Consider the following 72,089-nt stretch of genomic DNA (forward strand, 5'->3'; position numbering starts at 1 on the left):
ATTAAACCCAACAATCAATCACACTTGAACCTTCCGAAAAAAGGTTTTGCATGATAGCCGGCTTATGCCGAAATAAATTCGTACAAACATATATCGTTTCCTATGCCACTGGGTTTATTTTGAGCGGGCTTCCTCTTTGTTCATTCGTTTTGTTTTGTTATTGTTGGTTTTGTTCTTTAAGGCAAAAATTGGCCCACATCGGTCCATAATTGTAGATATGTTAGCCCCCATATAAAAGTGGCAGCCCGATTAAGATTCAGGCTCACTTAGACTATTCAGCCCATTGTGATATAAACCGATCCCCAGATTTGGCTTGCGGAGACTCAAAGAGAAGCAAATTTCATCAGATCCGGCTGAAATTTGGTACATGGTGTTGGTATATGGTCTCTAAAAACCATGCAAAATTGGTCCACATCAGTCCATAATTATAGATATGTTAGCCCCCATATAAACCGATCCCGAGATTTGGCTTGCTGAGCCTCAAAGAGAAGCAAATTTCATCCGATCCGGCTGAAATTTGGAACATGGGGTAGGTATATGGTCTCTAAAATCCGATCCGGTTCAAATTTGGAACGTGGTGTTAGTATATGGCCGCTAACAACCATACCAAAATTGGTCCATATCGGTCTATAGTTATATATAGCCGATCACCAATCACACAAAAATTGGTCCATATCGGTTCATGGTTGCCACTCGAGGCAAACATAATCTACCAAAATTTTGTTTCTATAGAAAATTTTTTCAAAATTTTATTTCTATAGAAAATTTTGTCAAACTGAATTATATACATATTTAATCGGTCTTTTTTAATTTAATATATAACTCGTATGGACTTACTTACAATTTAGAAGACGGTGTTAGGAGATTTTAAAATACCTTGCCATGGGCAAGCGTTACCGCAACCCAAGTAATTGGATTGTGGATGGCAGTGTTTAGAAGAAGTTTCCATGCAATCCATAGTGGAGGGTACATAAGCTTCGACCTGGCCGAACTTACGGCCGTATATACTTGTTAGTATTATATAGGCGTTGATTCAAGATTTCCAAGTATTCGATTTGTGCCGATATGTGAATTTCCTTATATATTTTCTTATGTCGAATGTATTCTATTTTATGATATTCATTCTGACCTTTTCTGAATTTGTTGAGGTGCTTAAATATCTTTTTCCTAGCCCAGAAACACTTTATATTGAACCATTTATTCTGAGGATTGAACTGTGGTGTGTATGCAAGTTTTACTGGCGATTTAATTATATCTGTTAGTTCTTGTATTGGAGAGTAATTGCTTTGTTTAGCCAAATTTGTATTCAAATCTGCCTGGTATACGTTTTTATTGTTGTCTTTCCATGGAATTTTCGGCAATAATACGGGTATATTATTGTGACATTCAAACCCAGTACTCTCCAAACTTAGTTCCAAAATTATAGGTAAGTGATCGTACCAAATCTGCTGATCTACACGAAAAGTTTTTACTAGATCCAGTATATCTTGTGAAATTGCGCAAATGTCATTTACCGATGAGCCAATTCTACTTATATAAGTGAAATTCCCTTCCGTATCACCTTTTGTCTGTCCGTTTAGAATTGTAAAATTTAACTCATTACAGAATTCTAAATATTTCTTCCCCCGTACGTTGGCTTCCTTATCCAATGATTTGCGCATCTCATTACCAGCAGTAAAGGCTTCCTCACTTATTGGCGAAATAGTCTGTTGTTGCTCCCTAGTATGACATTCACGATTTAGTATAAATTGATATAAAATCAATAGATTTGTGATCGTGATCAGCTCAGGACTTCTTGATATAGAACATGAGTTCCTCAAAGAGTGGAAGCTGCAATAAATACTTGAACAAAAGCAACGATATTGGCGAATACCGATTTTCGTGGTTAGCACAATATATCGACGACCGGAATACCAATTAATGGCGACAGACAAAAAGCGACGGCGAGGGCGACTTCAGGAATAAGGGTGAATATATCGCTTTATGGAAAACGTAGAGCTTGTAAGGAGACTTTTTTGATTCAGTGTATGTCACAGGTTGCGAAGGATAAATTCTGAAATATGTCGACTGTTTCTTTTAGGAACCGTAACACAAAGTGTACCCTTTTGTACTACAACGTACAATTTCAGATTAGATTGGATTAGATTAACTTTGAATTAAAAATTTCTTAAATTATTTTTGTCATTAAATAGTTAACATGTTTTCTTTCTGTTTTCTAGGTATTGTTCCGATTAACAGTCGTGGAGAAAAACAACGAATGCATTTACGTGATGGATTTTTAGCAGATCAGTTGGATCCAATATACGTCGCTTACAATATGTAAATATTACTTCAACATGTGCTCGATTTCTTCAACTGACAAATTACATTCATAATATATACATATTAAACTTTTACCATTTAACGTAATAACCATGTATACATCTTTTTAAGAATGCAATAAACATATAATATTCAGCAGTGTAGTTGCAAAATCCAGTGCATTTTCATTTACAATTAGTTTGAAATTCAGTAAGTTTCTATAGAAAATTTATATATACAGTGAACTCGCGGTAATATGAACTAATTAAAATTAAAAGAGTTCACGCTAGCGAAAATGTTCACGTAGCGAACTTCAGCGAATTGCAAAACAAAACATTGCCAAATTCGGCAGTTTTACACGTTCTAGCGTGAGAGTCTTTTATTTTTGTTATTAGTAATATTGAAAACATAATTTAATTTCATGAAAAAATAAAAAAAGAGATCGGTCAAATATTAGTGGGAATGGAATTTCAAAGCAATTTAATTAATAATTAAAATTCACAAAAAATGCCAAACTAGACCGCAAAAAAATTACGTTGGAGTATTTTGACAAAATTTTCTAGAGAAATAAAATTTTGTTGTTGTTTTTTATTTCAGCTTAAAACCATACATTGACTAAACTACAAGAGTAGCTTAACCAACAGAGGAAAAGAATGTTTGTCAAATTTATTTGGGCAAAGCCCTATAGACTGCAAGATGGTTGGATGGACGCACGTTTCGGAATTACCACATTCCTCATCAGCATCCTCTACTTGCAGCAAAACTATCAACCAATTATCAGAATAAATTCAGGCAGTTTATTAAACCCAACAAAAACCACACTTGAACCCTCCGAAAAAAGGTTTTACATTGATAGCCGGCTTATGCCGAAATAAATTCGAAACAAACATATCTCTTTTCCTATGCCACTGTCAAATCATCGATTTGAGTTCACATGGCTGGAAATAAAATTTTGACAAAATTTTCTATAGAAATAAAATTTCACAAAATTTTCTATAGAAATAAAATTTTGACAAAATTTTCTAGAGAAATAAAATTTTGACAAAATAAAAATAGAAACTATTTTTTTTTGTTTTTCGCTCCTTCTCATGAAAATGAATACTGGAAATGTGATTTTTTTGTTATACAATAACTAAAAGTTTATCCAAAACGTGTTTAAAAGAAAAGGATTTGTATAAAGAATCTGCGTAAGTACAAAAGTTAAAAAAAAATCACAAATTTTGTCCACATTATGATGAACTATGATATGTCCCACAGACGCATGTTGATCTTATCCATAACTTTCGTAGGTTAAGCTTTCTAGAGTTAAAAACGTCATAATTTGGGGCAAATAAAGTATTTATATAAAACTTTACATAAGTGTTAAGAAAGTTGTACTTATTTACGTTTTTAAATACCTAAAATTTTTTGTTGTTGTCAGAAGTGTAATGGACGGCTTTACAAGTCTTTCTTTATTGTTTGAATTTTACAGAGTTTTCATTTTATTATGTGAAACCATTTGATAACTCCTATGTTCCCCAGTCCGAGCAACAATTTTTTTTTTGACAGGTGAACTTTTGGACGAATTTGACTTTTTTCTTTTTTCATATTAAGTGTTTTCTTCAAGACTCGATTTTTGTGTTCTATTTTTTTTTTTTTTTGCGTAAAGTCTCTCTCGAAGACATAGGCATTACAACACAATAGCTTTCATATCTACTCAGTTTTTATCATGCACTCATCCCCCTTTCATGAAAACCAAGAGTAATTGCACAGAGAGTACTGTATCAACCACATTTTTCAGGTGATGACTAAAGCGGTTAAGTCGATTCATTTTGTTAGTTAGGAGATATGGGAATCTTAGGAACATGGAATTAATATATATTGTGCCCATTGGAAAACATTCGTGAGTGTTAACTGGTGTGTTAAGGGGCGAACAAAGTAGATAATCGGAGAATTAATGACCTGTTTTTTCTAGACTGCTGGTAGAGATGATAGTAATCTTCATCCTGTTTAGGGTACAAATGATCATAGCGAAATGATCAAAAGCTTTTAGTATTGCAGTTTTGACATTCTCCTTTATGATGAATTTTGCGTTTATGAGTCTAGACATTCTAATGACGGGCTACTAACACACTTCCTTCTATAAGTGAATTTTGAGACAACAAGTTGAAATATTTTCTTAGAAATAAATCTTCGGAAATATAATCCATCTTGGCCTAGAATTTTCTAGAAATCTACGCGTGAGAAGTTTACTTTATTTTTTGCTTGGGACACTCGGAATTTTTTTCCAAAAATATAATATCTGTTTCTAAAATAATGTGGAAAAAACCCTTGGCAATTTAAAAGTGTCACGAAACTAGTATATTTCTGGTTAGTTCCATCTAACCTCATGTGATATATCGCCGTGAAGAAGGATTTGCTTTATTGGAAATCCTACTTTAAAGTTCGAACAGGTAAACACCTTGTGGCTGGATTTTTAAGTTATGATTTAAAAACATATTTATTCTTAGGGATTTCATGTTTTTCTATAATTCGATAGATCCAGCTTTTATAACGGCAGAGGAATAACACAGACTTCCCAATTTTACCCACCTTGTATTGAAGATAACCCGCTGACGACAATTTTGTACAAGTATCCTGGAAGTTTACTTCGGACCAGGATCATAACACCACGGCTGTACATAGATCACCCAAGACCTTATTTGACATCGAACTGCCTCCAGAAATCCTTGTTTTGGAAAGTGGTACCAACCACTTGGAGTTTGAAGTAGTCCATATCAACAGTGAGGGTGATCAAATTTTGCCGGTCATCGACATTACTTGAACCAGAACAATCGGACATTTGTGAATCTGGGAAGGAGATAGTTACCCTCTCCACATAAGTGTGCTTCGGCGCAAACAACCAATATAACCATAGATTGTGCTTTAAATGAACCATAAAAAAAAAAAAAACAAGTAAGTAAAGTAGAAAGTCGGACGGGGCCGACTATATCATACCCTAAACCACCATTACAGAATTAGTAATCATAAGCGTTTGTGGGGTAACATATATGTCTGGGAGATAAACTGAATTTGCATATTTAAGAAAATTAAGGGGTACATGTCTATGGGTGCTTTGTGTCAATCTGACTATAGCTCATAATCAATGTTGCCACGGAAAATGTTCGGTTTACCCTACAAGGACAAAAAAAGTTCCCTACTTTCCCATACATTCTTAAACAATTTTCCCTACTATATTTTTCGTTAAATTTAAAAAATTTTACAAAACAAAAATGGTTCTAAGTACTTTATTATCTTAAAACATGAATATGCAACGTATATAACTTAGAATATAAATTTGTATTACCACCACGGTTGCCACAGTTGGTAGAATTCTACCCAAATTAGTAATCTTTTTTGTTAAATCTCTATAAAAATAAAATTTTGGAAAAAGTTTCTATAAACAAATTTTTGTGAGAAATTTTTCTATAAAAATAAAATTTTGACAATAAATTCTATAGAAATATAATTTTGAGAAAAAATTCCACAGAAATAAAATTTTGAGAAAAAAATCCACAGAAATAAAATTTTGAGAAAAATTTCTATAGAAGTACAATTTTGACAAAATGTTCTATAGAAATAAAATGTTGACAAAATTCTCTACAGGAATAAAGTTTACCACACATTATTAAAGATCAAGCCTTGCCGGCTTCTAATTTCTTCCTCTAGAGCCACCAAAATGTAAAAATTATTACAAATTGTGTTGAGTGAAAATGTCCTACATTGTGGCCCTACGTCCCTACAAGACGCTAAATATTAGAAAAACCCTACATATAGGGAATTTCCCCTACTTCTAGCAACACTGGCTGTGTTGATATTGCACCTACGGAGTTAGTATGCCACTAATATTGAGCCCATTATTAAAAAAGAGAAAATCGTTAAATTAGTGTGGGTAATAAATACAAATTTGTAAAAATCGAGCAATATTCCTATGTAAGAGCTACAAGTACGTATAAGTACGATAGGCTAGTACATCAAAATTTGAAATTTTAGTAACATTGGTTAATAAATAAGAGTACTATGGCCAAGTTTGGGAAAATCGAGCTATGCATATATATGGAAGCTATATCTAAATCTGAACCAATTTGCATAATATTTTGCGGGTTTGATTAATACCACAAAAGGTTACCTTGTGCAAGATTTGAGTAAGATCAGTTAAGAAATAAGTCCTGTATGGTCAAACATAAGGTTATTAGGGCGAATTTTTCAAAATCGGGTGATACATATATGGGAGCTATATCTACATCTGAACCGATTTCGATGAAATTTTGCACATATAGTTAGTACTATAGAGGACTGGATCTAGCCAACTTTTAGTAAGATCGGTTAATAAATAAGGGTTCTATGGCCAAATTTGGGAAAATCGGGCTATACATATATATGGGAGCTATATCTAAATCTGAACCGATTTCGATGATTTTTTGCACATATAGTTAGTGCTATATAAAGCTACATTTCGCCAAATTTGGGTAAGATCGGTTGATAAATAAGGGTTTTATGGCCAAATTTAGAAAAATCGGGCGATACATATATATGAGAGCTATATCTAAATCTGAACCGATTTGGATGAAATTTTGCAGACTTGAAGGGCGATGGAAAAGATTACCTTTTGCCAAATTTGGTGACGATCCGTTGGAAAAAAACGCGCAATGTGACCCCATTTATCGAAATCGGGCGATACATATATATGGGAGCTATATCTAAATTTGATCCGATTTCTTCCAAATTCAATAGCGTTCGTCCTTGTGCCCAAAAAACTCCCTGCACCAAATTTCATCAAAATCGGTTAATAATTGCGACCGGAATCCTGTGAACAACAAATACATGGACAGACGGACGGACGGACGGACGGACGGACACGAAGCGCTAGATCGACTCAGGAGGTGATTCTGAGTCGATCGGTATATATTTTATGGGGTCTAAAATCAATATTTCTGGTAGGCACATTTTTTGGCCGATCAAACTTATTATACCCTGACCACTATGTGGTTTAGGGTATAAAAACGAATTCAAACTTCCCCGGAATTTAAAAGTTATACTTGAATAACTCCCGAAACTTACGGGGTACATGGCTATGACATACAGTATCCAATACACATCTATAATTTTTTTATTTGTAAATTTTTGTGCCAAAGTGGTAAAAGTTTTTATAACAACAGCAGTTTGTTGAATTTGAAATTAATTTTAATATATTTTTCTAATAAGAACCCACGGACTTATTAAAGAAAAAAGAAACAAAAAAAAATCCGAATATAGAATAATCTTTGCAAGAAATCTAATACAATTTTGCATATAGCAGTAACAACAACAACATCACAAAGTTTATGCAGAAGGCCTTCACCATAAACCCCGTATGTTGGTAAGTTTTTACATTGTCATTATCTTTCATTCTAATTAACTTCTTGCAATGATTTACTATTTACCTTTCTTAAAAAGTGTGTTGAGAGTGAGAATATGCTATCCATAATTTCAGTTTAAATAGTGATTATTATATTCTTATTGTTGTGGTGTTTACACTTTTACACCCAGAAAAAAGTGCCTTCGAAACTAAAGGAAAAAATTTTCATCAATATAGTTTATAGAGGTGTGCGCGTGACACGAAATTTTCGTGACACGCGTGATTCACGCGTGAGTCACGTGATTCGTGAATGAAATTTTGACCAAATCACGTGAATGTGCGTGAATGGGACTGAACAAAAATGTGTCGTGCGTGATCGTGCGTGAACATCAAATTCTGTTCGTGAATGTGCGTGAGTAAATTTTTTTCAAAATCACGCTCACGACAAAATTCACGTTCACGAAAAAATTCACATTCACGAAAAATTCACGCTCACGACAAAATTCACGCTCACGAAGAAATTCACGTTCACGAAGAAATTCACATTCACGAAAACTTCACACTCACGATGACATTCACGTTCACGAAAAAATTCACGTTCACGAAAAATTCACGCTCACGAGAAAATTCACGCTCACGAAGAAACTCACATTCACGAAAAATTCACGCTCACGATGAAATTCACGTTCACGAAAAAATTCACCCTCACGAGAAATGACACGTTCACGAGCCTATTTACGCTCACGACAAATATTATATTTACAAAAACGTCTTGCTCACGATAAAAATTATGTATGAACAAGTAAGTAAAGTCTAAAGTCGGGCGGAGCCGACTACTATATTATACCCTTCACCACTATGTAGACTCTCAACCACTTCAAATTTGCTGGGAGCTATATAAAGGTTTGCATTTCCAGATACAAATACTTTTAATGGAGATAATTTTTTGTACTTTTACAAAAACTCTAGAATTACAATTTAAATCGGCTAACGCCCTGGGATGAAACACAATGTTAACATAGTAAAAAAATACGAGAAATATGAAGCGAGAGAAATTTTAATGCAATTATACAAACGAGCATTTATGATTGATCAGGTGATACATATGTATTCGAGATATAGGGCAATTTTAGTAATATTTACAATTTTTGATACTTAGCAGTGGCGACTTTACAGGGATATTGGTTAGATCCCGCCAAGATATATAGTCAAGTATGGGTTATTATATATTATTTGGTCAAGTCGGGCGACTTGGAGCCTTATTTAAAACTCAACCGTTCTGTGGAAATTCTGGCATTACAGTGTTTAGGATATGACTAAGATATGGGGAAATCATCACAGAATTTTGTGTCAAGTGTGGGAATTTTTGCCATATTTGTATAAACCGGAAAAACGAATATGTGGAGGCTTTATCTAAATCTGAACCAAATTAGATCAAACTTGACACACTTAAATATCATATTAAATATATTCTCTGAGGAAACTATCCAGTCAATTAGAGGAAAATCTCATTGAAAATAGGTCTAAAATATGAAACAGTCTATCATATTTCCCCAACTCTGGTGTACATATAATGGGAGCTATATATAATCTGAACCGATTTCGACTAAATTTGACATGCATAGTTAGAATAATAATTCTTTTATCTCTGCAAAATTTCACGTAAATGGGTGTTTAACTTTGGCCCCCGTAGTCATTTGAGTATAAATCGGGCGAAAGATATATATGGGAGCTATATCTAAATTTGAACCGATTTCAACCAAATTTGGTACACTTTTCGATACTATTAAACGTACTCCCTGTGCAAAATTTGAACTAAATCACGGCAAAACTCTGGCTTTTGAGGGCATATAAGTGCAAATCAGATGAAAGATATATATGGGAGCTATATCAAAATCTGAACCGATTTCAATCAAATTTACCAAGCATTGGTAGAATGTCAATTCTACTCTTTATGCAAAATTTCACGAAAATCGGTAGTAACCTTTGGCCTCTTTGCTCATATGAGTCTAAATCGGACGAAAGATATATATGGGAGCTATATCTAAATCTGAACCGATTTAGCTGATATTTTGCAAGTTTTTCGAGACTCATAAAATATTCGGATGTACTGAATTTGAAGAACATCGGTTGATAAATACGCCAATTATGACCAGATCGGGGATAAATATATATGGCAGCTATATCTAAATCTGAACCAATTTTTTCCAAAATCAATAGCGATTGTCTTTGTCCCAAAAAACGACCCTATGCCAAATTTGAGGACGATCGGACTTAAACTGCGACCTGTACTTTGCGCACAAAAATACATGAACAGACAGACAGACGGACAGACAGACAGACGGACAGACAGACAGACAGACAGACAGACAGACAGACAGCCAGACAGACAGACAGACGGACATCGCTAAATCGACTCAGAATTTAATTCTAAGACGATCGGTATACTAAACGATGGGTCTCAGACTTTTCCTTCTTGGCGTTACATACAAATGCACAAACTTATTATACCCTGTACCACAGTAGTGGTGAAGGGTATAATAATGATTGAACATTTTTACATTTTTAAATTGAAAACATACTTCCAAATAAAAAATTAATAATTTTCGGAAATAATTGGTTTGATTGGTTCATTAAATTGTGGCTTAGATTTAAAAAAATAATTCTATATAGTATAATTATAATATATGTAATTATAATATAATAAAAAATAAAATAAGTAAACAATAACACTATAAATCATTGATTGCCTCAATTAAAAATTAATTAAGTTTTTCGGCCAAAATCAATCCAAATTTTAATTGAATTTATATTTTGATTTGATTAAAATGTTAATTGTATCTGTTAATTTTTTAATTGAGTACGTTTTCAACTTCAGATTTTTAATTAGAAATATTTTGGCGAATTTGTTTGGGTAGCTCATTTGTATCACGAGCGAGAGTGAGTAAGTTTTTAAGTTCGCACTCATTCGTGAATTACATTTTTTCGTTTGTTTTGTAAGTATAATAGTCGTGAACCTTCGTGAGTTGCATTTTACATCGTGAGCGTGCGTGAATAGTTTTTTTATGAATCGTGAGTGTGTGGATGTACGTTTCATTGTTCGTGAACGTGCGTGAGTAGTTTTTTTTTCGAATCGTGAGTGTGCGTGAATAAGTTTGTTGTTCGTGAACGTGCGTGAGTTGATATATCCCGTCGTGAGCGTGCGGTAGTCACTATTCTGCAATCGTGAGTGTTTACCTTTGCAGGATTTTGGTTCGTGAGCGTGAGTGAGCGTGAATCGTGAGCGTGCGTGAGTGTGAGCAACCCAAAAACGGGCGTGCGTGATCGTGCGTGAATGTTACGAATTCATTCGTGAGCGTTCGTGAGTGTGAGCAATTCAAAAACGGGCGTGCGTGATCGTGCGTGAATGTTACGAATTCATTCGTGAGCGTGCGTGAGTGTGAGCAATTCAAAAACGGGCGTGCGTGATCGTGCGTGAATGTTACGAATTCATTCGTGAGCGTGCGTGAGTGTGAGCAATTCTAAAACAGGCGTGCGTGATCGTGCGTGAATGACATTTTGAATTTGTGAGCGTGCGTGAGTGTGCGTGAAAAATCCCTCACGCGCACACCTCTAATAGTTTATCCATTTTATTTCCATTAAGGTAAATTTTTGTGAAAAATAATAAAATTTACTCGTTTCAGTAAAAAAATCCTAAACTGTAAGCAGTTAGGAATAGTTCATTAACTATAATAAGGCATGGAATTTTACTCATACTATTTTCTTCGCTGGGTATAAGAATTTACTACTGAAAAAGAAAATTTTATTCACCGATAACAAAGCATTCGTAAAAATAAACAAAAACCGAACTAAAACCAAGTTTCCTCAAAATTAGTAAAATTTCTTATAAAATGATAATTGCGACTTCCTTTATAATAGAAAGTTTTTCATACATACGAACAACACTTGGCATAGAAAAATATTTTAGTTCATTCGTACTAAGAAGTATGCAATCCTTTCAAAACTTAAGGAAACACACTTGTTAGAATATAGGAAATTTTCCTAAATTTCTATTGTCTACCTGTAATCGATACCTGTCATCGTAATCGATGTGTTTGCGCGTGGGTGTAATCGATATATTTGCGCGTCGGTTGTTTTTTAAGTTGGAATCGCGTTGTTTTGGTATACGGAGAGATTGTTAAAAAATAATATGGTAAAATAATATAATAAATAACAAATAAAATATATAAAATATTTGTTATTTTAAATTAGTGAGAAAAATTTTCGTTTTTTTTAAATAAATCTATCAATGTTCGTGATAGTGTATAAAGAAAGAAAACACCAGCAGAATAACAACCCTTTCATTTGTCTTCATTTTGGAATCTTCAATTATCAGGTAATATTCAGTGACGCTAACCTTTTGCAACAAAAATGTTTTATGATTTTTTATATTTGTAGGTATTGAAATTGTAAAAGGAGGACAAAATCGTTAGGCAGCAACTTATTAAAAGTGAAAAGTACGAGAAGAAAAAGTGCCTTTTTTAGTTGATAATATCACACGGAAATTGGAAATAGTGGAATAATAAACTAATATTTCAAAGAGATTCGATGCTGTTGATTCTTAATAAATATATTCAATATATTAATAAAACATGTCTTTTATTGAAGATAAAATTGCTTATAGAAATAAATAAAATTGTATTTAAAAACGAAGGTAAGCAGTTCTAATTATGAAGTAAAAGTTTTACCACAAATGTGTAAGATTTGTCGAAATGAATGAAAAAATGTCAATAAAATCATTCCATATATGAATTCAAATTAGTTAAATTTTTTCATTCTGTAGTATAGTGGTATATAAATATAGGAAAATGTTAACTAATATATGGAATGCATTATTCCTAATTTCTACGAAAATTACATCGTTCAAACAAATAAAAATGTCTTTGGCGCTATACGAAGTTCAACTTTCTTCACAATAAGTTCATTTTAACTTAAAGAAGGGGTCACTTTTTTCTGGGTGTATCGAGACATTCGAAATACAGAAATGAGTCATACTATCACTCTCAATCTCTCTTGTAATCTATAATGATCATAACATAAACTTAAACAACATAATTATTATTCATAAACGACAAAATTATCAATCAATTATTTTTATAAAGGGTGATTTGTTAAGAGCTTGATAACTTTTTTTAAAAAAAAAAACGCATAAAATTTGCAAAATCTCATCGGTTCTTTATTTGAAACGTTAGATTGGTCCATGACATTTACTTTTTGAAGATAATTTCATTTAAATGTTGACCGCGGCTGCGTCTTAGGTGGTCCATTCGGAAAGTCCAATTTTGGGCAACTTTTTCGAGCATTTCGGCCGGAATAGCCCGAATTTCTTCGGAAATGTTGTCTTCCAAAGCTGGAATAGTTGCTGGCTTATTTCTGTAGACTTTAGACTTGACGTAGCCCCACAAAAAATAGTCTAAAGGCGTCAAATCGCATGATCTTGGTGGCCAACTTACCGGTCCATTTCTTGAGATGAATTGTTCTCCGAAGTTTTCCCTCAAAATGGCCATAGAATCGCGAGCTGTGTGGCATGTAGCGCCATCTTGTTGAAACCACATGTCAACCAAGTTCAGTTCTTCCATTTTTGGCAACAAAAAGTTTGTTAGCATCGAACGATAGCGATCGCCATTCACCGTAACGTTGCGTCCAACAGCATCTTTGAAAAAATACGGTCCAATGATTCCACCAGCGTACAAACCACACCAAACAGTGCATTTTTCGGGATGCATGGGCAGTTCTTGAACGGCTTCTGGTTGCTCTTCACTCCAAATGCGGCAATTTTGCTTATTTACGTAGCCATTCAACCAGAAATGAGCCTCATCGCTGAACAAAATTTGTCGATAAAAAAGCGGATTTTCTGCCAACTTTTCTAGGGCCCATTCACTGAAAATTCGACGTTGTGGCAGATCGTAAGTCTATTCATGATGAAATGTCAAAGCATACTGAGCATCTTTCTCTTTGACACCATGTCTGAAATCCCACGTGATCTGTCAAATACTAATGCATGAAAATCCTAACCTCAAAAGAATCACCCTTTATGTGGGAGCAATTTAGAGTTTACTCTACAAATCTTTCTGCGTTCCTTCAAACCTGAATTTTATTTTGAAACAAAATAACCCTTTAAGAAGCGGTTAAATATTTTGTATATTATTTGAACTGTTAATATTTAAAATTTAGCGAGAGTTTCGAAATGTATACTATTGATGCAGTTATATAAGACATTAAAGAAAATTTATACATATATAATGCTTATTGTTTTGAATAAAGATTTGTGAATTTGAAATTGAATAATCATGAATCTATAAGTCTTTAATTTCGGACGTTTCTCTAGGAATGGCGTGAGACATAAGATGTGAGGTACGTATTGTAGGGGTCCAACATGATATTTAGCGACCAGTTTGACATAGGTTGGTGAGGGTAGTGAGGTCATATCTCTCAAGGACACCGGAGAGAAATATCTTTTTAAACCTTTCGTCTAATGCCTGTAAATTTCATTGTCAAATTTTGGCTTTCGTCTAGTGGGGAATTCAGATATATCTTTTTTTCTTTTTTTTAATTCCATTTCTTTCTTTCACTTATTCCATTTATTTACTTTACATTTTAATATCTCCTAATGCGAACATGAATTGGCAAAAGTAGGGCAAGAATCCCCCCGACCGACTGTGGCTAGATTTCAAAGGCTCCCGTAGTCCTTTCTTAACCCAAGTGCAGGATGACTCAGTACACAGAAAAAAAGTGTCTCGTAAATTTAAGAAGATTTTTACTTATTCCATTTATTTACTTTACATGATTTTAGGGAGTCTATAATAATATCTCGTAATGCGAACATGAATTGGCAAAAGTAGGACAAGAATCCCCCCGACCGACTGTGGCTAGATTTCAAAGGCTCCCGTAGTCCTTTCTTAACCCAAGTGCAGGATGACTCAGTACACAGAAAAAAAGTGTCTCGTAAATTTAAGAAGATTTTTACAATAATTTATTACAAGAATTTTCCGGAATTTTAGTTCATTTTTCGTATTATCAACGAAAATTAACTACTCGAAAGGAAATTTTACAAATTCTAAGTAGTTCTTAGTTCATGGCCTACAAAATAAGATGGACATTTCCTTAAAAAATTTCTTAACTGGTAGTTAAAAATTCGTTTGTCATGTTATAAAACTTCTTGTGAAATGTAAAGTATTTTCTAAATAATAAGTGCAATTTACTATAAGATTTTTTTGTATGCGAAAATATTTTTTTACGAAAAATGAACTTGAAAGTGGATAGCAATTTCTTACTCACAATTCCTATAGTTAATAATTGTTGGTAAAAAATTACCCAATGAAATATTTTTAGTTCACATGTAATTAAATTTATAGACATTTTCGTCAAAAATGGTAGATAACATTTCATGAAAATTTTGCAAGTTTTAAGTTAAACGTTTCATCGTTCATAAACTGGTGTGACTTTACGAATATTATTCTTAGAGTAAATTGTCAGCAGATGCGATGAACTAATGCATAGTACAGAGATCTTTATCGGCATAGTGGAATGTGATTAATGTAAAGATTGTTACTTGAGTTTTGTTGTGTATACATGAGCGTGGGGTTGTTTTTATTTTTGTTCATTTAGTGGTTTGTGTGTGTGTGTTTTTTATTCGCGGATGGTTTATTTGGCTGGATGAGGTGTTGTTTTCAATAAAGGCACATGTGCTTTTGTTGTTGTAGGAATGTTTTGGCTTTGCTTGGTTTTGTTTGGCATGCTTCAGTTGTGTAGTTGGCGTTGGCGTGGATTGTTGCATCTTTTAAGCAGGTATGCAACAAGGGAATATAAAGGCATGGAATATTTTGGATTTTTGAGACATATATTGGTGTTTGTTTATTAAACCTTTTAAATGAAAGTTATTAATATTTTATTGGTAGTTTAGAAAAAAGTTATTAAGAATATTTTGGAAAATATGTATGTTGAAATTAAAAGTGTATTGAAATTTTTATTATTCAATATAAAAAATTAATATTCAATTCCAGATGAATTTGGAAAACGTTTGTTATATCTCAGCGTATAGTTTAGTCATAAATTGGTAAGTATATATTTTTTTAAATGGCTTTCTTTTAAAAAGAATATTTTTTATGTATATTATTATTTGTTAATTATTTTTTTGGAAACCAGTTTAATGTTTTTCTTTCACGAAAATTTTGCAAATTTTAAAAACAACATTTAATTTCAGAGCAACTCCAGATGGATTCGAACAAATTTAAAAAATAGAGAATTGGTAAGTTTTCTTTTAGAAATTGGCTTTATTTCATCTAGAATATTTACGTTTTTGTGACCTTTTTATCATCAAAATTACAGGTTTTTAATTGCTTATTTTAGTATTTCTTCAATCAAATTTTTTGGAAACCAATATAATATTTTTAATGTAAAAACAAATATATAATTTCAGAATAACCCCTTAAAAATTTGGACAAATTTTTAGTACTCCTTTGCCTGTAATTTAATAGTGAATTGGTAAGGATTCCTTAACTTTCTTTCAACCTGGACAGTCATACATATTTTTTGTACATTAACTTCATCCTTCGTCATTTTGACTACGGCTGATTTCAAGACGCTATAATTTTCATCGTGAGCGAAAAAGTGAACCAAACTTGAATTTTTTTCTTATTCAATTTGGTTTTACGTAGTATAAAACAAAAATTCATAAAACGGTCGAATTAGTATAACTTAAATTTACCATTTCCCAATAGACTAAAATGCATTTTAAATCGAAAATTAAATTACGTGTCGTCATTTTGACGAATGATGACTGTCTAGGGCTATCAAGAATATTTGGTTTTTTATGCATATTATTATTTTTTCATTAGATTTTTTGAAAACCTATTTAATAATTTTATTTAATGTAAAAAATAAATATTTAATTTCAGAGTAACCCAAATAAATTTGGACAACTTATTATATTTCCCCTCAGCGTACAATTTAATAGAGAATTGGTAAGTTTTATATTAAAACTTTGGATTTCTTTCAACTACAATATTTATTTTATTATATCCTTCACAACGATAACAACACAGTTTTATGAGTTTATTTAGAATACTTCATTATTTCTCTAATTGTTTCAGGTACAAATTTTATGAGATACGTTTTCCAAAGGAAAGTTGAATTCCTTACACCATTTGATAAAATGCCCCCAAATATGGTAAGTTGCAAGCTAAAATGAAGAATTAAAAATTATATTTCATAACATGGTGTTAATTTTTAACAATTTTCATTATTGTTTCCATTTTTTCCAGCAAGATATGTGAAATAATTACCTACGATGAATAAAAAAGGGATACGTCAAAATGTCCAAACAGCGGGTTCAAATGAACTACTCTCTGTTCCACGTGGTCATAATTTTTATTCACAAAAAACATTTATTCACAAAAAACATTAAGAACTTTCATCATAAGTTTTTATAATAAAGTACTTTTGCTTAAAGAAAGTTTAATTTTAATGTATGAAAATTTTCATAATAGTAAAACGGTTTGTTGTTCCTTTAATTATTTAATTTCTGTGTACTGTGGAATGATTGATTTAAAAATAGTTTAGTCGTCGACATTTTAAAGAGACTGTTAACCAATTTTTATTATCGGGTTTCCCACAAAATAAGCAAGTAAATCAAAATAATACTGACTTTTTAACTTGGTAGAGGTATATAAATCTTATGGTGTCGTAAAAATGAACTAAACTACAATGTTATAGATGAACTAAAATTTAAGAGAATTATAAACTAGACAAGTTGAAAAAAATCTTAAGGGCTAAATCATGGTCAATATTACTACAGTTTAGTTCATTTTGCAATGGAAAAGGGTTCACTGTTTTTTCAGTGTAGTTAAGAAAGTTGCATCCATGAGAATTTTTTTCTCTTGTTCATTACAGTATTTGGCGCCCAACGTGGGGCCGAGAAAGAGGAAAGTTACGACCTTGTTTTTCGGCTCTATCTTATATGTTTTTTTTTAGACTTTAGAGTTCAGTATGGGACCATACTTAGATATGATGTGAGGTCTTGGACATCTTTGATTTAAAATTTCTAAAAGGCTTCAGGATTTTCGGCATTATGAGGTTTACCGCAAAATAACCGACCGAATACTTCTTTAGAACTTTTCAATTCTTTGTGTCCAAAGAATCATGACATTTTCTGGGTATTTCCTTTTGTTTTAGCAATATTCCATTCAATTTATGTATTGATGAATGTAGTTATCAGCACCTTTTAAACAATTTGGAAATCATTATTTTTGCGGGTGCAATATAATGACCGTTGTTTAATAAATGGCGGATTTGAGAACATTGCCGGACTGCTGTTGTTGTCATAATAAATAGATTCGGAGTATATGCCCATAGATTATTGCTTTGTTTTTTTAGTTTTGCATTAGCGTAGGCTTTAATTTCCTCACACCAATTATGCTTTCATTGTCCCAAGAGAAATGTCCCAATGTATGAATAAATAATCGATAACAACTATTTTAGATCTGTGGCTTTAATCGAGGAGTACTTTAACAGATTTTTGTTTGCATTCTTATAACAACTTGAAATAGTATTCAAATTACATTTTTTTTGTTTCTACATTGCGATTTGCTTTCAGCTATTTTTTATTTAAACATGTCTTCGGACCAAGCGGCTGGAATCATTCCGGATTTGGCATCTTCAAATCCTTCTAATGTTGCGTTTTCCAGGACTTTTCTTTGTAGAGTTTGTAACGAGATTATGACTGAGGGTCAAGAGTGTAATGTAATTGACGAGTGTTCACATTCCTTCCATAAATCGTGTATTGAGACATATTTGTCTACAGCTTCGGAATGACCTGTTTGTAAACGGGTTTGTGAACTTGGTGGACTTAGGTCATTGGTCATTACACCCAGGCCTACACCTCCCAATAGGAATGGACGAGGAAGAGATCGGGGTAGAAAAACTAGACAATATAACTTGCGTAGTTCGACTCGGAATGCTATTCCAGAATGTGCTGAGGATATGGAGACACCTAATCAGAACATTAGTGGTATAGGTACGAGTTTTGTTCTATCTTCTCCACCGAATACTGACGGAGGTGCTATAGTTCCAGCACAGGTGGATTATAATGAGATTAATCGTATGATCGAAAATAACTTGACCCGTATTTTACAGAGTTTGAACTTTGTCGTGCCATCCCCGGTGCACCGGGCCGTTAATCAAATTACAGGTGGTGAGAATCCACCTCATTTAAATTCTAATTTTGCTGACTGCCCTCAGACCTTTATTCGAGATCCTTCTCGACCGAACAATCACGGCACCAATTTGATACCACACAATAATGGTAATTTTCCAGTTAATGATACTCATTGTGAGGATAGGTATAGTCCTAGTCAGGACTCGGGTGGCAATGACAATGCTGTGAACCGGAACAACATTCAAGAGGCAAACGCCTCCATAACCCATCGTTTTCCTTTAACATAAATAGTATGCATGCCGACAGAGTCACGTCGATTATTAGCAATTGGAACCTTAAGTTCGACGGGTCATCAACGGGATTGACCATAGATGAATTTTTATATCGTGTACGTACACTTACGGGGGAAACTTTCAATAACGATTTATCTTTGATTTGTAGAAATTTGAATACTTTACTAACTGGTAAGGCAAGGGAATGGTATTGGCGGTACCATAAGCAGGTTCCGACCATTATTTGGGAAGACTTTTGCATTGCTATTAGGAATCAGTATAAGGACATGAAATCATCGCTCGACTTACTGGAAGAAATTCGGGGTAGAAAGCAAAAGCCCGGGGAGTCATATGTTGCATTCTTTGATGCATTGTCAATGATTTCAGACAGGTTGCCTCGACCAATGAGCGATGAGGAGTTCATAGAAATTATTGCCAGGAACTTGCGTCCCGAAATCAGACAGGACTTGCTATATGTTCCTATAAGGTCGTTATCTCATCTACGCAAACTTGTTCAGATGCGTGAAAACTTTATGAATGATGAGCATGTTCGTCGGACTTTAAGTCAACGAACACAAAATCCAAATTTTCTACCACGACGCCAAATAGCGGAGATAGAACAGGAGGTCCAAGTTGATCCCGAACCAGAATTGGTCGTGGATGCCTTGAACGGGACTGAACCCACATTTCGATGTTGGAATTGTGAGGGCACGGGCCATAGTTGGCAGGACTGTCTCAAAGACAGAACAATTTTTTGCTACGGCTGCGGCGCTCGGAATATATATAAGCCACAGCCAATTCGAAAAACTTGAGAATGTCAGGACCTCAGAAGGACCTTGTCTAACTGATGTCCTTGAAAAAACCCCACCCCCGAAAAGTAACGGAATTGACTCACATATTGAACCAAATATTTTGCAACGAAAGGGATCCAATACCATACGGATTCTGAAACGATCAACTGAGTCAGAAAGTAAGCCGGATAAAGTTTCTCGAATAATTTTTCCTAGAATGCCCTTTCATAAAAAATGGGAGTTATACCTGAAAAAGCGCAATGAAATTTTCAACATTTCATCATTGATCACAGCCCATAAGTCTAAGCGGTCCACTCTCCGACTTTGGAGGTATTTTAAAAATAGAAAAATTTGTAAAGGGATACAAATCTCTACAGTAGTTTCGAATCCGAATGATATGCGGTATTATGCCAAAATTTCTTTCCTTGGTTTCCATGAATACGGCTTATTGGATACTGGAGCTAATATAAGCTGCATTGGTGGAGATTTGGCTCAGACTAAGTTTTCAGGATTTAGAGGATACCAGGAATGCAATTATTTTGCTAAAACTGCAGACGAAACACGGCAAAAGGTTTCAGGACTTATTAGAGTTAAGGTATTATTTCGGAATATTGAAAGGGACATGAAATTCTTTATTATTCCGACTATATGTCAGAGATTAATCCTGGGTATAGATTTCTGGAAAGCATTTGATCTACTCCCGAATTTCGGAAATTCATCAGACAATGGCAATATATTTTCATCAGACATATCCTCACTGGAAATTCCCGATGGAATTTATAAACCCAGTGATCTGGAGGACTTGTCCTACCCATTGTCCGACCGGCAACGGGAGGAATTAAATCGTGTAATTGCCCTCTTTCCAAATTTTTCAGTTCAAGGTTTAGGACGAACCGACTTAATAAAGCATTTTATTGACGTCGGGGATGCCAAACCAATAAAACTGCGCTTTTACCCCGTTTCCCCGGCAGTCGAAAGATTAATGTTTTCAGAAGTCGACCGAATGCTCGAGCTTGGCGTTATTGAACCCTCTTCTTCACCATGGAGTTCTCCAATGAGGCTTGTGGTGAAACCAAACAAGATAAGGCTTTGCTTGGACGCCCGAAAACTAAATTCAGTGACGAAAAAGGACGCCTACCCGCTCCCCAATATTGAGGGAATTTTTTCGAGGCTTCCAAGGGTAAACATTATATCCAAATTGGACCTCAAAGATGCCTTTTGGCAGATTGGTCTAGAGGAACAGTCAAAACAGCTGACGGCATTCACAGTCCCGGGCAGACCACTATATCAATTTGTGGTCATGCCATTCGGGCTGTGCAATGCCCCTCAGACCATGTGCCGATTAATGGATGAACTAATACCACCAGATTTGAGGCATATGGTGTTTGGGTATTTAGTGTTCCGGAGCGCGAGTGTTTAGCTGCTTTAGAGGCCATTAAGAAATTTCGTTGCTACCTCGAACTCCAAGAATTCGAGGTAGTGACCTTCTTGCAGCCACATATTTTTCACGTTTATGGTGTTCCGGAGACTATAGTGAGTGACAACGGCAGTCAATTTCGTTCAAATGACCTCAATGCGTTTTTTACGACTCTAGGAATAAGGCACGTTTACACCGCTTTATATTCGCCACAGGCCAACGCCTCCGAGAGGGTTAACCGGTCATTGATAGCGGGGATACGAGCCTATCTGAAGGATGACCATAGGGACCTGAATTTAAGTTCTATAAGTTGCGCACTCAGGAACTCATTCCACCAGACTATTCAGACTTCCCCTTATTGGGTACTTTTTGGTTCGATATGATAACCCATGCCTCTTCTTACCACCTTTTGAGACAATTAAAATTATTAGAGGAGCCGACGATGAAATTGTCGAATGATGACAACCTTCAAGTTATACGTTTTGACCTTCGAAAACACATAAAGGACGCCTTTGAAAGGAATCAAAGCCACTATAACCTAAGGGCCAGAACAGAGACATTTAGAGTTGGCCAAATGCTCTATCGGCGAAACTTTGCCCAGAGTAGTTCCGATAAAGCATTCAACTCCAAATTGGCTCCTCTATTTGTTAAGGCCAAGGTAAAGGAGATATTAGGGCGACATTACTATATACTTGAAGATTTGGAAGGGAAGCACAAGGGTACATATCATGGCAAAGATATACGAAAATAGCCGCCCTCTTTCCATCTAATTCATTGCAGTATATCTCTGTGAATTATCTGGTTTGTAATGGACAGAGTTTTCATTTTATTATCTGAAGCCATTTGATAACTCCTATGTTCCCCAGTCCGAGCAACAAATTTTTTTTTGACAGGTGAACTTTTGGACGAATTTGACTTATTTCTTTTTTCATATTAAGGGTTTTCTTCAAGACTCGATTTTTGTGTTCTATTTTTTTTTTTTTTTTGCGTAAAGTCTCTCTCGAAGACATAGGCATTACAACACAATAGCATTCATATCTACTCAGTTTTTATCATGCACTCATCCCCCTTTCATGAAAACCAAGAGTAATTGCACAGAGAGTACTGTATCAACCACATTTTTCAGGTGATGACTAAAGCGGTTAAGTCGATTCATTTTGTTAATTAGGAGATATGGGAATCTTAGGAACATGGAATTAATATATATTGTGCCCATTGGAAAACATTCGTGAGTGTTAACTGGTGTGTTAAGGGGCGAACAAAGTAGATAATCGGAGAATTATTGACCTGTTTTTTCTAGACTGCTGGTAGAGATGATAGTAATCTTCATCCTGTTTAGGGTACAAATGATCATAGCGAAATGATCAAAAGCTTTTAGTATTGCAGTTTTGACATTCTCCTTTATGATGAATTTTGCGTTTATGTCTAGACATTCTAATGACGGGCTACTAACACACTTCCTTCTATAAGTGAATTTTGAGACAACAAGTTGAAATATTTTCTTAGAAATAAATCTTCGGAAATATAATCCATCTTGGCCTTGAATTTTCTAGAAATCTACGCGTGAGAAGTTTACTTTATTTTTTGCTTGGGACACTCGGAATTTTTTTCCAAAAATATAATATCTGTTTCTAAAATAATGTGGAAAAAACCCTTGGCAATTTAAAAGTGTCACGAAACTAGTATATTTCTGGTTAGTTCCATCAAACCTCATGTGATATATCGCCGTGAAGAAGGATTTGCTTTATTGGAAATCCTACTTTAAAGTTCGAACAGGTAAACACCTTGTGGCTGGATTTTTAAGTTATGATTTAAACACATATTTATTCTTAGGGATTTCATGTTTTTCTATAATTCGATAGATCCAGCTTTTATAACGGCAGAGTAATAACACAGACTTCCAGAACTTCCAGACTAAAGAAAATTTATACATATATAATGCTTATTGTTTTGAATAAAGATTTGTGAATTTGAAATTGAATAATCATGAATCTATAAGTCTTTAATTTCGGACGATTTTCTAGGAATGAATAGGCGTGAGACATAAGATGTGAGGTACGTATTGTAGGGGTCCATCATGATATTTAGCGACCAGTTGGACATAGGTTGGTGAGGGTAGTGAGGTCATATCTCTCAAGGACACCGGAGAGAAATATCTTTTTAAACCTTTCGTCATTGTCAAATTTTCGTTTTCGTCTAGTGGGGAATTCAGATATATCTTTTTTTCTTTTTTTTTTTTTAATTCCATTTATTTCTTTCACTTATTCCATTTATTTACTTTACATGGTTTTAGGGAGTCTATAATAATATCTCGTAATGCGAACATGACTTGGCAAAAGTAGGACAAGAATCCCCCCGACCGACTGTGGCTAGATTTCAAAGGCTCCCGTAGTCCTTTCTTAACCCAAGTGCAGGATGACTCAGTAGTTAAGAAAGTTGCATCCATGAGAATTTTTTCTCTTGTTCATTACAGAAGTCAAAAAGTAAACACTTCATACCCCAGAAAAAGAACTATTCATTGACAATTATATAACCCCTTTTTTACAAGAAATCTAAATCCACAATATTATGAGAATGTAAATAATAATATTTTCAAACATTTTAAGTAGTAATTTTTAATCTGAAAAAAAAACAAACAAAATTGTCATAAAAATTGTGGTTCATGATATGTATTACAGAAGTAAATAAAGGGTGATTTGTTAAGAGCTTGATAACTTTTTTTTTTAAAAAAACGCATAAAATTTGCAAAATCTCATCGGTTCTTTATTTGAAACGTTAGATTGGTCCATGACATTTACTTTTTGAAGATAATTTCATTTAAATGTTGACCGCGGCTGCGTCTTAGGTGGTCCATTCGGAAAGTCCAATTTTGGGCAACTTTTTCGAGCATTTCGGCCGGAATAGCCCGAATTTCTTCGGAAATGTTGTCTTCCAAAGCTGGAATAGTTGCTGGCTTATTTCTGTAGACTTTAGACTTGACGTAGCCCCACAAAAAATAGTCTAAAGGCGTCAAATCGCATGATCTTGGTGGCCAACTTACCGGTCCATTTCTTGAGATGAATTGTTCTCCGAAGTTTTCCCTCAAAATGGCCATAGAATCGCGAGCTGTGTGGCATGTAGCGCCATCTTGTTGAAACCACATGTCAACCAAGTTCAGTTCTTCCATTTTTGGCAACAAAAAGTTTGTTAGCATCGAACGATAGCGATCGCCATTCACCGTAACGTTGCGTCCAACAGCATCTTTGAAAAAATACGGTCCAATGATTCCACCAGCGTACAAACCACACCAAACAGTGCATTTTTCGGGATGCATGGGCAGTTCTTGAACGGCTTCTGGTTGCTCTTCACTCCAAATGCGGCAATTTTGCTTATTTACGTAGCCATTCAACCAGAAATGAGCCTCATCGCTGAACAAAATTTGTCGATAAACACATTTCGAACCGAACACTGATTTTGGTAATAAAATTCAATGATTTGCAAGCGTTGCTCGTTAGTAAGTCTATTCATGATGAAATGTCAAAGCATACTGAGCATCTTTCTCTTTGACACCATGTCTGAAATCCCACGTGATCTGTCAAATACTAATGCATGAAAATCCTAACCTCAAAAGAATCACCCTTTACATTTCACAGTAGATAATTCATGAATAAGTGGTAAAACTTTGGGGAAACCTTTTTGCCATCAGCAATATAATAAAAACTTTTTCAATAAATACCATGTCACCAGGGTAACATGCTTCCGAGTATTCTACAATAAATATGTGGGATACCTTGAAGCATATGTCTAATGCTCGGCAAAATGTAATGACTTCTAACAATTGACCATCCGAATAAATGTAATAGTTTTCAATGTTGAACATATCTCTGTTACCAATTGTCAATATAAATGGCTGTACGGGTTCACCCCAGTAGTAGGTTAATGCCGATTGTAGTTAAAAGTATTAAATGGGTTTGGGTATTTTTAATGCGTTTAAGTCCGTTAAGTAAACAAATAGCACAGTGGGGTGCATCGTATAATTTGAGAAATTATTTTTTTTTTTGTTTTTGAATTTAATGGGTTTGAGGACGTTAAGTAAATATGATCGGTGGGTTTGTTTATAATATTTAATTGGTTAGTGGACTTTAATGGGTTTGAGGCGGTTAGGTAAATAATCCCAAGGTCGGTTTGTTTATAAAATTTTAATTGGTTTGAGGACTTTAATTTGAAGCCGTTAGGTAAACAATCTTAGAGTGGGTGGGGGTGTAAAAATGTAGTATGTTTTCTGGATTTTTAATGTATTTGAGGACGTTGAGTAAACATTCCCACGGTGTGTTTGTTTTTGAAATTTTAATGGGTTGGATAACTTTAATGTGTTTGAGGATGTTAAGTAAACATCCCCACGGCGGCATATGGAAGTGCAATGCAGAACGAGTATGGTTGATAAAGTATAAAAGTTGATCGTTACATTTTATGCTAATCAGTACCCATGTTCTGTATTTTTAGTGAGAACTTCTCACATCGAGAAAGCATGAAACAAAAAATTCCATTGTTTCTCGATTTGTGAGTAAAAACTGTATCTCTAAGAATATTCGGAAACATCCAAACGAGTTTTTGGAATTTTCCAGCCAGCTGTCAAAAAATGTAAACAAAAATATTTTAATAACAAAGTTTAGTGAAGTGAAATTTTTTGAGAAAAAATATATGGGAAAAATGTACAACGTCGCGTTAATTAGAGCGCAAGAATACGATCGTCGAAATATGCTGCGCCTACATCGTAGAAATTTACGAGATACTACAAATCCCTTCGAAATACCTGACGAACGCTTCCGTGAACTTTATCGATTAAATAAAGCAGCTGCAAATTGTTTGCTGGAGGAAATAAGTCCATATATGAAAAAAGGATTGAGGAAAACATTCATCCCTCACCCGATCCGTATGTGTGCTGCTCTACATTTTTTCGCCACTGGATCGTTTCACAGAGATATTGGTCAAGATTTTATGGCCTCTATAAGTCGGTCAGTGGTATGCCGATGTGTCTTAGAGGTGACTGACGTCTTGGAGAAAAGGCTTATGCCTAAATATATCACATTTCCAACTGTAGATGAGTATCACATTATTAAAGAAAAGTAAATATAATTTTACAATGTTTTCTACAGTTTCCAAGAACAATGACGCTGATTAAAATAATCAATAATGTATTTTTGAAGATTTTATCAAGAAACGGGATTTCCAGGAGTAATTGGAGCAATCGATTGTACGCATGTTCGCATTAAAAAGCCCCCGGTTGAATTTGAGACTTGCTACCTTAACCGAAAAGGATACCACTCCAAGAATGTACAACTGGTATGTACATCTACAGACGTGAGCACCGTTTAGTAAATTTTTTAATTCCAGGCGATTTTTAATAGATTTCAGACTTCAACTTAAAAATACTTGGAGGGTATGCTAGATTCGGAGGGGCAACGCATGATGCCTACATATGGGAAAATTCAGCTATAAACACCTTGTTACAACAGCGTTATATGGCTGACAGCTCTAATCATTCTTGGTTACTAGGTTTGTATATATGTTTAATTTCACTACAAAAATGATAGCAGTAATTCCATCGAAAATTTATCGGATCACCGATCATATCAAAAAATAACATATTTCTTTGAATACCAAAATATTACCATATAGAAGTTATCATTCATTCATATAATTTTTTTAGGCGATTCTGGCTATCCTCTTCGACCATGGATAATAGTTCCCTTTAAAATATCTAGAAATGACGGAGAAAAGAAATTTAACACAATCCATGCAAAGGCTCGAAACTGCATCGAAAGGGTAAACGGTGTGCTAAAGTCCGTGTTTAGATGTTTACATGTGGGACTGCACACTACCCCAAACACGGCTGGGAAAATAATAAATGCTTGCACCGTACTTCACAATTTTAGATTAGCACACGGTTTACTAGCGGAGAACATTGACTTTGTATATGAAGAAAATAGTTCATTTGAAATTGAAGAAGGCAATGAGGCAATAGAGGTAGAACCTCATCGAGAAGGTGCACGCCTGCGAGAGCATTTGAAATTTAGATTTTCCCACCATCAAATAATGTAAATGCAAATACACATAAATAAAAACGAAAATTAGTGTTTATTTTCACACAAGGTGTTTCAGTCTCTATAGTTGTAAAGAAAACGGATAAGAAAATGATTGAATCAAATGATGGCAATACTTCAAATACAGGCGGAAGTAATATTTCACTAACTATGTATACAAAAATAACATAAAATAACAACAACTAAACTAAAAAAGTATTAAGCTTCTCGTCAAGCTTTGATATGCTTTGTAGCATCAATTGGTTTTGACGCTCAATCGCATTTATTTTAGAAAGCAACTCGGAATGCATTTCTCTTGCTTCATGGAGCGCCTCATTGTACTTTGATGCTCCTGATGTATTCCTCGGTGATTTGATTTCCTTTACCTTCTCCATTGGCTCTTCTATTTTGTCTTTAGGCAAACTTATTTCTTCTCCTTCTATAACTTCAATTGATAACATGGATTCCTGCACAATAATAGAAGCACATATGTGTATTTAAATGCTTACGTAGAAGCAAGACAAGTAAGCATTATCTTACATCGGTATATAATCCCGATTCAGGCGTACGTCCATCTCCGTCTACAGCATCTATAGTAATAATAGAAAGTATTTTCTCTTCCAAATGGTTTAAATCCCGAGGAGCATTATGGAAGCTGCCTCCACCAGTTTGGTTCATAAACATTCGTCTTTTGCTCATAATCGACTTTACTCCCGATTTAAGATCTATCCAACACTAAAGAGTAAAGACATTATTAATGGAGTATTCATAATTTAAACATCTTAATTTACTTTTTTTCACTGCTCAATTGTTTTGTGACTACCGCCAAGAGAATTTAGGGTATTCCTCAAAGTTTCCCACTGCTCCTTATTGCTCGAATTTGCATGCATACTCCCGAATTGACCTCGAGCAAATTCCAAATGGTTTGCCATGTATTCCACGAGAGTTTGCTTTTGTTGTTTTGAAATGCGTTGGTTTTTCTACAAATAAGTGGAAAAAATGTTTTACAATTTATAAAAAACGATTAATTTTGAATTATCTTACCTTTACTTCAGGATTTTTATCCATTTTGAATGAAAAATATTTATAAAAAACAAAATGTTGCCTGTCTCACAAAGCTTCTTGTTGCGAATAATAATGACAGAATAAATAGAAATATTATTCGATTTGTAGGGTTCCAGAAACACTTTTCAAACAAATTTTCCAATGAAACGACAAATTTTTGACACATGACAGCTTTTTCTCGCATCACAAAGTTGTAGAAACAGTTCAATGGGAGAAACAAAATTTTGTTTAAATTCCTCTTGTTTCTGTTTCATTTTTGATATACCATGTGAGTAAATTATTAATGTGAGAATTACAGAACATAGGTACAGAATACATTGTGTATTGAAATTATTGAGATGGCGGATAACGGAGATTTGATTGCTGATTTTAACAAGAAAAATTTGAAGAAAATTATTCACTTGAAGGATATGGAGGCGCACAAGGACTATGAGATCATTGGGTGCTATAGAACTTCTACAAAGTATGATGAATCGGTGGTTCTCAATCTGAAGGAGGATGATCAGATGTTTTAACTATTTGCCGAAGAGGCTCAACACCTTGAGCGATGAATCCATTCAAAGTTAAGTGGGGGAGGTATATACTATTCAACCGTCGAACGGAACGGACGTGTTTTTCAATAGCGGATAAACTCATCGTAACAGGTACCTACTAAGAATTTCAAGTGTGGTGGGATATTAAGCCACCATGCAGCGAAACTCCAAGTCATCCACTGGGTTGCTAACTTCAGGGCCCAGTGGACGGGTATCGACTGGAGTTATAAATCTGGGCAATGACCAAGAGTTAGGCCCAATTAGTCGACCTGTAGACGGGTCGACAGGTGGCGACACTATGACAAGTCGAACTTTTTCTAAGGTAACGACATCAAAAGGAGGTAATCCCTCACGAAAGAGATTCAAGGAACGCAGAAATGCTTTGTTTATCCTAAAGAAGTTAGGATGAGTCGACCCAAGCACGCTGTCGGCTAAACAAAGCGATTCCTTAAAATGGGCTCAAGGAATTCTTGAGACTGGAAAAAGGGAACGATCGCCGGATGAGCTGCCATCCTCCAAAAGGGATCAAAGATCGTTTGCCTTAGCCTTGTGATGGCTATCATTAATAAAGGAGCATTGGACGGTATGGTTCCAAAGCAAAAATGGGGGGAAATTGAGAATGCTCTGTCTGTCGTCTACTCACAGGTGCTGGAAAAGTTTCCCGGTCCAGATCCTCGACACCAAGAGGCTAGTTGGTATCAAGGACGATTTAAGCTAGTCGCATTTGAGGACCAGAGGTCTATAGAATGTTTTAAAGCTGCTCTGATACTAATTGGTGAATTTTGGGAAGGAGCTGCTCTAGAGTTAGTCGAGAAGAAAGACATACCGGCTAGACCTAGAGCACATGCGTGGATACCTGCAAACCCTTCTGACCCTGAATCTATTTTAAATAGACTGAAACGATGCAATCCAGATCTTCCAACAGCTGATTGGAAGGTTGGCCGTTTGGATGAAATGGATGGACCAAGACGGCATGCAGTGTTTATATTGAACACTCAGTCTTTGCCACATCTAGCAAAGTCCCAGGGCCGTGTATGTTATGGCTTTCATTATATCCAAATGAAGGTATATAAAAACGATCAGCTAAAGGATTTAGAAATGGACAATCCTCTGTCTGAATCAGAAGTAAGCGGATCCTCTTGCGAAGTCGAGGGAGATATCAAAGTTGAAGACATGGATAGACACCGTATGCGAGAGGAGGTTTCTATTGCCTCAGAACTCACCAAAGTTGAACCTATGGTTATTGCGAGAGTCACCGAGATCTCTGAAGAGAACATTCTTGATGACTCGATTGAAGCGGCTGATGTGACGGTTGTTGAAAATCTCGATGGTCCTACGGATCCTCCAGATAAATCTTCATCATTGTAAGGCTGCATGTGCTGCCTTAAAAGTTCTCCTGATGAAAGGGGACATAGATATAGTTCTTATTCAAGAACCTATGTTTATAGAAACAAAATATGTGAATTAAGTACTCCGGGGTTCAAACTATTGCAGTATCGTGGTAATGATGTAAATCGAGCCTGTATAATTGCTAAAAACGAGCTCAACTAGTTTCTGCTTCCTTCAATGTGCAATACAGACACTGTCGTTGCCAGTTTAGAAATAGCCAAATGCAAATATTGGGTATCTTCGGTCTACATGGGACATGACAGGGAGATGCCTCCATATGCCGTTAAGACCTTAGTGGAGGAGTCACTGAAAACAAAGACGAAACTCATTATGGGATGCGATGCGAATGCACATCATAGTATATGGGGAAGTAGTGATACTAATGCAAGGGGAGAGTCGCTAATAGAGTTTATTTTGCGTACTAATCTGGTAGTTTGCAACAAGGGAGATGCCCCAACCTTTGTCACTAAAAACAGGCAAGAGGTTTTGGACATCACCTTGGCCTCGCAAGAACTGAATGAAATGATATCTGAGTGGCAGGTTTTAAGTGAACACAGCTTCTCAGATCATCGCTACATCAGTTTCAAATTTGATGTTCATATCACCAAGACCATATTTCCGCCAAATGTTAGGAAAGCTGACTGGAATAGGTATAGGGAATCGTTCAATATGATGATACCGGAAATAACAGAGACAAATATGAGAAATGTGCAAGATATCGAACACGCAGTGGAGCGGATTACTAAGGCCTTCAACATCTCACTGAAAGCTGCATGCCCTAGAGGAAAGCCAAGGGGGAAACATCGACCACCATGGTGGTCTACGGAATTAAGTAATATGAGGAAATCCTGCAGGAAGCTCTTTAACAAGGCAAAGTCCACCAGAGCCCCTGAGGACTGGGACGCTTACAAGAAGAATCTGAGAGGATACAAGCGAGAATTGAGAAAGGCTCAGCATAACTCTTGTAATGATTACTGCAGCAGTATTGAGAATACGTCAGAGGCTTCTAGAGTACGGAAGGCGCTAGCATCCACGAACTCCGATCCAGGTTTCATTAAAACATCGGAGGGAAATTGGACAACGTCCAGTGAGGAGACGCTGGAGGTACTATTGGACACACATTTTTCCGGAAATCAGACGGTTGAACCATGTACTTGCGGTGCCATAGTGGCTCAGCGGTCGTTTCCTATCGAGGAAATTGTATCGGAATCTAGAATAAAATGGGCATGAAATAGCTTTGGATCATTCAAATCCTCCGGACCTGATGGAATTACTCCGGCGGAGTTACAAGCTGTAACTGACAAAATTATCCCCTGGTTGTCGGTGATATATAAAGGATGTATCAACTTATCATATATCCCAGGAAAGTGGAGGGAAACAAAAGTCGTTTTCATACCTAAAGCGGGAAAAGCCTCTCACTCGAGGGCGAAGGATTTCCGACCAATCAGCTTATCCTCATTCCTACTTAAGACTCTGGAGAGGATGATAGATATCTATCTTAGAACTAGCATCGATTCAAGTTTGTTCTCGAAACGACAGCATGCATACTCGAAGGGCAGGTCTACTGAGACCAAAAATTGTGCATTGGCTATATACGGCAGTGGTTAGACCTATAATGCTATATGGTGTTGTAGTCTGGTGGCCGGCACTTCAGAAACCGACTTGTTTAGATAAAGTTCAGCGTATAGCGTGTTTGTGTATTTCAGGCGCATTCAGCAAGACAGGAACAAATTCCCTTAATGTCATGCTGCATCTATTGCCTTTAGACATTTTGGCCAAACAGTCAGCTGCAACAACAGCTGTGCGGTTGCGCGAGCTATCGCTGTGGTTGGAAAATGGTTACGGTCACAGTTCTGTCCTCAAAATAATGCCAGATGTGCCTAACGTAGTGGATTACACTTTGGCGAGTCCACACGGATGAAAAAGACTGTTTTTCATATGTTTGGCTAAAAACATTATATGTTTGGAACACAAATTTTTAAACACAATATTTTTGAGTGCAAGCATATAATGTTCATAAACTAGCATAACATGTTTGGGACATATATGTTAATATGTTAGAACATATTATGTTTGGGACATAAAATGTTTGTAAATATAATATGCTTGGATGCAAACATATATTAATTTAGAAATAGCCTATAAACATATATGTGTTTAGTAGCTTGGAGCGCTATTTAACAGGGAGCGATATTGAATTAAGTTGGTGGTTGTTGCTTGTTATTACAAAATTAACATTTTATTTTTCCTTGGGCAATTGATCAGCTACTTCTTTGATCCTTACAAACTGTGTGGTCCGCTGTTCGAATCCCCGTCCGGCAAAAGGTAAAATTAAAATAAAAAATCATACAATTGAATAATTTCTTCTACAATGTTTGTATTACAGAAAAAGGTGCTAAGAACTAAAAAATCTCGTGGAAGTGAGAAAGATGTGGGGGAATATACAATTGGGCAGAAACAAAATTTTGAGCATTCAGGTCGAAAACCTATGTTGTTAGCACCTATATTACCTGTTTATTTTCATAATTAAAGAAAGTTCTCTAATAAGACACATACATATACGGACGTGTTTCTGATTCCTCGTCATATTTTGAGTTTGATATTTTTCTACGGCCTCATCTGACCGCTATCGTATAAAAAATTAGCTGTTCGCAACCGATCCAGTACGAAGTGTTGAAGTCCGTTTAATCAATTATCGCGATCACCTTCAGTTTTCGTTATAAAAATTATATATTTTTTTGGTATGCGATCACTAATAATATTAAAAACACCCGCGTGAACACTAACACTGCAAAAATACAATAATAACAAAACAAAACAAACGTTCTGACCCACTCTGTCAAACATCAATCGATAACGATAATCAATACCCCAATATCTGTTATCTGTTTAAGTGCTACCAATAACAACAGGGTGACACATATTTCAAAACATTGTATCGAACCGCCAATAACAATACTTTACATTGAAAATTGCAATTTATTCATGCAAAAGATGAGCTGCAAGATTTCAAATCAACGGAAAACATTACTTTCCACACCGAAAGTGAACAAACAGATTATTGAAAATACACCCAATTCTTCAAAAAACAAATCACCAAAGTTAATACAATTAATTGAACAAAAATTCACCCGACAAAATGAAATTATCGCTGCCAAAATTGAGGAAGCTGTCGCAAACGCAATGTGTGTTATAGAGAATAAACTTCTTGATCTTTCCAAAAACGTAAATGATTTAACAATGAGAGTAAATGAGATTGAAAAATCAAATAAATCAATAAATGATCTAAAGGCCGAGATAAATGATTTGAAATCAAAAATAAGTCGTCAAGAAAACGTAAACGTTTCAACAAATTTGAGAATATGTGGCATTCCATCATATGAGGGTGAAAATCTGTTCTGTATATTTAGAAATTTATGCGATTCTTTGAAGTTTCCAGTTCCCAATATTAACAGTATCCAGCGCATACGAAACTTTAAATCCAGAGTTAATAATGGACCAATTTTAGTAAAATTATGCTCACCAATCCACAAAAACTTATTTTTAAAAACAATTGCAGCATTTAAACGTGAGAACAAAACACAACTTTCTCTGGATATGTGCGGTCTTGATGGTAATAACATATTTTTTGTTAATGAGGATTTAACTAAAGAGAATTTTAAAATATTTCAATCTGCGATTAGATATAAAAATCAGAAAAAATTGGCAGCTGTATTCACATTACGCGGGATCGTTTATGTGAAACAAAATGGACAGGATAGGGGTGTCCGTATAGAATCAATCGAACATCTACATCAGTTTTTTCTTTAAAATTACAGTTTTTCTAACTTATCTACTACTTAAGTCATTCCAAATTTATTTCATAACAATACTCGAAATTGTAACGATCACAATAATGTATCATATTATAACAAATATTATGCGTTGCTTGTCTCTTACCAACGATGGTGAACAATAATGAATATCGTTCCAACGACGAACTATATACCATGGTTCGAATACTTGCCAAACAAAAATCTGGATTGTCTGTTGTACATATTAATGCCCAAAGCCTCAATAACAAAATGGACGAATTTCGAGAAATTTTCCAGACGTCAAATATAGACATAATATGCGTATCCGAGACATGGTTTCATACAAACATTTCAGATGACATTTATGAACTGCAAGGATATAAATTATTTCGGGCAGATAGAGAAACCAATGCAGGCGGAGTATGCATGTATTTGCGAAATGGAATAAAATGCAACTTTAAACTTAAATCAGATAGCACTAGTGCTACTGAATTCTTATTTTTGGAAGTTTTTTCTGCAAATGGTGACAAAACTCTTATTGGTACTGTTTATAGGCCAAATCGCAATATTTCAACATCAAATATTCTGGATACCCTTGAACTGTTAACGGTATACTATAATGATGTCATAATATGTGGTGACTTCAACTGCAATCTCCTCGTAGATAAGAGGTTATCTGCATCTATGAGTACCTTCCCAATAAACACAGGATGAGCGTTTTTCAAATGCAACAACTTTTCAGTTTGAGGGTAAATATAATTTTCAACATAAATTCAACATGACTTGAAATAGCTCATCTTCAAATTGTTTGCGAATTACTTCCAATTTGCCAAAATGTTGACGAAATCTTTGAAAAGGTGTTGAAGATAATATGAGAAAACTTTGACAAAACACTACCCTAAAATGCAACGAAAAAACCATGTGGTTTTCAATACTTATTTGTGCAACGAAGTTCGTGGTCAATTGCAAGAAATAAAAAAAATGGAAAATTTTAGACAAATAACCAAATAGTTTATAAAAATAGGTAAGTGAAAATAAAAAATGAAATAAAACTTTAAGGAAGTCACTAAATGTATATCTCTTTGTAGAAAACTAAAATTATGGATTCTACGTTCTTGAAAACATTAAATAGCTGACTAATGAAAAAATGGTGGACAATTAACTGGAACTGCTTCAAATAGTTTATAATAATTGGTACGTCAATATGAAAAATTAAATCAACACTTTAAAGAAGTCACTAAATTTAAATCTCTTTGCAGAAAACTAAAATCTTTGGATGCTACATTCTTGCAATCAATAAAAAGCCGACCAATGAAAAATGAGTGGCTTATCGACAAGAAAAAGTTTCCAGAAACATTACAAGTGCAACCAATTAAAATTGTTAAAAACAACAAATTGTTGAAATCAACAACTTCTGGATGAAAATGTGCATCACATCATCAGTTTATTTCATATGCTATTATCAGTTTAAAATGGATATTTTGTGAATTCCTTCTGCTGGAAATCAATTCTAACACGCGGTCCAGTACGTTCCTAATTTCAAATTGCCCGCATGTTAATAAATTTTAATGCTGTTTTATGACACCAAAAGGAAGGAAAACGAGTTATCAATGCAAAAGTGTTTACTAATAATGTTTAAGATATTTAAAGTTTTGTTGTTTGTTTTTTTTTTTTTGTTCTTATTTGTTGATATGTTTAATAAGATTATTATTTATCAATTGGTATTGTAGTGTATTATGTAGTGTAGTGTATTATTATATATTTTATTTTGATGAAAATTAATAAATTATACAAAATTCATAGAATTTTGGCTTTGACTTTCAATTTGAAGTGGGGATATCATTCATACAAATTTAGGTTGAAAAGTATTTGCAACGATGTTAATTTTGAATTTGACTCGCATCGAAAATTGTTTGACAAATTATTGAGTAGCGATGCATTTCAATTTGAGGATAACACTTGAGATATTATTGCTAATGTGTTGAATTTCACTGTTGAGGATAATGTCTGTTTTTTGTTGAGAACGCGATTTTCTCAACAATTTCTCAACTTGAATATTACCCTAATCCTTTGAAAAAATGTTTGAAAAATTGTTGAAGTTTAGCACTTTTCAAACGTTTGTGTTTATTGGGTTTGGTTTATATCCAATTAATACGACAACGCCAACACATTATACGCATACTGGAAACACATTAATTGATGCTATTTTTGTTAACTGCATTAATAAAATTCTTCTCTACGACCAACTGTCTGCACCAACATTTTCTAAACATGATCTGCTATTTGTGATTTACGACGCTAAATATAGCCAAAAATCTTTTGAATATCAGATGAGGGACTATGGTAAAATTAATTACAGCCTGTTGAATATAATGATTAATAACATTGTTTGGGATACTATTTACTATTTTGATGATGTGGAGAACCAAATAAATTTTATGCAACATAATGTATCAGAACTTTTCAACGCAACTGTCCCTCTAAAAAACAGAAAATTTAGACCAAAACAACAGCCATGGTTCAGTCAAGAGATTAAATAACTAATTAATAAAAGAGATTCAACATACAAAAGGTGGAAACGTTATAAAACAACCTCGCTTCATGAAGAATTCAAAAATTTACGACGTGAAGTCAATGGAAAAATCAAAGTAGCTAAAACAGCGTTCTATAGACAGAAATTTAGCATGGCAGTTGACAGTGGATCAAAGTGGAAAACAATACGTGATATTGGCATTGGAAGGAGACACTCAGCGCCAGCTGATATCGACGTTGAAAATTTAAATGAAATATTTGCGCGTCAGTCATCTTCGACTAACTTTAATGATCCTTCATACTCAATTCTTCCATCGAGTTGTGGTTTTTCTAATACTCAATTTAGCTTCAATTGTGTCGACCAATGTGAAGTTCTGAAATGCTTTCTTTCTATAAAGTCAAACGCTGAAGGGACGGATGAACTTAGCCCAAAATTTATAAAATTATTGCTTCCAAAGTGTCTACCTTATTTCACATACATTTTTAACACCATTCTTACGAAGTCTGTTTTTCCAACGTCCTGGAAATTCACCAAAATCATACCATTACCCAAGCCTAAATCCGAGGAATTTCGGCCTATAGCAATACTACCATTTCTCTCGAAAGTTTTGGAACGTGTTATGTACAATCAAATGAGTATATTCATAAATTCACACAATCTTCTAACTGACAGACAATCAGGATTTAGACCACAAAGAAGCTGTATTACTGTGCTCGCGGATGTGATTGAATATCTGAGATCTAAAATGGATGACAACAATGTATCTGTACTTATATTGCTTGATCATAGTAAGGCGTTTGATACTGTGAATCATGGTATTCTAACACGTAAACTGAAACATTTGTTTTACTTTTCTGATTCAGCTTGTAGACTTATTTCATCGTACCTTACTGGTAGAACCCAGTCTGTATATCACTGCAATGTAAAGTCTAGTGCTCTAAATACTAATAGAGGCGTACCTCAAGGCTCGGTGCTTGGACCGTTGCTTTTTTGCATATACGTGAATGATTTGCCTTCTGTCTTACAATATTGCAAAATTCATCTTTATGCTGACGATGTACAAGTCTATGCTAGTACATCTGTGAATAAATTACCAGACTGCATTGAGAAAATCAATACGGAATTAGAGAAAATAAACAATTGGGCATTGAATAATGATCTAATGATCAATCCAACAAAATCCAAATGCATGTTTATCTACAAGAGAAATGTCAACATTAGTACACATTATGAAATATGTATTCATAACGAGCTGATAGATATTGTGCAAACTGCAGTAAATCTTGGTGTTACATTTAATGAGCGTCTAACGTGGACTAATCACATTCAAAGCAATATTGCGAAAACATACGGAATGTTGAGAAACTTGTGGACCGTGCAATCCTCAACACCATATCATATACGGATGCTCTTGGCTAAAACTTATCTTGTTCCTGTTCTTCTGTATGGAGTTGAAATATGTGGAAACTGTAGCAGCGCTGACAAGAAAAAGCTAAATGTTGCTTACAACAGCATAGCAAGATATGTATTCAATAAAACTCGCTACGATCGGATATCATCTTTTGCCTACCAAATATACAATATGAGTTTCGACAGCCTCGTACATTTCAAATGCCTTGTATTTCTTCAAAGAATTATTTATTCCGGTGAACCTACCTATCTCTATGAAAGACTAAAATTTACTCAATCAAATCGTGGAAAGAAGATCATTCAACTGCGTTACAAGTATGCCATTTCGGAGTATCCATTCCTAGTCAGTACAATTCGTCTTTGGAACAATCTTCCAATCAATATACAGTTAATGAGCAACGCATTCGAATTCAAGAAAACACTTCAATCTTATTTTATAAATCAAATTTAACTTTTTTTTTCTATTGCAACTATTTATTATATTTTCGTTCAATCAAAAAATGTTTAAAAAAAAAACCTGTTCACAAATTATTTAGTTTTTATTGTAATCTTTTTTTTTCTTGCTGCAATGATATAATATTCAATTACTAACCTAGTACTGTAATTTATAAGATTAAACATCTTGTTGTGCTAGGAAGCCAAAATAAAATAAATAAATAAATAAAAAATAAATAAATAATTCGTTATGACTGTAAATATATAAATAAATAAATAAAATTTTGAGCACAATATTGTTTGGGAGAATTTTTTTAAGCATATAATATTTTTGGGTGCAAAATGCTTCCAAACATATTATATGTTCACATAATAACATATTGTTTTTTGGAAGACAACATTATTGAATTTGGATGCAAAAATACAAAATGTTTGGAACTTAGACTACCCAAACATATATTGTTTAGACCAATATGCTTTCAAACATATTATATATTGGAAGAGATCAAACATATAAATGTTTGGGCAATACCCAAAAATGTATATGCTTGAAGCAAAATATGTTTGGGAGTATATGTTACAGAAGCAATTTTTTGTGAGGGTGCACTTTTCGACAAAAAGTTTGAGACTCTAATCCCCAACAGTGAGGCGTGGTGCACACAGACCCCGGGGAATAAAGAATATATAGATTTCTACACTGATGGCTCCAAATTGGATGGACAAGTGGGGTTCGGAGTATATTCTAATGATCTGGAACTTCGAATAGCGAAAAGATTACCTAATCACTGTAGTGTTTTTCAGGCTGAAATATTAGCAATAAGAGAGTTGGCGAATTGGCTGAGAAGTAATGTTCCAAAAAATGCGGGCACTAATATATACTCAGACAGTCAACCTGCAATAAAATCCTTGGATTCTGTGTTCCTCAACTCGAAAACGGTCATCGACTGCCGCAAATCTCTCAATGAGATGGCAGAGCAGTACAATATTCACCTAATATGGGTGCCTGGCCATAGGAACATACCGGAGAACTGCGAAGCGGATGAGACTACCTTACATATTCCAGGGACTACCTTACATATTCCAGGGGAACTAGAATTTGTTGGTATAGGCCGGTATGCACCTCTAGCGAAATTTTCGGTAGCAAAAATTTATTTAAGTCTACAACAAAAAAACAGGGCTGTGTACACAAATTTTAAACCAGCTAATCGCTTTTAAAAATTGTTAATATATGTTCCAAATATTCCTCAAATAAATTTTTTATTATTTACAGACCCTTTAAAACTTGTACGCACACAATGATTGTAATAAATTAAATGTATGCTGCCAAAATATGCTTTTGACAACCCTGTTATTTTCATTAGAAGTGCGTACCAGCTTAAGGCCGGTATGCACCTCTAGCGAAATTTTCGGTAGCAAAAATTTATTTAAGTCTACAACAAAAAATCAGGGCTGTGCACACAAATTTTAAACCAGCTAATCGCTTTTAAAAATTGTTAATATATGTTCCAAATATTCCTCAAATAAATTGTTTATTATTTACAGACCTTTTAAAACTTTTACGCACACAATGATTGTAATAAATTAAATGTTTGCTGCCAAAATATGCTTTTGACAACCCTGTTATTTTCATTAGAGGTGCGTACCAGCTTACGAAATTGAACGCTACCGAAAATTTCGTTAGCATAAATAGCAATGCATTTCTTATGGGAATGAAATTTTTCGCTAGAGGTGCATACCGGCCTTATGCCCCTAGCTACCTGCAAGCTCATGCTGCGTGAGAAGGCTGTTATGATGGCAAATGTTCGATGGGAGAATTGCAAGGGTTGTAACGACACCAAGCAAATATGGCCCCATTTCAACTTAAACCGCACACTAGATATGCTAATGTTCTCGAGACGTCAGATATCACTCCTGATATCTGCTATAACGGGTCGCTGCCTGATAGGCGATTTTGCAAAAACTATTGGCGCGAAGTATAATGACTATTGTATGAGCTGTCATGATGCGGAAGAAAAAGAATCAATTAAACACCTCTTGTGTTAGTGTCCTGCATTTTGTGTAAAGCGCAAGCAACTTTTAGGAGCATATAGCTTCAGATTACTGGCGGATCTGGAAAACGTTAACTTAAGCAGTCTGCTAATGTTTTTGGAACAATCTGGTTGGTTCAACAAAGAAAAATAATCAAGAAGGTTCAGCGGTTAAAACTAGAAGTGCCCATATGCAATAGGTACTTTTAGTTAATGTGGTATCACAATGGACTGAATAGTCCAAGTGAGCCTGAATCTTAATCGGGCTGCCACTTTAACCTAACCTAACCTAAGTGGGGGAGAATTCTCCTAGCATTTTTGACAAAATTGTTACTTAACAATTTCTCTTTAGAATAACTCTTTGACACAATATGAACTTTTTTGTTACATTTGATGAAAAAACAGTCATTTTCTTATATATATATATATATATATATATATATATATATATATATATATATATATATATATATATATATATATATATATATATATATATATATATATATATATATATATATATATATATATATATATATATATATATATATATATATATATATATATATATATATATATATATATATATATATATATATATAAGTGCCATATAATAAATGTCAAAAATGCTTAGTTTTCAAGATATCGATCATTGAAAATTTAAATATTTTTACCTTTTTGGGAAAATGACTGGATTTTTCACGAAATGTAACAAAAAAGTGCATATTGGGTATAAACAGTGTATTTTAAAGAGAAAATGTAATGAAACTATTTTGTTAAAAAATCTAAGCTTTCGAGATATTAATTATTGAAAGTTTTAAATATTTTTAACTTTTTTTTAAGAAAATGACTACATTTTTCACAAAATGTAACAAAATAGTCCATATTGAGCATAAAAAGTATATTTTAAAAAGAAGTAACAAGTTAAGTAACAAGTTTGTCAAAAATGCTTAGTTTTCTAGATATCCGTCATTTGCCTAGTAGCCTAGTACTAAGATCACGTTTTCGCACGACAAACTGTTATACTCCATACAAACAACGTTAGCGCGGAATAAATGCGAAATCTTTGTTTTGTGCATTTTCAGACACATATTTATACAACCCTGGAATTTTCACACGAAAAAATAGGCATATTATTTCGCATAAATAAGTTAACATCCCTGAGTTTGAGACCCTATTTACGGAGATATATGAAGATATTCGTTTTTCGCAGAAACTAACTTAGAACTAAGCATTAAACGTTAAAATATTGTTAGCTCTTTTTTTTCGAAAAGGGATGCATTTTCCACAAAATGTAACAAAAAAGTGCATATTGAGCATAAAAAGTGTATTTTAAAGTGAAAATGGTATGTAACAATTTTGTCACAATTGGTTAGTTTTCGAGATATCGATCATTGAAAATTTAAATAGTTTTAGTTTTTTTTAGAAAATTACTGCATTTTTCACAAAATGTAAAAAAGTGCATATTGGGGATAAATGTGTATTTTAAAGAGAAAATGTTAAGTAACAATTTTGCCAAAAATCCTTAGTTTTCGAGATATCGGTCATTGAAAGTTGAAATATTTTTAGCTTTTTTCAGAAAATGGCTGCATTTTGCACTAAATGTAACAAAAAAGTCAATATTGGGTATAAAAAGTGTATTTCAAAGCGAAAATGTTAAGTAACTATTTTATTTAAAAAGCTTAGTTTTTGAGATATCTATTATTGAAAGTTTAAATATTGTTAGCCTTTTTCAGAAAATGGCTGCATTTTTCATGAAATGTAATAAATAGGTGTATATTGGGTATAAAACGTGTATTCTAAAGAGAACATGTTAGGTAACTATTTTATTTCAAAATCATAGTTTTCGAAATATCGGTCATTGAAAGTTTAACTGTTTTTAGCTTTTTAGAAAATGGTTGCATTTATCACAAATTTTAGCAAACAAGTGCATATTGAGCATAAAAAGTGTATTTTAAGAGAGAATGTTAAGTAACAAGTTCGTCAAAAATGCTTAGTTTTCGAGATATCGATCATTGAAAATTTTAATATTTTTTGCCTGTTTTAAGAAAATGGCTCCATATTTAACAAAATGTAACAAAAAAGTTCATATTGGGTTAAAAAGTATATTCCGAAGAGAAAATGTTATGTAACAATTTTGTCAAAAATTCTTAGTTTTCGAGATATCGTACATTGAAAATTTAAATATTTTTACCTTTTTTGCAAAATGGCTGAATTTTTCACCAAAAGTAACAAAAAGGTGCATATTGAGCATAAAGAGTGTATTTTAGAAAGAACATGTTATGTAACAATTTTGTCAAAAATGGTTAGTTTTCGAGATATCCATCATTAAAAGTTAAAATAGTTTTCGCTCTTTTTTTCGAAAATGGCTGCATTTTTCACAAAACGTAACAAAAAAGTGCATATTGAGCATAAAAAGTGTATTTTAAAGCGAAAATGTTAAGTAACTATTTTATTGAAAAAGGGTAGTTTTTGAGATATCGATTATTGAAAGTTTAAATATATTTAGCCTTTTTCAGAAAATGTCTGCATTTTTCACGAAATGTAATAACAAAGTGCATATTGGGTATAAAAAGTGTATTTTAAAGAGAAAAAGTTAAGTAACCATTTCATTTAAAAAGCTTAGTTTGCGAGATGTCGATCATTGAAAGTGTAAATATTTTTAGCTTTTTTTAGAAAATTACTGCATTTATCACAAAATGTAACAAAAAAGTGTAATTCAAAGAGAAAATGTTAAGTAACAATTTTGTGAAAAATAGTTAGTCTTCGAGATGTCGATCATTGAAAATTTAAATATTTGTTGCCATTTTTTAAGAAAATGGCTGCATTTTTCACAAAATGTTCAACAGTTAAATATTGTCCGCCCATAATTCACTACAAAAATGGTGAAACTTTTGCATATTGTCAAACGCAAGAAAAGAATCAGAGCATTTCTTAAATATAATATAATCAAAATTCTGTATAGCAACAATAAGATATCGAATCAGTTGTGATGATTGTATACGCACAAAAGTACCCTTTAACTGTGTACCACACATTTTACAATTCCCATCACTGATAGCATCACACGACGAGTGAGTGTCATTGTTGACACTTTACCAATTTTGTAGTTATTTTTGGTCTTAGCTTCCCAGTAAACACAAGATGAGCGTTTTTCAAAGTTAACAATTTTAAGTTTGATTGTAAACATCATTTTAAACATGAATTCAACTTGAAACGGCTCACCTTCAATTACTTATTCTCTTTGAGAGAATTGAAACGTTACTTTAAAAAAACAAAACATAATTTTTTATCTTTATATTTAAATGAATAATTTTAAAATATTTATGAATTGTAATAAGAAACTTGCCAACTAGTCTCTACTAAAGCCTTTATGGCGCAGAGACGAACATATCTTTGTAAATATTGAATTATTGAAATAAATAAATAAAAAAAAAAAAAAAAAAAAAAAATATTCATATATTCATTATACAATACATGTTGTATTAAAAAATGTAACAAAAAAGTGCATATTGTGGAAAAAGTGTATTTTAAAGAGAAAATGATAAGTAACAATTTTGCGAAATATGCTTAGTCTTAGACAGGAACAAATTCCCTTAATGTCATGCTGCATCTATTGCCTTTAGACATTTTGGCCAAACAGTCAGCTGCAACAACAGCTGTGCGGTTGCGCGAGCTATCGCTGTGGTCGGAAAAAGGTTACGGTCACAGTTCTGTCCTCAAAATAATGCCAGATGTGCCTAACGTAGTGGATTACACTTTGGCGAGTCCACTTTTCGACTATAAGTTTGAGACTCTAATCCCCAACAGTGAGGCGTGGTGCACACAGACCCCGGGGAATAAAGAATATATAGATTTCTACACTGAGGGCTCCAAATTGGATGGACAAGTGGGGTTCGGAGTATATTCTAATGATCTGGAACTTCGAATAGCGAAAAGATTACCTAATCACTGTAGTGTTTTTCAGGCTGAAATATTAGCAATAAGAGAGGTGGCGAATTGGCTGAGAAGTAATGTGGGCATTAATATATACTCAGACAGTCAACCTGCAATAAAATCCTTGGATTCTGTGTTCCTCAACTCGAAAACGGCCATCGACTGCCGCAAATCTCTCAATGAGATGGCTGAGCAGTACAATATTCACCTAATATGGGGCCTGGCCATAGGAACATACCGGAGAACTGCGAAGCGGATGAGTTGGCAAGGCTAGGGACTACCTTACATATTCCAGGGGAACTAGAATTTGTTGGTATGCCCCTAGTTACATGCAAGCTCATGCTGCGTGAGAAGGCTGTTATGATGGCAAATGTTCGATGGGAGCATATAGCTTCAGATTACTGGCGGATCTGGAAAACGTTAACTTAGGCAGTCTGCTAATGTTTTTGGAACAATCTGGTTGGTTCAACAAAGAAAAATAATCAAGAAGGTTCAGCGGTTAAAACTAGAAGTGCCCATATGCAATAGGTACTTTTAGTTAATGTGGTATCACAATGGACTGAATAGTCCAAGTGAGCCTGAATCTTAATCGGGCTGCCACTTTAACCTAACCTAACCTAAGTGGGGGAGAATTCTCCTAGCATTTTTGACAAAAATGTTACTTAACAATTTCTCTTTAGAATATACTCTTTGACACAATATGAACTTTTTTTTGTTACATTTGATGAAAAAACAGCCATTTTCTTAAAAAATGACTATATAATGCCATATAATAAATGTCAAAAATGCTTAGTTTTCAAGATATCGATCATTGAAAATTTAAATATTTTTACCTTTTTTGGAAAATGACTGGATTTTTCACGAAATGTAACAAAAAAGTGCATATGCATATGTGCATGGGTATAAACAGTGTATTTTAAAGAGAAAATGTAATGAAACTATTTTGTTAAAAAATCTAAGCTTTCGAGATATTAATCAATGAAAGTTTTAAATATTTTTAACTTTTTTTTAAGAAAATGACTACATTTTTCACAAAATGTAACAAAATAGTCCATATTGAGCATAAAAAGTATATTTTAAAAAGAAGTAACAAGTTAAGTAACAAGTTTGTCAAAAATGCTTAGTTTTCTAGATATCCGTCATTAGCCTAGTAGCCTAGTACTAAGATCACGTTTTCGCACGACAAACTGTTATACTCCATACAAAAAACGTTAGCGCGGAATAAATGCGAAATCTTTGCTTTGTGCATTTTCAGACACATATTTATACAACCCTGGAATTTTCGCACGAAAAAATAGGCATATTATTTCGCATAAATAAGTTAACATCCCTGAGTTTGAGACCCTATTTACGGAGATATATGAAGATATTCGTTTTTCGCAGAAACTAACTTAGAACTAAGCATTAAACGTTAAAATATTGTTAGCTCTTTTTTTCGAAAAGGGATGCATTTTCCACAAAATGTAACAAAAAAGTGCATATTGAGCATAAAAAGTGTATTTTAAAGTGAAAATGGTATGTAACAATTTTGTCACAATTGGTTAGTTTTCGAGATATCAATCATTGAAAATTTAGTTTTAGTTTTTTTTTAGAAAATTACTGCATTTTTCACAAAATGTAAAAAAGTGCATATTGGGGATAAATGTGTATTTTAAAGAGAAAATGTTAAGTAACAATTTTGCCAAAAATCCTTAGTTTTCGAGATATCGGTCATTGAAAGTTTAAATAAAGGGTGATTTGTTAAGAGCTTGATAACTTTAAAAAAAAAAAAAACGCATAAAATTTGCAAAATCTCATCGGTTCTTTATTTGAAACGTTAGATTGGTCCATGACATTTACTTTTTGAAGATAATTTCATTTAAATGATGACCGCGGCTGCGTCTTAGGTGGTCCATTCGGAAAGTCCAATTTTGGGCAACTTTTTCGAGCATTTCGGCCGGAATAGCCCGAATTTCTTCGGAAATGTTGTCTTCCAAAGCTGGAATAGTTGCTGGCTTATTTCTGTAGACTTTAGACTTGACGTAGCCCCACAAAAAATAGTCTAAAGGCGTCAAATCGCATGATCTTGGTGGCCAACTTACCGGTCCATTTCTTGAGATGAATTGTTCTCCGAAGTTTTCCCTCAAAATGGCCATAGAATCGCGAGCTGTGTGGCATGTAGCGCCATCTTGTTGAAACCACATGTCAACCAAGTTCAGTTCTTCCATTTTTGGCAACAAAAAGTTTGTTAGCATCGAACGATAGCGATCGCCATTCACCGTAACGTTGCGTCCAACAGCATCTTTGAAAAAATACGGTCCAATGATTCCACCAGCGTACAAACCACACCAAACAGTGCATTTTTCGGGATGCATGGGCAGTTCTTGAACGGCTTCTGGTTGCTCTTCACTCCAAATGCGGCAATTTTGCTTATTTACGTAGCCATTCAACCAGAAATGAGCCTCATCGCTGAACAAAATTTGTCGAAAACAAAGCGGATTTTCTGCCAACTTTTCTAGGGCCCATTCACTGAAAATTCGACGTTGTGGCAGATCGTTCGTCTATTCATGATGAAATGTCAAAGCATACTGAGCATCTTTCTCTTTGACACCATGTCTGAAATCCCACGTGATCTGTCAAATACTAATGCATGAAAATCCTAACCTCAAAAGAATCACCCTTTATTTTTAGTTTTTTTCAGAAAATGGCTGCATTTTGCACGAAATGTAACAAAAAAGTCAATATTGGGTATAAAAAGTGTATTTCAAAGTTCATATTGGGTTAAAAAGTATATTCCGAAGAGAAAATGTTATGTAACAATTTTGTCAAAAAATCTTAGTTTTCGAGATATCGTACATTGAAAATTTAAATATTTTTCCCTTTTTTTGCAAAATGGCTGAATTTTTCACCAAAAGTAACAAAAAGGTGCATATTGAGCATAAAAAGTGTATTTTAGAAAGAACATGTTATGTAACAATTTTGTCAAAAATGGTTAGTTTTCGAGATATCCATCATTAAAAGTTAAAATAGTTTTCGCTCTTTTTTTCGAAAATGGCTGCATTTTTCACAAAACGTAACAAAAAAGTACATATTGAACATAAAAAGTGTATTTTAAAGCGAAAATGTTAAGTAACTATTTTTTGAAAAAGCGTAGTTTTTGAGATATCGATTATTGAAAGTTTAAATATATTTAGCCTTTTTCAGAAAATGTCTGCATTTTTCACGAAATGTAATAACAAAGTGCATATTGGGTATAAAAAGTGTATTTTAAAGAGAAAAAGTTAAGTAACCATTTCATTTAAAAAGCTTAGTTTGCGAGATGTCGATCATTGAAAGTGTAAATATTTTTAGCTTTTTTTAGAAAATTACTGCATTTATCACAAAATGTAACAAAAAAGTGTAATTCAAAGAGAAAATGTTAAGTAACAATTTTGTGAAAAATAGTTAGTCTTCGAGATGTCGATCATTGAAAATTTAAATATTTGTTGCCATTTTTTAAGAAAATGGCTGCATTTTTCACAAAATGTTCAACAGTTAAATATTGTCCGCCCATAATTCACTACAAAAATGGTGAAACTTTTGCATATTGTCAAACGCAAGAAAAGAATCAGAGCATTTCTTAAATATAATATAATCAAAATTCTGTATGGCAACAATAAGATATCGAATCAGTTGTGATGATTGTATACGCACAAAAGTACCCTTTAACTGTGTACCACACATTTTACAATTCCCATCACTGATAGCATCACACGACGAGTGAGTGTCATTGTTGACACTTTACCAATTTTGTAGTTATTTTTGGTCTTAGCTTCCCAGTAAACACAAGATGAGCGTTTTTCAAAGTTAACAATTTTAAGTTTGATTGTAAACATCATTTTAAACATGAATTCAACTTGAAACGGCTCACCTTCAATTACTTATTCATATATTCATTATACAATACATGTTGTATTAAAAAATGTAACAAAAAAGTGCATATTGTGGAAAAAGTGTATTTTAAAGAGAAAATGATAAGTAACAATTTTGCGAAATATGCTTAGTCTTAGACAGGAACAAATTCCCTTAATGTCATGCTGCATCTATTGCCTTTAGACATTTTGGCCAAACAGTCAGCTGCAACAACAGCTGTGCGGTTGCGCGAGCTATCGCTGTGGTCGGAAAAAGGTTACGGTCACAGTTCTGTCCTCAAAATAATGCCAGATGTGCCTAACGTAGTGGATTACACTTTGGCGAGTCCACTTTTCGACTAAAAGTTTGAGACTCTAATCCCCAACAGTGAGGCGTGGTGCACACAGACCCCGGGGAATAAAGAATATATAGATTTCTACACTGATGGCTCCAAATTGGATGGACAAGTGGGGTTCGGAGTATATTCTAATGACCTGGAACTTCGAATAGCGAAAAGATTACCTAATCACTGTAGTGTTTTTCAGGCTGAAATATTAGCAATAAGAGAGGTGGCGAATTGGCTGAGAAGTAATGTGGGCATTAATATATACTCAGACAGTCAACCTGCAATAAAATCCTTGGATTCTGTGTTCCTCAACTCGAAAACGGCCATCGACTGCCGCAAATCTCTCAATGAGATGGCTGAGCAGTACAATATTCACCTAATGCACTTTACAGACTATCAGTTATTCCGGACGGAATGTCGGTGTTTGTAAATAATCTTATAGTGTGTCGGATCGATACGACTTGTCGGCGACGACTAAATAATCGGTAAATGTGTTATCGATCCCATAAACATGCAGCAGTATCGATTATGCCTTCGGACTTAACTTATAATATGCACAATATATGGGATATGTTCGACGCGAGCACTGTCGTCCGGAATAACTGATAATCTGTAAAGCGCATAATATGGGGCCTGGCCATAGGAACATACCGGAGAACTGCGAAGCGGATGAGTTGGCAAGGCTAGGGACTACCTTACATATTCCAGGGGAACTAGAATTTGTTGGTATGACCCTACCCAATAAACACAGAATGAGCGTTTTTCAAATGCAACACCTTTTCAGTTTGAGGGTAAATATCATTTTCAACATAAATTCAACTTGACTTGAAACAGCTCATCTTCAATACATCTTCAAATTGTTTGCGAATTACAACCAATTTGGCAAAATGTTGACGAAAACTTTGAAAATGTGTTGAAGATAATTGGAGACAACTTTGACAAAACACAACCCTGAAATGCAACGAAAAAACCACATGGTTTTCAATACTACTTTGGACAACAAAGTTCGTGGAAGAAATACAAAAATGTGGAAAGTTTTTAATAATCAATTGAAATTGCTTATAATAATTGGTAAGTAAAACTAAAACACGAAATGAAAACTTTAAGGAAGTCACTAAAATCAAATCTCTTTGCAGACAACTAAAATATTTGAATGCTGATTCTTGGACACATTAAGAGACTGGCCGATGAAAAATGATAGTGGCTTATCGAGAAGAGAAAGTTTCCATAAATCAAAGTGCAACCAAAAAAACTTGGTATTTATTCTTTTCCATATCAACAACTACTGGATGATAATTCGCATCACATCGATAGTTTAATTTACATCGCATCATCGGTTTAATTTGTTATTTTGTGAATTGAAATTGCTGGAAATTTATTCCAATTATCTAGTCATCAAGTTCCTGAAAATTGCCAGTATTTTAATAACAACAATTTTGTAACACCAACGTTCTTGAGGAAAACACGAGGTACGTGGTCAGTTGGAAGAAATACAAACTGGTAAGTCAAAATAAAAAGTGAAATGAAAACATAATGGAAATCACAAAACTCGATTGTTTTGCAGAAAACTAAAATCATTGGATGGTATATTCTTGGAAGATGTTGGCCGATGAAAAACCGATGAAGAGAACAACAAAGAAAAGTTTTCAGAAAACTTACAAGGTGCAACCAATTAAAACAAAGTGCAACAATTCCTATATCAAGAACTTCTGGATGAAAATGTGCATTACATCAATGTACATCCCGTCATCAGTTTGATATTTTGTGATTTCCTCTTGCTGGAATCTATTCTAACACACAAGCCAGCAAGTTCCTCGATAGTAATTATTTCAAATTGCCAGGATATTAATTAATAGTTATTTGACACCAACATTATGGAGGAAATGGAATTATACATGTAAAAATGTTTAAGATATTTAAAGTTGTATTCATAGTTTTATTTATTAATACGTTTAATAAGATAATTACATTTTGATTGGTATTATATTATTATTTTTATATATTATTAATGTTATTTTTAAGATTATTATATTTGTTAACGAAAAAAATAATAAAATTTACAAAATCTCTAGAAATTTAGTATTGACTCTCAGTTAGAACTAGGATTGACTTTCATACAAATTGTGGTTTGAAAGTATTCGCAACAATGCTAATTTTTTATTTTTATCACATTGAAAACTGTTTGAGAAATTATTGAGTAGCGATGCATTTCAATTTGAGGATTACAATTGAGAAATTATTGCTATTGTGTTGAATTTTACTGTTGAGGGTAATGTCTGTTTTTTGTTGAGAACGCGATTTTCTCAACAATTTCTCAACTTGAATATTACCCTAATCCTTTGAAAAAATGTTTTAAAAATTATTGAATTTTAGTATTTTTCAAACGTTTGTGTTTATTGGGTAGTTACATGCAAGCTCATGCTGCGTGAGAAGGCTGTTATGATGGCAAATGTTCGATGGGAGCATATAGCTTCAGATTACTGGCGGATCTGGAAAACGTTAACTTAGGCAGTCTGCTAATGTTTTTGGAACAATCTGGTTGGTTCAACAAAGAAAAATAATCAAGAAGGTTCAGCGGTTAAAACTAGAAGTGCCCATATGCAATAGGTACTTTTAGTTAATGTGGTATCACAATGGACTGAATAGTCCAAGTGAGCCTGAATCTTAATCGGGCTGCCACTTTAACCTAACCTAACCTAAGTGGGGGAGAATTCTCCTAGCATTTTTGACAAAAATGTTACTTAACAATTTCTCTTTAGAATATACTCTTTGACACAATATGAACTTTTTTTTGTTACATTTGATGAAAAAAACAGCCATTTTCTTAAAAAATGGCTATATAATGCCATATAATAAATGTCAAAAATGCTTAGTTTTCAAGATATCGATCATTGAAAATTTAAATATTTTTACCTTTTTTGGAAAATGACTGGATTTTTCACGAAATGTAACAAAAAAGTGCATATTGGGTATAAACAGTGTATTTTAAAGAGAAAATGTAATGAAACTATTTTGTTAAAAAATCTAAGCTTTCGAGATATTAATCATTGAAAGTTTTAAATATTTTAAACTTTTTTTTAAGAAAATGACTACATTTTTCACAAAATGTAGCAAGATAGTCCATATTGAGCATAAAAAGTATATTTTAAAAAGAAGTAACAAGTTAAGTAACAAGTTTGTCAAAAATGCTTAGTTTTCTAGATATCCGTCATTAGCCTAGTAGCCTAGTACTAAGATCACGTTTTCGCACGACAAACTGTTATACTCCATACAAAAAACGTTAGCGCGGAATAAATGCGAAATCTTTGTTTTGTGCATTTTCAGACACATATTTATACAACCCTGGAATTTTCGCACGAAAAAATAGGCATATTATTTCGCATAAATAAGTTAACATCCCTGAGTTTGAGACCCTATTTACGGAGATATATGAAGATATTCGTTTTTCGCAGAAACTAACTTAGAACTAAGCATTAAACGTTAAAATATTGTTAGCTCTTTTTTTCGAAAAGGGATGCATTTTCCACAAAATGTAACAAAAAAGTGCATATTGAGCATAAAAAGTGTATTTTAAAGTGAAAATGGTATGTAACAATTTTGTCACAATTGGTTAGTTTTCGAGATATCGATCATTGAAAATTTAGTTTTAGTTTTTTTTAGAAAATTACTGCATTTTTCACAAAATGTAAAAAAGTGCATATTGGGGATAAATGTGTATTTTAAAGAGAAAATGTTAAGTAACAATTTTGCCAAAAATCCTTAGTTTTCGAGATATCGGTCATTGAAAGTTTAAATATTTTTAGTTTTTTTTTCAGAAAATGGCTGCATTTTGCACGAAATGTAACAAAAAAGTCAATATTGGGTATAAAAAGTGTATTTCAAAGCGAAAATGTTAAGTAACTATTTTATTTAAAAAGCTTAGTTTTTGAGATATCTATTATTGAAAGTTTAAATATTGTTAGCTTTTTTCAGAAAATGGCTGCATTTTTCACGAAATGTAATAAAAAAGTGTATATTGGGTATTGTTATATATTGAAAGCTATCTGAATATTTTATAATTAACCAATATCTAATAAGCTTTGATTTTCTGTACCATCCATACCATGAATTACAACTATAATTTTAGTACCAAAAATATCAACATGTAAATAGTAGTGTTAAGATCATTTTCAATAAATAGTTTTAGTTTCACTTCAACCACCAATCAGTGTGTTTCGAATGTAACAAGTGGCGACGAGCAAAAATCAAAACAGAAAACGGCAGCGGTAAAAAAAAAGAGCAACAATGTCTATGGACATACGCGGATTTGAGTTGCTTTTACAGCAACAACAAGAGTTTACCAAGAACATACTTTTACAGCAACAACAGTGGATGAAATCTGTTTTGGAATGCAAAACAGAAAATCAACAAGAAGCCAAACCCTCAACACAGCAACAGCCAATGGTACCTTCATTCCATAAATTCAATAAGGAGCAGCAGCAGTGGGACTCATATATAAAGGGTGATTTGTTAAGAGCTTGATAACTTTTTTTTTTTTTTAAAACGCATAAAATTTGCAAAATCTCATCGGTTCTTTATTTGAAACGTTAGATTGGTCCATGACATTTACTTTTTGAAGATAATTTCATTTAAATGTTGACCGCGGCTGCGTCTTAGGTGGTCCATTCGGAAAGTCCAATTTTGGGCAACTTTTTCGAGCATTTCGGCCGGAATAGCCCGAATTTCTTCGGAAATGTTGTCTTCCAAAGCTGGAATAGTTGCTGGCTTATTTCTGTAGACTTTAGACTTGACGTAGCCCCACAAAAAATAGTCTAATAAATAGGCGTCAAATCGCATGATCTTGGTGGCCAACTTACCGGTCCATTTCTTGAGATGAATTGTTCTCCGAAGTTTTCCCTCAAAATGGCCATAGAATCGCGAGCTGTGTGGCATGTAGCGCCATCTTGTTGAAACCACATGTCAACCAAGTTCAGTTCTTCCATTTTTGGCAACAAAAAGTTTGTTAGCATCGAACGATAGCGATCGCCATTCACCGTAACGTTGCGTCCAACAGCATCTTTGAAAAAATACGGTCCAATGATTCCACCAGCGTACAAACCACACCAAACAGTGCATTTTTCGGGATGCATGGGCAGTTCTTGAACGGCTTCTGGTTGCTCTTCACTCCAAATGCGGCAATTTTGCTTATTTACGTAGCCATTCAACCAGAAATGAGCCTCATCGCTGAACAAAATTTGTCGATAAAAAAGCGGATTTTCTGCCACTGATTTTGGTAATAAAATTCAATGATTTGCAAGCGTTGCTCGTTAGTAAGTCTATTCATGATGAAATGTCAAAGCATACTGAGCATCTTTCTCTTTGACACCATGTCTGAAATCCCACGTGATCTGTCAAATACTAATGCATGAAAATCCTAACCTCAAAAGAATCACCCTTTACAACAATTAGAACAACATTTTGTGGCATACGCAGTGACGTCGGCAGATAAACAGAAGTCATTTTTTCTTTCCTGGTGTGGAGCTGAAGTGTTTGACTTGCTCAAGAATTTATTTGGTGTAGTTAGTCTTGAGAATCAAACATACAAAGAATTGATTGAAAGGCTAACAGAGCATTTCGCAGTCACTCACCACATAGTAGCAGCGCGATATTCATTTTTCAGACGAGAGATGAAGAGCGGGCAGACATATAAGGAATGGGTAGCAGACCTTCGTGGGTTGGCGAGAGCATGTAAGTTTGTGTGTAGTGCAGGTAACTACGTTGATGATATGATTCGGGATCATATCATCGTCCACACACCACACGATTCTGTCCGCGCCGCAGCATTGCAAAAGCCGAATGCAAAACTCTCCGATGTATTACTCATAGCAGAATCATTCGAAACAACAACAAGAACAGTGGCAGCGATCAAAGAAAATTCTAATGAAAAATTGATGGACATCAACAACGTAAAGAAACAACCGTATGAAAACAAAAAAATACAAAAATATAAATCTTGTTCGGGATGTTTTAGCTCGCACAAACGAGACGAGTGTAAATTCAAAAACGCAGTATGCAATAAATGTGGACGAAAGGGACACATAGCGGTTGTATGTATGTCAAAGAATTCAAATGAAAACAAAAAAACACAGCGCAATGCGAAATATAGAAACAACATAAGGGCTGTTTTCTTTTTGCACTGATAACCAGTGCTAAAATAAAACGCAAAAAAAATTCAGTTCAAATTTCGATTTTGATTAGCAACACTTGGTCCCCAGCTGTCAAAATGAAATTTTTTGTTTACAAATAAAAAAAAGAGGATAGAGACCGCCAATATATAGCAACACGTGAATTTTGATAATATTAAATATAGATACATAAACAAAAAATTAATAAACCAAAGTTTGTGGTGGTAATTTGCATAATTGTTTTTGCCCTAAATCAACTTGTCGGTAGTGAAATGGATTTGGAAAATGGATGGATTTAAATAGTTCTGTAAACAAGTGGAACAATTCCAAAAGCTATTGAGAGCTTTACAAAATGAAATTCCACCTATATCTGCCTTACCCCCAGAGCCTGAGCCACTACAAACAAAGCCGATTACAAGTGTTGCGGACACGGATAAAATGGAAATTATGTCCAAGAATTGTGCAGAACTAAAGCAGACACTGGCAAACAATTGCAAGTCCAAGAAGAAACAAAAGGAAAAGTCTAAGTCTAACTTGCAATTGTCCTGCATTGCAAGGCTGTCAATGAAATACTAGCGCATGTCGCGGAAGTTCCTTCTCCCAATGACATAATTGTAACAGAAGAGTCTGTTGAACCCAGGGCTGTGGAGTCGAGTCAATTTTGCTCGACTCCGACTCCAGCATTTTTCATCAGCTCGACTCCGACTCCGGGCAATATAACTAAATCTCATTTTAATTTGTAGTTCTATTGTAGGGGTATCATAAATGGATCGATATAAAGTATCGTATTTATTTATGTGTAGAAAAATGGTCTTAATTTCACACTTGTTGCCAATTGAACTCTATATTTCAAATTTAGGGCAATGTCTGTCCTATACAAATATATTAACAATTTTTGATGGCAATTTCGGAACAACGCATTTATGATTCATCAGTCGATAGATATGTATTAGAGGTATAGGAAAATTTGAGTCATTTTTACAAGTTTTCGGCTTAGGTAGTGAGTATCAGTGAGCATCAGTAAGAAAAAAATTGAGAAAATTTGTTATAGAAATAAAATGTGTAAAAAGTGAAAAATTGCTATAGAAATACAATTTTGAAAAAAAAATTGTAGAAATAAAATTTTGAAAAAAAAATATCAATAGAAAAACAAATTTGAAAAAAAATGTGTATTGAACAAAATTTTGCAAAATTTAGAAGTGATATTTTGCAAAAATTTCCTGTAGAATAAAATTTGGAAAAATTTTCAATAGAAGTAAAATTTTGCAAAATTATCTAAAGACACAAAATTTTAAATAAATTTTTTTATAGAAAAAGAATTTTGACATAATTTTCTATAGAAATAAAATTTTAAAAACATGTTTGTGTAGTAAGTAAAATTTTGCAAAATTTTCTATATAATCAAAATTTTGAATAAATTTTTTATAGAAATAAAATTTTGACAAAATTTTCTATAGAAATAAAATTTTGACACAATAAAATTTTGAATACAAATTTTTTATAGAAATAAAATTTTGACAAAATTACAATAGAAATAAAATTTTGAAAAAGTGTAGTAAATAAAATTTTGCAAAATTTTCTGTAGAAATAAAATTTTGCAAAATATTATATAGAAACAAAATATTGACTAAATTTTCTATAGAAATAAAATTTTTACAGAAATAAAATTTTGACTAAATTTTCTATAGAAATAAAATGTTTACAAAATTTTCTGCAGAAATAAAATTTTGACTAAATTTTCTATAGAAATAAAATTTTGACTAAATTTTCCATAGGAAAAAAATATTTCTATAGTAATAAAATTTTGACAAAATTTTCTATAATAACAACTTTGAAAAAAGATTCTGTCAATATTTCAAATAAATGTATATGGCCATTAAAATGGATCGATTCGGCCCATCTGCTAACATTCTAGGAAACATAAAATGATCTCCGTAATTGGAAGTTGATTTTCATTTACAGTCGTGCCGTACATTGCTCGAATGAATAACGCAATGGAAACTAATTTTCGTACAAACGTGTTTACTTACAAATATATGAAGTGTTTAAAAAAATTTAGTTTAGCCGGAGTCGGAGTCAAGCAAAATTTTTGATACTCCGGCTCCAGCAAAATCTTCAGACTCCGCCTCCACAGCCCTTCTTGAACCAGTGCCAGTTTCTAATTAGATATACAATACCAAATTTTATTATATGTATCTCTTTCTTGCACTTGCTGCTCTCCTCTTTACACATTTAAATTGTTCCTATCATATGGACTTATAATTACTGATACTGATATTGTTCCAAATTAGCCCTTTGGCCTTGGTACATTGACGTAATTCATAAAAAATAAATAAAAATGTTGCTACATTTAGTTCATTAAAGAATAACCATAAATCCATACGATATTATATCAAGCTCTTCAATTATTCTAAGGGCTTTAATTCACCACCACATATTTCTCTTTCTCATTTATATCATATTAAACGAAAACAATATCTATTTCGTATTTGTTTATTTTTTTTTTTTATTAAAACGATAAATAATAAATAACTTTCGTCTTACTTGTTAAAGAAGATTGTAAAAGCTTTTAATTATTGGATTAGTGATACACGCTCACAAAAAATCGCTTCTGTAACATATACTCCCAAACATATTTTGCTTCAAGCATATACATTTTTGGGTATTGCCCAAACATTTATATGTTTGATCTCTTCCAATATATAATATGTTTGAAAGCATATTGGTCTAAACAATATATGTTTGGGTGGTCTAAGTTCCAAACATTTTGTATTTTTGCATCCAAATTCAATAATGTTGTCTTCCAAAAAACAATATGTTATTATGTGAACATATAATATGTTTGGAAGCATTTTGCACCCAAAAATATTATATGCTTAAAAAAAATTCTCCGAAACAATATTGTGCTCAAAATTTTATTTATTTATTTATATATTTACAATCATAATGAATTATGAAAATAAACAGGTAATATAGGTGCTAACAACATAGGTTTTCGACCTGAATGCTAAAAATTTTGTTTCTGCCCAATTGTATATTCCCCCACATCTTTCTCACTTCCACGAGATTTTTTAGTTCTTAGCACCTTTTTCTGTAATACAAACATTGTAGAAGAAATTATTCAATTGTATGATTTTTTTTATTTTAATTTTACCTTTTGCCGGACGGGGATTCGAACAGCGGACCACACAGTTTGTAAGGATCAAAGAAGTAGCTGATCAATTGCCCAAGGAAAAATAAAATGTTAATTTTGTAATAACAAGCAACAACCACCAACTTAATTCAATATCGCTCCCTGTTAAATAGCGCTCCAAGCTACTAAACACATATATGTTTATAGGCTATTTCTAAATTAATATATGTTTGCATCCAAGCATATTATATTTACAAACATTTTATGTCCCAAACATAATATGTTCTAATATATTAACATATATGTCCCAAACATGTTATGCTAGTTTATGAACATTATATGCTTGCACTCAAAAATATTGTGTTTAAAAATTTGTGTTCCAAACATATAATGTTTATAGCCAAACATATGAAAAACAGTCTTTTTCATCCGTGTAGGCTTTGTTATAGTCATGGCATGCAAATACACGAAATGTCTGCGTGTATGTAATCCTCTTTTCTATATTATCCATTTTTTGAGGCTCAACAAATGATTTCTCACCTGCCCAAAGCATACGAACGTGTATTTAATTGTTTGTAATTATCCTTTGGTGTGATGTTGGCGGTAGTGTTATGTAGGCATCCAAGTTTCTAACCCACCAAAAATGGCGCATTCAACAAGTTAGTTTTGGTTTGATAAAATTTTCTAAGAAATAAAAAATTAAAAAAGTTTCTATAGAAATACAGATTTCGTAGATTATTTTTGGCGACATGGACCAAATGTTGTGTGATTGGCCATTGGCTATATTTAACGAAAGTCCGATGTGGACCAATTTTTGCATGGCTGTTAGAGACAATATAAAGGGTGATTCTTTTGAGGTTAGGATTTTCATGCATTAGTATTTGACAGATCACGTGGGATTTCAGACATGGTGTCAAAGAGAAAGATGCTCAGTATGCTTTGACATTTCATCATGAATAGACTTACGATCTGCCTCAACGTCGAATTTTCAGTGAATGGGCCCTAGAAAAGTTGGCAGAAAATCCGCTTTTTTATCGACAAATTTTGTTCAGCGATGAGGCTCATTTCTGGTTGAATGGCTACGTAAATAAGCAAAATTGCCGCATTTGGAGTGAAGAGCAACCAGAAGCCGTTCAAGAACTGCCCATGCATCCCGAAAAATGCACTGTTTGGTGTGGTTTGTACGCTGGTGGAATCATTGGACCGTATTTTTTCAAAGATGCTGTTGGACGCAACGTTACGGTGAATGGCGATCGCTATCGTTCGATGCTAACAAACTTTTTGTTGCCAAAAATGGAAGAACTGAACTTGGTTGACATGTGGTTTCAACAAGATGGCGCTACATGCCACACAGCTCGCGATTCTATGGCCATTTTGAGGGAAAACTTCGGAGAACAATTCATCTCAAGAAATGGACCGGTAAGTTGGCCACCAAGATCATGCGATTTGACGCCTTTAGACTATTTTGTGTGGGGCTACGTCAAGTCTAAAGTCTACAGAAATAAGCCAGCAACTATTCCAGCTTTGGAAGACAACATTTCCGAAGAAATTCGGGCTATTCCGGCCGAAATGCTCGAAAAAGTTGCCCAAAATTGGACTTTCCGAATGGACCACCTAAGACGCAGCCGCGGTCAACATTTAAATGAAATTATCTTCAAAAAGTAAATGTCACGTTTCAAATAAAGAACCGATGAGATTTTGCAAATTTTATGCGTTTTTTTTTTAAAAAAGTTATCAAGCTCTTAACAAATCACCCTTTACTAACCCACGTACCAAATTTCAACCGGATCGGATGAATTTTACTCTTTCAAGAGGCTCCTGAGGTCAAATCTTGGGATCGGTTTATATGAGGGCTATATATAATTATGGTCGATATCCAATTTGGCATGTTTGTTAGAGACCTTATACTTACACCACGTACCAAATTTCAACCGAATCGGATAACTTTTGTTCCTCCCAGAGGCTCTGGTGGTCCGTTTATATGGAGGGTATAAGTAAAAGTGGTCCGATATAGCCCATTTTCAATACCATCCGTCCTACATCAATAATAACTACATGTTTCGTCTCCTTCCGGGTGTTGCAAACATATGCACTAACTGGTCCACAGTGTGGACAGGGTTTAAAAAGGGGAGCGGAGCTCGTAACCTGCAAGTGGACATTACTGATTCAGGCATTCGAATACTACAAACTCCACGAGAGTAAAAGTGAGTACTAAGTTCGAGTTTCCTTAAAATGGATTATTAGAGGAAAGTAATCGTGAAAAACGACGAATTTAGCGGCTAAACTCGAACTTAATACTCACCTTATCTCAAAATCCAAACAAATTAGTATTTGTTTATTTACTTTTTACCATTTTTCCATGTTCGTTTCTTCTTCTTCTCTGTATGTGACATTCACTTGAGATGTGTTTCTTTCCGAGTATTACTTTAGTTGCCAACTCATATTTTGACAACTAAAAAATCGAATATAATGGTGACTCTGGTGCGACTTGCACCGATAGTTGTTCTGGATAGAACACCAGTGCAACGATTGCCATACAAAAGTTGCTATCAGTGCAAAAAGAAAACAGCCCTATAGATGTGATCGACACAAAAGAACATGCAAAAAACATAGATGTGGTCGATACAATTTTTGATATTAATGTTGAGGTGAAGTCGGAAAATTCTAAAAGTGTAATTGATGTAATAATTAATAATAGATCAATAAGATTTCAAATGGACTCTGGCGCGTCGATTTCCATTATTAATTTACAGACATATAATTTGTTAAATAAGCCTAAATTATTAAAAACAAATAGAGTATTGTACGGATTTGGTAGAAAAATTATACCATTACTTGGCGAATTGCATACAAAAATGAAATGCGGAAATTGTGAAAAAGACGTAATTCTGATTGTTGTTAACACGGACTCTGGTGACAATTTGTTTGGTCATGATTTATTTAAAATATTCGGTTTTCAAATTGTTAAAATAAATTCCACAGCTAATGAAGAACAAATACGTGTAAATGAACTTTGTGAAAAATTTCGCGATGTTTTCTCACCATGTCTAGGAACCATAAGGGACTTTAAAGCTAGCATACGCCTTAAACCAGACGCGCAACCAAAATTTTTCAGAAGTCGTCCTATACCATTCGCGCAAATGGATCAATTTAAGCAGGAGTTGGAGAGACTTATAGCCGCAAAAATAGTCCAACCTGTAAGATTTAGTGATTGGGCTTCTCCCATAGTTTTGGCAAAGAAACCAAACAATATGATTCGGATATGTTGCGATTTTAAAGTGGCTGTTAACTCACAGATAGAAGTCGAACAGTATCCTTTGCCAACAAGAGAAAATGTGCTTCATGCGGTAAGAGATGGAAAATATTTTTCTAAAATAGATTTGAAGGATGCCTATCTTCAAATGGAGCTTGATGACGCATCAAAAACAATAATGGTCATAAATACACCTCTGGGTTTATTTCAATACCAACGTCTACCTTACGGTATCGCAAGCGCTCCAGCCATTTTCCAAAAATACATAGAGCAATTGTTGCAAGGAATACGGGGTTGTGCTAATTACCTTGATGACATCATAATATCAGCTCCTACATTATCTGAGCATTTCCAGCGCCTCGAAAAAGTTCTATCAATTTTAGCAACAAATGGAATTCGGTGTAAACGAGAGAAATGTGTATTTTTACAAAACAAAATCACGTATCTGGGCCGTCAAATAAGTTCCGAGGGAATTCTTCCGGACGAGTCTGGAGTACTGGCAGTTAAAAACTTGAAGCCACCGAAAAATATTAAAGAACTTGAAGCTTTCATGGGAAAAGTGAATTATTATCACAATTTTGTTCCGAATTTTGCAGAAGTCGCGGCTCCAATAAATATGTTGCGTCGAAAGAACGTCATTTTTCGATGGGGAAAGGAACAACACGACGAACTCAAAAATTACATCGCTAACGCAACTCAATTAGCACAATTTCAAGATGATATACCTATTATTCTAGCTACAGATGCATCTTCTTTCGGTATAGGAGCCGTGATTTCTCATCTATATCCTGACGGCGTGGAGAGACCAATTGCTTTCGCGTCTAAGACGCTGGACAAACACCAGATAAACTATAGTCAGATAGAAAAGGAAGGGCTTGCGATTATATTTGGCGTCAAGCGATTGCATCAATTTTTGTATGGCCGCAAGTTCATCCTTATTACAGATCACAAACCTCTGGTAAGCCTATTTCATCCAAATAAAAATTTACCTACAATGACTGCTCATATAATACAGCGCTGGGCCATAACTCGTATGGCATATAATTTCGAGATAAGATATCGGAAGACCACCGATCATGGAAACGCGGATGCTGTATCACGTCTTCCTATTGGCACTGACGAAGACTTCGACAAGGAAGAAGCTTGTTTTCAGATAACTTTGGAAAATTTTGAAAGCAGAGATTGAAAAATATTCGAAGAATGACGAAACTTTGCGCACAGTCTACAAATTTGTTAAACATGGATGGCCGGAATTTATTCCCACCGACCAATCCAATCTAAAACCATTTTTTAATCGAAAAAACAATTTAACAATTCATAACAACATGCTATGCATAGAAACAGATCAAATTCGGGTTGTTATACCGAGCTCATTGAAAGAAAAGATTTTGAAGCTTTTGCATGACGGACATTGGGGAGTTGTTAAAATGAAACAACTAGCTCGACAACATGTATGGTGGAATAACATAGATGCAGACATTACCAAGGCAGCCTCAGAATGTGAAATTTGCAAAGTTCATAACCAAAGTCCAGCCAAGGAATACGAAAACTGGCCAAAATCTACAAAACCCTGGGAACGTGTACACGTAGATTTTGCTGGACCAATATTCAACAATATGTGGCTCATTTGTGTCGATTCGTATTCGCAATTTCCTTATGTCTCAGCAATGAGAAATGTCACAACCGAGGACACAATTTCTGCGCTTTCAGCAATTTTCTCCATTGAAGGTGTTCCAAACACCATCGTAAGCGATAATGGACCACAACTTAGTTCTGAGAATTTTGAAAAATTTTGCACGACAACTGGAATACGACACATCAAAACTACTCCTTTTCACCCGGCTTCCAATGGTTTGGCAGAACGATTCGTCAGAACATTTAAGACATCTGTCAAAAAGAATATTGATGATAATTTTTCTATCAAGGATGCAGTACACAAATTTTTGTCAACGTATCGTTTCATGCCAAACGCCGAGGGCAAGTCTCCAGCCGAATTGATGCGAGGCCGACCAGTTCGTACAGTTTGGTCTCAAATTTTGGAATCATCTGAAAAAAATTACGAACAATTATCAAAACGACGCAAATACAAATTAAATGACACGGTTTTCATCAGAAATTACGAGAAGGGGAAAAAGTGGATACCTGGAATTATAACAGCAAAAATTGGCAGAATAATTTTTATCATAAAAACAGAAACGGGATACTTCAGGCGACATTATAATCAAATAAAACCACGAAATTCAGTCGTCATCGATCCCGATCTCTCCCAACTAAATAACGATAATATTCAAGCTCAGCAATTTTCCGATCCATTATCTTTATCACCTTCACATTCCAATCAGCAATCAAATTCTTCAGATTGGTCGAACTCTCAAGAAAGTCCTAATATACAACAACAACAACTTCGAAGATCATCCAGAATCCGTCGAGAAGTATCTCGCTACCAACCAACTGATTTTAGAGGGAATAAATAGTTCTTTTGTAATAAGATTCATATTTCCAAAATTGAATTTCTAAATTTTATGTTATGTATGTATTTATCAGTTTTCAGGGGGGAGTAGTGTTATATATTGAAAGCTATCTGAATATTTTATAATTAACCAATATCTAATAAGCTTTGATTTTCTGTACCATCCATACCATGAATTACAACTATAATTTTAGTACCAAAAATATCAACATGTAAATAGTAGTGTTAAGATCATTTTCAATAAATAGTTTTAGTTTCACTTCAACCACCAATCAGTGTGTTTCGAATGTAACAGGTATAAAACGTGTATTCTAAAGAAAACATGTTAGGTAACTATTTTATTTCAAAATCATAGTTTTCGAGATATCGGTCATTGAAAGTTTAACTGTTTTTTAGAAAATGGTTGCATTTATCACAAATTTTAGCAAACAAGTGCATATTGAGCATAAAAAGTGTATTTTAAGAGAGAATGTTAAGTAACAAGTTCGTCAAAAATGCTTACTTTTCGAGATATCGATCATTGAAAATTTTAATATTTTTTGCCTGTTTTAAGAAAATGGCTCCATATTTAACAAAATGTAACAAAAATTGGGTTAAAAAGTATATTCCGAAGAGAAAATGTTATGTAACAATTTTGTCAAAAATTCTTAGTTTTCGAGATATCGTACATTGAAAATTAAATATTTTTACCTTTTTTGCAAAATGGCTGAATTTTTCACCAAAAGTAACAAAAAGGTGCATATTGAGCATAAAAAGTGTATTTTAGAAAGAACATGTTATGTAACAATTTTGTCAAAAATGGTTAGTTTTCGAGATATCCATCATTAAAAGTTAAAATAGTTTTCGCTCTTTTTTTCGAAAATGGCTGCATTTTTCACAAAACGTAACAAAAAAGTGCATATTGAGCATAAAAAGTGTATTTTAAAGCGAAAATGTTAAGTAACTATTTTATTGAAAAAGCGTAGTTTTTGAGATATCGATTATTGAAAGTTTAAATATATTTAGCCTTTTTCAGAAAATGTCTGCATTTTTCACGAAATGTAATAACAAAGTGCATATTGGGTATAAAAAGTGTATTTTAAAGAGAAAAAGTTAAGTAACCATTTCATTTAAAAAGCTTAGTTTGCGAGATGTCGATCATTGAAAGTGTAAATATTTTTAGAAAATTACTGCATGAAAAATAGTTAGTCTTCGAGATGTCGATCATTGAAAATTTAAATATTTGTTGCCATTTTTTAAGAAAATGGCTGCATTTTTCACAAAATGTTCAACAGTTAAATATTGTCCGCCCATAATTCACTACAAAAATGGTGAAACTTTTGCATATTGTCAAACGCAAGAAAAGAATCAGAGCATTTCTAAAATATAATATAATCAAAATTCTGTATAGCAACAATAAGATATCGAATCAGTTGTGATGATTGTATACGCACAAAAGTACCCTTTAACTGTGTACCACACATTTTACAATTCCCATCACTGATAGCATCACACGACGAGTGAGTGTCATTGTTGACACTTTACCAATTTCGTAGTTATTTTTGGTCTTAGCTTCCCAGTAAACACAAGATGAGCGTTTTCAAAGTTAACAATTTTAAGTTTGATTGTAAACATCATTTTAAACATGAATTCAACTTGAAACGGCTCACCTTCAATTACTTATTCATATATTCATTATACAATACATGTTGTATTAAAAAATGTAACAAAAACAGTGCATATTGTGGAAAAAGTGTATTTTAAAGAGAAAATGATAAGTAACAATTTTGCGAAATATGCTTAGTCTTAGACAGGAACAAATTCCCTTAATGTCATGCTGCATCTATTGCCTTTAGACATTTTGGCCAAACAGTCAGCTGCAACAACAACTGTGCGGTTGCGCGAGCTATCGCTGTGGTCGGAAAAAGGTTACGGTCACAGTTCTGTCCTCAAAATAATGCCAGATGTGCCTAACGTAGTGGATTACACTTTGGCGAGTCCACTTTTCGACTAAAAGTTTGAGACTCTAATCCCCAACAGTGAGGCGTGGTGCACACAGATCCCGGGGAATGAAGAATATATAGATTTCTACACTGATGGCTCCAAATTGGATGGACAAGTGGGGTTCGGAGTATATTCTAATGATCTGGAACTTCGAATAGCGAAAAGATTACCTAATCACTGTAGTGTTTTTCAGGCTGAAATATTAGCAATAAGAGAGGTGGCGAATTGGCTGAGAAGTAATGTTCCAAAAAATGTGGGCATTAATATATACTCAGACAGTCAACCTGCAATAAAATCCTGGATTCTGTGTTCCTCAACTCGAAAAGGGCCATCGACTGCCGCAAATCTCTCAATGAGATGGCTGAGCAGTACAATATTCACCTAATATGGGGCCTGGCCATAGGAACATACCGGAGAACTGCGAAGCGGATGAGTTGGCAAGGCTAGGGACTACCTTACATATTCCAGGGGAACTAGAATTTGTTGGTATGCCCCTAGCTACCTGCAAGCTCATGCTGCGTGAGAAGGCTGTTATGATGGCAAATGTTCGATGGGAGAATTGCAAGGGTTGTAACGACACCAAGCAAATATGGCCCCATTTTAACTTAAACCGCACACTAGATATGCTAATGTTCTCGAGACGTCAGATATCACTCCTGATATCTGCTATAACGGGTCGCTGCCTGATAGGCGATTTTGCAAAAACTATTGGCGCGAAGTATAATGACTATTGTATGAGCTGTCATGATGCGGAAGAAAAAGAATCAATTAAACACCTCTTGTGTGAGTGTCCTGCATTTTGTGTAAAGCGCAAGCAACTTTTAGGAGCATATAGCTTCAGATTACTGGAAAACGTTAACTTAAGCAGTCTGCTAATATTTTTGGAACAATCTGGTTGGTTCAACAAAGAAAAATAATCAAGAAGGTTCAGCGGTTAAAAGTAGAAGTGCCCATATGTAATAGGTACTTTTAGTTAATGTGGTATCACAATGGACTGAATAGTCTAAGTGAGCCTGAATCTTAATCGGGCTGCCACTTTAACCTAACCTAACCTAAGTGGGGGAGAATTCTCCTAGCATTTTTGACAAAATTGTTACTTAACAATTTCTCTTTAGAATATACTCTTTGACACAATATGAACTTTTTTTGTTACATTTGATTAAAAAAAACAGTCATTTTCTTAAAAAATGGCTATATATATATAAATGCCATATAATAAATGTCAAAAATGCTTAGTTTTCAAGATATCGTGGATGCTTAGCTTTCAAGTTCGTGGATGCTAGCGCCTTCCGTAGTCTAGAAGCCTCGGACGTATTCTCAATGCTGCTGCAGTAATCATTCCAAGAGTTATGCTGAGCCTTTCTCAGTTCTCGCTTGTATCCTCTCAGATTCTTCTTGTAAGCGTCCCAATCCACAGGAACTCTGGTGGACTTTGCTTTGTTAAAGAGCTTCCTGCACGATTTCCACATATTACCTAACTCCGTAGACCACCACGGTGGTCGATTTTTCCCCCTTGGCTTCCCTTTAGGGCATGCAGCTTTCAGTGAAATGTTGAAGGCCTTAGTAATCCTCTCCACTGCGTGTTCGATAACTTGCACAGTGCTCATATTTGTCTCTGGTATTTCCGGTATCATCATATTGAACGATTCCCTATACCTATTCCAGTCAGCTTTCCTAACATTTGGCGGAAATATGGTCTTGGTGGTATGAACATCAAATTTGAAACTGATGTAGCGATGATCTGAGAAGCTGTGTTCACTTAAAACATGCCACTCATATATCATTTCATTCAGTTCTTGCGAGGCCAAGGTGATGTCCAAAACCTCTTGCCTGTTTTTAATGACAAAGGTTGGGGCATCTCCTTTGTTGCAAACTACCAGATTAGTACGCAAAATAAACTCTATTAGCGACGGCAATAATAATAGAAAATTTATACCTTTTAGCCTTTTTTTTAAGAAAATGTCTGTATTTTTAACAAAATGTAACCAAAAAGTTCAACGGTATTCTAGCAATTCTATCCCTTAATTAAAATAGTTTTCCTCAATAGTGGTTTACAACTCCATCATATTATATATATATATATAGATATATATATATATATATATATATATATATATATATATATATATATATATATATATATATATATATATATATATATATATATATATATATATATATATATATATATATATATATATATATATATATATATATATATATATATATATATATATATATATATATATATATATAATATGATGGAGTTGTAAACCACTATTGAGGAAAACTATTTTAATTAAGGGATAGAATTGCTAGAATACCGTTGAACTAGTGTATTGAAGATTATATTGAAAAATAAAAATATTTATGAAAAACTAATTCTCTTTCATTGATAGGCTAAGAAGTTTCCGAACCGCCCTCGTAAGCCCACACAAATAGTTCTAATAAATAAATTATTTCTTAATTCGCATCGCAAATGACGCCATGCTATAAACGTCAGTTTTTCAACTCGAAAAAAAAAACAAAGTACCACAAATGGAAAAAATTTCGCGAGTTTTTCGCATATTTTGGTTTTGTATGGAGTTTCAACGCGAAAACCGAACAGAGTACCGGCCTTTAGGTTGCAGTGTTATAATCCCCTTTTGCCGTTGTAGTCTTTTAGCATAAAGAGGCGTATTGAGCTGCTCGGCAAGTTTAATTTTAGTAGCAATTCTTTTCTAAATGTTCACACATTGATATCATCTATTAAAATTTGAACCAATCAGAGACAAAAATAGTAGCAAAGCAATATAATACTTGGAATTATATTGATACAATGCAAATTCTAGAAATACAAAATATAAATGGAAAATGCATATTTTTATTATACACATATATTGCGATTTTCGAATATTTTTCATACACTGAAAAAACAGTGAACCCTTTTCCATTGCAAAATGAACTAAACTGTGGTAATATTGACCATGATTTAGCCCTTAAGATTTTTTTTCAACTTGTCTAGTTTATAATTCTCTTAAATTTTAGTTCATCTATAACATTGTATTTTAATTAATTTTTACAACACCATAAGATTTATATACCCTTACCAAGTTAAAAAGTCAGTATTATTTTGGTTTACTTGCTTATTTTGTGGGAAACCCGATAATAAAAATTGGTTAACAGTCTCTTTAAAATGTCGACGACTAAACTATTTTTAAATCAATCATTCCACAGTACAGAGAAATTAAATAATTAAAGGAACAGCAAACCGTTTTATTTTTATGAAAATTTTCATACATTAAAATTAAACTTTCTTTAAGCAAAAGTTCTTTACTATAAAAACTTATGATGAAAGTTCTTAATACAATGTTTTTTGTGAATAAAAATTATGACCACGTGTAACAGAGAGTAGTTCATTTGAACTCGCTGTTTGGACATTTTGACTTATCCTTTTTTTATTCATCGTTGGTAATTTTTTCACATATCTTGCTGGAAAAAATGGAAACAATAATGAAAATTGTTAAAAATTAACACCATGTAATGAAATATAATTTTTAATTCTTCATTTTAGCTTGTAACTTACCATATTTGGGGGCATTTTATCAATGGTCATTCCGTAGAGAAACTTTCATCGATCAGACGCAACAAAGTAAAGCTCCGCAAAAACGTATTTAAACACCGATAACTAGTCACCAAAGTGTAAATTTTTTCGGTCCACACTAGTTCATACCGGGAACGTTATATTCGTTGCTGTTTGGCAATGTACGGCTCGGTTCTTGAATGTAGTTTTCCACAATTAAAAATAATAGAAATTTACTTGAAATTTTGTCAATTTTCTGCCGATAGAGACAGTAACATAAAAGTAAACAACTACATCTGATACATTCGTACAGATCAATCACAGTTGCCATATCGACCGCCTTTAAAACAGCGATTGGTGTAGTGGCCAATCAGCTGATCAAAACTACCCCAGTAGGAACTGTTTTATAAACACCCCACTAGGAATTACACATTAAAAAATGAATAATATAGACACTCCAAGATACAGTTTACCTGAGTTTAGGGTAAACAGAGTCAAAGAATTAGAGTCCATAAACGCAAATTTAATGCAAAGAATCAACGAACTTGAAACATACATTCATAACTTACTTGAAGAAAACAACACATTGAAAGAAGAAAACTTATCGTTAAAACAAGATGCTTCAACCCAACAACATATAAATTCTAATGATCGTCGCACAGAAACTGCTCCTGATCAACCAATACAAGAATACTTCACCGATGAGGATGAACTTACACGTGAAACTAATTGGATAGTTCAAAGACACAAGAAATCTAAAAACAAGGTACATCCTCAACCTCCAAAATCAACAACCTCATCAAATCAAACCGATGACCCATCGGGTACAAATGAAAATCATAAACAAAGGGATAACAGGGACAACCAACCCAATCGGCCACCACCGATTATTGTGTCGTTTGATAAAAACTATCATGAACTGCATAATCTTGTAAAAAGTGCTACAAAAAATGATTTCTCTATAAAACTATTGCCCAATAAATCACATAAAATCAACACATCAGATGCGAATGACTATCGTAACACTACAAAAATATTGAATGAATCCAAAACCACTTGGCATACCTATGAGGACAAGCAACAAAGACCTATAAGGGTTATGGCAAAGGGTCTGTCTCATACCTGTGATGCCACTGAAATCATAGCCAACATAAAAGATAAGGGACTTAAAATTATTAATGCCTTTAATAAAACAAAATTTAAAACTAAAGAACCGCTAGATATGTTTGTTTTATCATTCGACCACTCCGAAGATATAAACAAAATATACAAACTAGATACTGTACTTGATACAAAAATAATCATAGAATCACTGAAACTTCCAAAACTCATTCCTCAATGTGGAAAATGTCAGAGTTTTAACCATACTAAAAATTATTGTTCAAAAGAACCTAGATGTGTCCGCTGCGCTGGAAAACACGAATCCAAAAACTGCACAAAACAAACAGATACCAATCCGAAATGTGTGAACTGTGGTGAAGAGCACCCCGCCAGCTATCGAGGCTGCATTGTAGCTAAGGAGCTCCAAAAAATACGCGAAAAGAAGTTAAAAAATGTCGTATCTCACAATGGTATTAATAACAGTAAAGTCCCAACACATGCTAATCATTTAACCATTCAAGGAAGTAAAAGAATATTAGATACAAATGTAGTAACAATCTCAAATAAAACCCAACCATCGAAATCATACTCTCAAATAACACGTCAAAGTGTACAAAATACAAATCAAATCAATCAAAAACAAAGTGTACCAAATGCAAACCAAATCAATCAAAATCTCCTAACAGAAATAATAATCAAATTAGATAACATTGTATCACAAAATAAGATATTCGAGAACCGCCTCCTCTCTTTGGAGGAAAATTTCAGTTGTGTATTCGAATGAAGTCGAACATAAAAATTATGCAGTGGAAAATTATGCAGTGTTTTTCTCAAATGGAATAAATTGTTTTTCTCAAATAGAAACTTCTGACGATCTTGAAACAGAAGTTTTAGAATTAACAAACCTAATTCAGAATGCTGGATGGAACAGCACTCCTATTGTAAAAAAAACCGTCACTAGGCCACACCTACCCATCGTATATAACAAATCTCATTAAAGAAAAGAGAAAACAAAGAAAAAAAATGGCAAACAAATAGATCGCCGCACGAAAAAAAGAAAATGAATCAGTTAGCACAAAAGTTACGTAAAGAAATTAAAAAGTACAATAATAACAAATTCAATAAATTCATATCAGAGCTTGGGCATGACAGTAAAACTGACTATTCTTTGTGGAAAGCAACGAAAAAATTAAAACGGCCAAAGAAATTAAATCAACCACTAAGAACACAACAAAATACATGGGCAAAAACTGACTACGATAAAGCCAACGCCTTTGCCGAACATTTAAAAACAATTTTCTCCAAAATTTCTAACCCAATGACTGACATTACCGGAAACATTGAGGAAGAAATTATAGAAAAACTTACGATGAAAGAAGTTCTTCAAGAAATACAAAATTTAAGCTGCAATTCGGCTTCCGAAAAGGACACTCTACAATAGAGCAAATTCACAGAATAACTCATGCCATTGAAGAAACTTTTGAGAAAAGGGAGGTATGTTCAGCAATCTTTTTGGACATATCACAAGCATTTGATGGAGTAGTAAACTCGTCATTAATACACAAATTGAAAAACATTTTACCCAGCAACTTCTGCCTTTTGCTGGAATCGTATCTAAAAGACCGATTTTATCGTGTCAAGCAAGGTTTAGAGTACTCCAACCTTTACCATATTCAATCCGGTGTACCGCAA

At 33.9% G+C, this 72,089-nt stretch overlaps 2 protein-coding genes and 3 long non-coding RNA genes across 12 annotated transcripts in view; 4 read left to right on the forward strand and 1 right to left on the reverse strand.

The window, feature by feature from the left end:
* DIP2 (disco-interacting protein 2) overlaps nt 1–2,474 on the forward strand; it is a 635,079-nt gene extending 632,605 nt beyond the window's left edge. Inside the window, 1 exon segment of the mRNA XM_075305884.1 lies at nt 2,220–2,474. Within this exon segment, the coding sequence (XP_075161999.1) occupies nt 2,220–2,323 (104 nt within the window). The 3' untranslated portion in view covers nt 2,324–2,474.
* Nucleotides 2,475–15,696: 13,222 nt separating this feature from the next.
* On the forward strand, nt 15,697–16,865 carry LOC142232711 (uncharacterized). Its single transcript, XR_012721179.1, has 5 exons — nt 15,697–15,752; nt 15,900–15,944; nt 16,116–16,180; nt 16,594–16,659; nt 16,789–16,865. It is a non-coding gene; the product is annotated as an uncharacterized LOC142232711 (long non-coding RNA).
* Nucleotides 16,866–27,429: 10,564 nt separating this feature from the next.
* LOC142234826 (uncharacterized) lies at nt 27,430–33,260 on the reverse strand. 8 transcript variants are annotated; one of them, XM_075306019.1, is made up of 5 exons: nt 32,937–33,260; nt 28,438–28,511; nt 28,185–28,373; nt 27,934–28,128; nt 27,430–27,860 (listed from the first exon to the last, which is right to left on the reverse strand). In XM_075306019.1, the coding sequence occupies exons 4-5, from the start codon at nt 28,090–28,092 to the stop codon at nt 27,597–27,599; spliced, it is 423 nt and encodes a 140-aa protein (XP_075162134.1). In that variant the 5' UTR covers nt 28,093–28,128; nt 28,185–28,373; nt 28,438–28,511; nt 32,937–33,260; the 3' UTR covers nt 27,430–27,596. The 8 variants fall into 8 exon arrangements, with proteins under 8 accessions (XP_075162134.1, XP_075162132.1, XP_075162131.1 ...); XM_075306017.1 differs by having other exon boundaries at nt 28,438–28,579; XM_075306016.1 differs by having other exon boundaries at nt 28,438–28,703.
* A 1,648-nt stretch (nt 33,261–34,908) lies between these two features.
* Nucleotides 34,909–35,979, forward strand: LOC142235951 (uncharacterized). The gene is made up of 3 exons (XR_012721873.1): nt 34,909–35,198; nt 35,263–35,368; nt 35,434–35,979. It is a non-coding gene; the product is annotated as an uncharacterized LOC142235951 (long non-coding RNA).
* Nucleotides 35,980–49,494: 13,515 nt separating this feature from the next.
* Nucleotides 49,495–50,806, forward strand: LOC142236411 (uncharacterized). The gene is made up of 3 exons (XR_012722021.1): nt 49,495–49,802; nt 49,868–50,231; nt 50,296–50,806. It is a non-coding gene; the product is annotated as an uncharacterized LOC142236411 (long non-coding RNA).
* Nucleotides 50,807–72,089: the final 21,283 nt, after the last annotated feature.

Source organism: Haematobia irritans, chromosome 4 (genome assembly GCF_050003625.1).
Source record: "Haematobia irritans isolate KBUSLIRL chromosome 4, ASM5000362v1, whole genome shotgun sequence".
Classification (NCBI taxonomy): Eukaryota; Metazoa; Arthropoda; class Insecta; order Diptera; family Muscidae; genus Haematobia; species Haematobia irritans.

Bases quoted from the DNA above. Each gene is read 5' to 3' on its own strand.
- LOC142234826 (XM_075306019.1), bottom strand. From the start codon at position 28,092: ATGAGCAAAAGACGAATGTTTATGAACCAAACTGGTGGAGGCAGCTTC. The intron at 27,861-27,933 runs GTAAGATAATGC...ATTATTGTGCAG, and splicing joins AATCGGGATTATATACCGAT to GAATCCATGTTATCAATTGA.